General features: G+C 44.0%; 4 protein-coding genes and 1 pseudogene across 4 annotated transcripts; 1 reads left to right on the top strand and 4 right to left on the bottom strand.

Moving 5' to 3' along the window:
- Nucleotides 1-17,940: 17,940 nt before the first annotated feature.
- Nucleotides 17,941-22,455, bottom strand: LOC109757275 (phosphatidylinositol transfer protein PDR17). The gene is made up of 6 exons (XM_045227358.2): nucleotides 21,947-22,455; nucleotides 20,438-20,527; nucleotides 19,286-19,462; nucleotides 19,081-19,179; nucleotides 18,746-18,991; nucleotides 17,941-18,626 (listed from the first exon to the last, which is right to left on the bottom strand). The coding sequence occupies exons 2-6, from the start codon at nucleotides 20,498-20,500 to the stop codon at nucleotides 18,333-18,335; spliced, it is 879 nt and encodes a 292-aa protein (XP_045083293.2). The 5' UTR covers nucleotides 20,501-20,527; nucleotides 21,947-22,455; the 3' UTR covers nucleotides 17,941-18,332.
- A 3,858-nt stretch (nucleotides 22,456-26,313) lies between these two features.
- On the bottom strand, nucleotides 26,314-29,219 carry LOC109757274 (phosphatidylinositol transfer protein PDR17-like). Its single transcript, XM_045227357.1, has 4 exons — nucleotides 27,911-29,219; nucleotides 27,243-27,341; nucleotides 26,919-27,164; nucleotides 26,314-26,795 (listed from the first exon to the last, which is right to left on the bottom strand). The coding sequence occupies exons 1-4, from the start codon at nucleotides 27,971-27,973 to the stop codon at nucleotides 26,574-26,576; spliced, it is 630 nt and encodes a 209-aa protein (XP_045083292.1). The 5' UTR covers nucleotides 27,974-29,219; the 3' UTR covers nucleotides 26,314-26,573.
- Nucleotides 29,220-32,173: 2,954 nt separating this feature from the next.
- LOC109757277 (alanine--tRNA ligase) lies at nucleotides 32,174-42,031 on the bottom strand. The gene is made up of 22 exons (XM_020316099.3): nucleotides 41,511-42,031; nucleotides 40,548-40,688; nucleotides 40,247-40,393; nucleotides 39,946-40,098; nucleotides 39,689-39,824; nucleotides 39,022-39,118; nucleotides 37,786-37,906; nucleotides 36,880-36,948; nucleotides 36,318-36,368; nucleotides 36,091-36,186; nucleotides 35,776-35,874; nucleotides 35,405-35,527; nucleotides 34,698-34,847; nucleotides 34,533-34,604; nucleotides 34,374-34,449; nucleotides 34,152-34,294; nucleotides 33,944-34,052; nucleotides 33,676-33,866; nucleotides 33,335-33,424; nucleotides 33,027-33,212; nucleotides 32,705-32,878; nucleotides 32,174-32,624 (listed from the first exon to the last, which is right to left on the bottom strand). The coding sequence occupies exons 1-22, from the start codon at nucleotides 41,886-41,888 to the stop codon at nucleotides 32,553-32,555; spliced, it is 2,874 nt and encodes a 957-aa protein (XP_020171688.3). The 5' UTR covers nucleotides 41,889-42,031; the 3' UTR covers nucleotides 32,174-32,552.
- A 3,313-nt stretch (nucleotides 42,032-45,344) lies between these two features.
- LOC109757279 (NDR1/HIN1-like protein 13) lies at nucleotides 45,345-46,526 on the bottom strand (annotated as a pseudogene).
- A 1,081-nt stretch (nucleotides 46,527-47,607) lies between these two features.
- On the top strand, nucleotides 47,608-49,619 carry LOC109757278 (probable UDP-glucosyl transferase 73B6). Its single transcript, XM_020316100.4, has one exon. The coding sequence runs from the start codon at nucleotides 48,016-48,018 to the stop codon at nucleotides 49,393-49,395; it is 1,380 nt and encodes a 459-aa protein (XP_020171689.1). The 5' UTR covers nucleotides 47,608-48,015; the 3' UTR covers nucleotides 49,396-49,619.
- The last annotated feature ends 21,899 nt before the right edge of the window (nucleotides 49,620-71,518 follow it).

Raw genomic sequence — 71,518 nt, 5'->3', positions numbered from 1 at the left:
AATATGATATGCAATAATGATCTATGTATAACATACCAAATTGAAAATTTGGGATGTTACAAACCTACCCCCCTTAAGATGAATCTCGCCCTCGAGATTCGGGTTGGCTAGAAAACAGGTGGGAGTGGTCCTTCCGTAGATCTTCCTCTCGCTCCCAGGTGGCTTCATCTTCCGTGTGGTGACTCCACTGGACTTTGCAAAACTTGATAACCTTACTGCGGGTAACTCGGCTGGCATACTCAAGAATCTTAACTGGTTTCTCCTCATAGGTCAAATCACTTTCCAGTTGAATCGCTTACAGCGGCACAGTATCTCTCAGTGGTATCTCAGCCATCTCTGCGTGGCACTTCTTCAACTGGGAGACGTGAAATACATCATGAACTCCAGACAATCCTTCGGGCAATTCCAGCTTGTAAGCAACCTCTCCCATACGTTCCAAAACTCTGTATGGTCTGATAAAACGGGGCGCTAACTTTCCCTTAACTCCAAAGCGCTTCACTCCTCGAAGTGGTGATACTCGAAGATACACTCTATCTCCGACTTCGTGAACTGTCTCCTTTCGTTTAGAATCAGCATAACTCTTCTGCCTGGACTGGGCTACCTTGAGCCTATCACGAATCAACCTCACTTTCTGTTCAGACTCCTTAATCAAATCTGGTCCAAACAACTGACGGTCTCCAACTTCGTCCCATAACAACGGTGTTCTACACCTCCTTCCGTACAAAGCTTCGAAAGGGGCCATCTTCAAACTGGTCTAATAACTGTTGTTATAAGAAAACTCCGCATATGGCAAGTTGTCGTCCCAACTAGATCCATAATCTAGTGCACAAGCTCTCAACATGTCCTCCAAAATCTGGTTGACTCTCTCGGTCTGTCCATCTGTCTGTGGGTGAAAAGCTGTACTAAATTCTAGCCTGGTTCCCAATGTTTCGTGTAACTGCTTCCAAAACTTCGAGGTAAATTGGGTTCCTCTGTCTGATACAATGGTCCTCGGAACTCCATGCAAACATATGATCCTGGTCATGTATATCTTTGCCAACTTAGCACTGGTGTAAGTGGTCTTCACTGGAATGAAATGAGCCACTTTTGTCAAACGGTCGACTACAACCCATATTGAGTCATAGCCTGAACGAGTCCTGGGTAATCCTGTGATAAAATCCATGCCTATTTTATCCCACTTCCATTCGGGTATCGGCAATGGTTGTAGCAATCCTGCTGGTTTCTGATGCTCTGCCTTCACTCTCTGACATACATCACAAACTGCTACATATTCTGCAATATCTTTCTTCATTCCGGTCCACCAGAAAGTATTTTTCAGATCCAAATACATCTTGGTATTCCCTGGGTGAATCAAGTACGGTGAATCATGGGCTTCTTGCAAAATCAACTTCCTGATCTCCGGATCATTTGGCACATATACTCAGTCCTCAAACCATAAGGTATCGTGCTCATCCTCACGAAATCCCTTGGCTTTTCCTTTGCTCATCTTCTCCTTTATCTCTTCAATCTCCTTGTCTGTCTTCTGAGCTTCTCTGATCCTTTCCATCAAGGTAGACTGAATCTCCAGTGTCGCTAAATAGCCTCTTGGGACTATCTCCAAACATAGCTCGCGAAGGTCCTCGGCTAACTCCTGAGGTAACTCTCCTGTCATGAGGGTGTTGACATGACTCTTGCGGCTCAACGCGTCTACTACTACGTTAGCCTTTCCTGGGTGATAATGCAATCTCATATCATAATCCTTTATGAGCTCCAACCATCTCCTCTGTCTGAGATTTAACTCCTTCTGCGTGAAAATATACTTCAAACTCTTGTGATCCGTGTACACCTCACAATGGTTTCCGATGAGAAAGTGTCTCCATGTCTTCAATGCATGCACCACGGCTGCTAACTCCAAATCATGCGTAGCATAATTCTTCTCATGGGGTTTAAGTTGTCGTGAAGCATATGACACAACTCTTCCTTCCTGCATAAGCACTGCTCCAAGTCCTCGACGAGAAGCGTCGCAATAAACTTCATAGTCCTTGCGTTGATCTGGCAGAATCAACACTGGTGATGTAACCAATCGTTTCTTCAACTCTTGGAAACTAGCTTCACATTCCTCAGTCCAATTGAATTTGGTGTCCTTCTTCAATAGCTCAGTCATGGGCTTAGCAATCTTCGAGAAATTCTCGATGAATCTCCGGTAGTATCCTGCAAGTCCAAGAAAACTCCGGATTTCTCCAACTGTCGTGGGTGATTCCCAACTTGTCATTGTGTCAACCTTGGCAGGGTCTACTGCTATTCCTTCTCCCGAAATAACATGTCCAAGGAATCCAACTTCCTTCAGCCAAAATTCACATTTGCTGAACTTGGCATATAATTGATGTTCTCTGAGCTTCTCAAGTACCAATCGTAAATGCTCCTCATGCTCTTCCTCATTCTTGGAAAAGACTAAAATATCATCAATGAACACCACGACGAACTTATCCAAAAACTCCATAAACACTTTGTTCATCAGGTTCATGAAATAGGCAGGTGCGTTAGTCAGACCAAATGACATAACGGTATACTCATACAATCCATATCTGGTGGTAAAAGCCGTCTTAGGTATATCCTGCTCTCGAATTTTTAACTGATGGTATCCCGATCGTAGATCGATCTTGGAAAATACTTTAGCTCCTTGTAGGCGGTCAAACAAATCATTGATCATCGGCAGTGGGTACTTGTTTTTGATGGTCACTTCATTCAATCCACGGTAATCAACAACCATCCTCAGCGATCCATCTTTCTTTTCCACTAGAAGTACTGGTGATCCCCAAGGTGACGAACTTGGGCGAATATAGCCTTTATCCAGTAACTCCTTGATCTGCTTCTTAATTTCCTCCAAATCTTTTGCGGGCATCCTGTACGGTCTCTTAGATATTGGCCCTGTGGCTGGCAAAAGTTCAATTAAGAACTCAATGTCTCTATCTGGTGGCATGCCTGGCAACTCTTCTGGAAATACATCCGGATAATCCTTCACCACTGGTACTTCCTCCTGTACAACTCCTGATAAGGAATTCACTTGAGTCCTCTTTGGCATATGCCTGGATACATACTTGATCCTTTTTCCTTCTGGGGTGGTAAGCAAAATCGTCTTGCTGGCACAATCGATGTTTCCTCCATACAACGATAGCCAATCCATTCCCAAAATCACATCCAAACCTTGTGACTCCAAAACTATGAGGTCTGAGGGGAAAACATGCCTACCAATGGCCAATGGTATCTGAAAACATCCTTGGCTTGCCATATACTCTGCTCCTGGCGAGGTTACTAACATAGGGGTTTTGAGAACTTGGGTGGACAGCTTAAACTTATTCACAAATCCCCTTGATATGTATGAATGCGATGCACCAGTATCGAAAAGAACGGTTGCAGTAAATGACTTAACCAAAAACTTACCTATTACTGCATCAGGCTGAGCTTCAACCTCCTCCACGCTCACGTGGTTCACATGTCCTTTGTTGAACGGGTTCGGCTTCTTCCCAGAGCTTCCATTGCCATTTCCATTTTGGGCTTCAGGACAATCAGTTGCATAATGTCCAGTCTTCTGGCACTTGAAACAAGTAACATGACTTAGGTCCCTCTTGGCTGGGGTAGATGGGTTGGTGCGGTTCTGTCCGTTGGTTCCTCCATTCCCATTACCATTTTTAGAGCCATTATGGTTGTGCGAACTACCTCCTCCATGGGTATGCTGAAACTGTCCTCCCGGTTTCGAGGCAAATCGTGGCTTCTGCTGAGCTCCAGAATTATACTTCCCTTGTCCATACTTCCTCTTACGATTTTCAATCTGCTGTTGCTTCCCTTCAATCATGAGAGCTCTATCTACCAGCTCCTGGTAGTTGTTGAAGGTTGCTACCATCAACTGCATACTCAGTTCATCATTCAGCCCTTCCAAAAATTTCTCCTGCTTGGCTGCATCTGTAGCAACGTCATCTGGTGCATAACGTGCTAACTTACTGAAATCCTCCACATACTGGCCTACGGTGCGTCCTCCTTGGCGTAGGTTGCGAAACTCGCGCTTCTTCATAGCCATAGCTCCTGCTGAAACATGAGCTGTACGGAAAGCTTCCTGAAACTGGTCCCATGTGACAGTGTCAATAGGGTGTGTGGCTGTATAATTCTCCCACCATGATGTTGCGGGTCCATCAAGCTGATGTGCGGCAAAACGCACTCTTTCCGCATCTGTGCATCCTGCAGTGGTCAACTCCCTTCCAACTTTGCGGAGCCAATCATCTGCAACAATCGGCTCGGTGCTACTGGAAAACACCGGCGGGTTTAGCCTCAAGAAACGGGCTAAGTGATCAACAGGTGGTGGTGGCGGTGGGTTGTTGTTGTTGTTGTTGTTGCCTTGGTTCTGCACTAACACTTGCATCAGGGCATTCTGTTGCTGAATCAACTGGGTGATCTCTGGTGGAAAAACAAATCCGGTGTCGCGTCTCGGAGGCATCTGATAGGTTAGAAAAGATGAGAGTTAAGAATAGAATGAGGTCTAGAGAGAAAACACTACCCATATGCTCATGAGACAAATACAATCAATATCACTCAATCAATTCAAACAAGGCATAACAACCGATCTAACTAGCGTTACAAAGTGCTTGAACTATACTATTAAATGGGGGGGAAACTACTACTGATATGGTGGTCTACTAGAAATTCTGATCCGTTGAAGACTCCATGATGTCTGCTCCAGCTTCGTCAACCCAGTCATCTTCACTTGGTTCCGAGTCGGTGTCGTCGATGATGATGTAGTTATCCGGACAAGTGCATTCGTCATCCTTTGCTTTTGGCACTGGATTTCCCATGAATACTCCAATCTTCTTCTCCAGGTCGTCATTCTTCCCTACTAGTGCGATGATTTCCTCCATATAATCCTCGCGTGTAGCCCTGAGTTCTTCTTCCAGCTCCTTGATCTTGGTTAATGCCTTCTTCAGTTCTTCCTTGTCCGTGCACATCTGGTTCTCCTGGCGACGAATATGTTGGTTCTGCTCCTGGATGAAAGCTGCAATTGATCCATCCTTCTTGGTTCAGATCATCTCCCATTGCGCGTCTCGGCGTCCACAAATCTGATAAATTGTATCCTTAAGCTCCTGGTGGTAGACTTCTCCAATGCGTCCCATAGCGATGTGTGCGGCCATGCTCTTCCCTAAACTCCAGGTTGGTGCTTCGAAAACCAATCTTATGGGTTCAGTAACTGGCACAAACGTCCTTCCTGGAATGTGAACTTGAATCTTCCAGCTCTCCTCTTCGGGTAATGTGGCGTTGTAGGTTCCGGTGATGCTTGGTATTCCTATGTTCAAATACTTGGTGACTTCCTTCAAGTGTCGACCAAAAGGCGTGTCTTCATCTGGTTGCATGAACTTGCTCCTTGCATCCGCCATCCTAAAAGAGTGGAAAGTGGAGAGGGGTCAGAAATGAGAAGAGAGAAGTGTTCTAGGGCTTAAGCTTAGTGGTCGTGTCCTACAGTCAGCGTGTGCTCTGATACCACCTTTGTAGCGACCAGACCTCAAATGGTCTGTGCTGCTGTGCACCAGTGTCATCCCTGGATCAGTAATGCTGACACGCACAGTACAAATGGAGGATTTATAACAGAGTAGCAATCACACACTTAACACATCGAATATCTCCAAAGAGAATAAGTATGATAAATATGGCTTAAGGCCATCTAAATACGATAACAGCGGAAGACTTGGAAGATAAGTGAGTCCATCAACTCCAGCGGCATCACTGAGTATAAGACCACGACCTAAGGCACCTTACTCGTCGTCTGAAAAGTCTGCAACATGAAACGTTGCAGCCCGAAAACGGGTCAGCACATAGAATATGCTGGCAAAGTAACACATAGAGAATAATGAACAATGATAATGCTATACTACATGCATATATGGCTGGTGGAAAGCTCTATGGTTAAGTTTTGCGAAAAGCCAATTTTTCCCTACTTCAAAGGAATAAATTTTATTTAACTATCATGGTGGTTGTGAAACATTGAGATGGTTGACAGCATCTCAATCCCAATTAAAAAATCATCATTAACCCAACAAAATTAATTAAAAGTAACATGGTGATGAGATTCAAATGATAATCCAGGTACTAGATACTCAAGTTGTCCATAACCGGGGACACGGCTAACCATGATTAGTTTGTACACTCTGCAGAGGTTTGTGCACTTTTCCCCACAAGACTCGATCGCCTCCGCTTGATTCTCGCACTGCATGATGTTTGAGAAACGGATGACCGAGACACAGTCTTTCCGAAGAGGTCCCCTTAACCGATAGATAGGCCGGTACACCTACAATCCCCTACATCTGCTAGCCCATCATGGAAAGGTTTCCCACAACTTACTCAACTATGCTAGAGCCCATAATAGCTTGCGGCTGCACACGGAAGTTTCTAGCATGAATAATCTTATGATCCCTTTGAGCCTGGGTGGCGGTCCTTATACAAACAGACAACACTGGATTCTCCAGGTGCCTCAATCCACCCAGATGTGAGTTTTAGTTGCCACCTTAGGTAAACCATTATTAACAATCTCACATCTGGCATGAATATCTCTCAAACCCAATCCACGTCTACGAGCATAGCATGGCAATATAATAGCAACGTAGAAGTAACTCCCAAGGGTTTGATAAGAAAACAGGTAATAGGTACTACCTCAACTACTTCCCAGAAACCCACAATTTAATTAGATCCTAATCATGCAATTGTTTGAGGAAAAGATCTAATGCAATAAAACTGGGTATGGAAAGTATGATCAAAGTGTTACTTGCCTTGCTGATGATCCGCAAAGCCTAGCGATTCGAAGTAACAAGCGGCACACTCCGGGTACTCTATCGCAAACAAACAAGCAAACAATCATTACTCATCTAATGCACAGGTAAAACTCGAATGAAAGATCCAACCAGAAATTTCAACTTAAGAACTCCGGTTTGCAAAAAGAATCAACTCGAAAGAAGCAACGAAAGTCAAACGGCGAAAGAAACAAGCTTCGTTTACTAATCTGGATCTAGGTCAAATTTTACAGTAGCAAAAACTTGTTTGAGTAGGTTAAACGGAAAGAGAATTTCGAAACGAAACTCTAGGCGCTTGAATCGCCTGATTCCGATAAACGAGCGAAAAGTTAAACAGAAACGAAGATTCGATCAGAAATCGAATCTGAGATAATCGCGGAAAAATCCGACGAAAAAGAAAAACGGACGAACGGTTAAAGAACGGACGTTCGTTAACAGAGAAAATCCGACGAACGCGTTCGTTAAAACGAACGAGTCGATGAACGCTCACAAAATAACAAAACCGAAAAAAAACCGACCTAGGGTTTTTTTTAAACGAACGGTTTTTTAAAAAAAAACGGCAACGAACGGCGGCGAGGTATACCTCGTCGGGGGCGGGGCTCCGGCTGCTCCGGCGAGGGCGGCGGGGGTGCGGCGGGGTGCGGGGTGCTCGGGGAGGGCGAGGGGGCGGCGTGCGGCGGCGAACGGCGGCGGCCTTCGGGCGTCGGGGCTCCGGCTCCGGCGGCTCGGGGCGGGGCAAGTGCGGGCGGCGGCGGGATGAGAGAAGAGGGGGGGCGGCGGCTATTTATGAGAGGGCGGCGGCGGCTTGGAGGAGGGGCAAAGGCGGCGGGGCTCCCGTGCTCGCCACGGACATCGGGCGGCGGCGGTGTCGTGCTGGGGAAGGAGACGGGGCACGGGGTGGGCCGGCGCTCGGCTGGGCCTCGGCCCGGTCGGGCGGCGCGCAGTATTTTTTTTCTTAATACGTTCCGCGGAAAAAATTTGTAGAAAAATAAATAAAATTCCAAAAAATATAAAATAAATTTTCCCCGTCTAGTTAGAAAATCTAGAATAGGGTGAACATTTTTTTTTGACACAAATATTTTTTTTTAAAACATGCAATATTTTTAATGCAATTAAAATTGCAAATAAAATCCAAATAAATTCCAATAAATGATTTTAACACTTTTCCTCCAATATTTCAATTGTTTTGGAGAAGTCATATTTTCTCCTCTCATTTAGTTTAATAAGAAATATTTTTCGGAGAGAAAAATAATTAAAACCAAAAATCCTCGTTTTATTATTTGATGGAAATCAAATATGCAAATTCGAGAAAATCCCCAACTCTCTCCGAGGGTCCTTGAGTTGCTTAGGACTTATCGAGGATTTGTCAAAATGCAATAAAATATGATATGCAATGATGATCTATGTATAACATACCAAATTGAAAATTTGGGATGTTACAGAACATTACTCTTTTAATGTGGAAACAATTTATAGTATTCGAGTCTCTTATGATACTCCCACTATTCCGAATGAGAAGAATTTTGCTTATGTGGAGAGTAGTAAATTTTCTATGCTTGTAATCATGAAAAGAATGCTTTAGGTGCTGGTTATATTGTTGAATTCATTCATGATGCTACTGAAAATTATTATGAGGGAGGAATATATGCTTGTAGGGATTGCAATAATATCAAGTTTCCTCTCTATGTGTTGAAAATCTTGAAGATATGCTTGTTTTGTCTTCCTATGCTAGTTGATTATTGTTCCCATAAGTTGTTTGCTCATAAAATCCCTATGCATAGGAAGTGGGTTAGACTTAAATGTGCTAGTCATATTCTTCATGATGCTCTCTTTATGTTTCAATTCTTATCTTTTATGTGAGCATCATTGAAATCGTCATGCCTAGCTAGGGGCGTTAAACGTTAGCGCTTGTTGGGAGGCAACCCAATTTTATTTTAGTTTCTTGCTTTTTGGTTCTGTTTAGTAATAAATAATCTATCTAGCCTCTGGTTAGATGTGGTTTATGTTTTAATTAGTGTTTGTGCCAAGTTAAACCTATAGGATCTTCTTGGATGATAGTTATTTGATCTTGCTGAAAATTTCAGAAACTTTCTGTTCACAAAAACAATTGTTAAAAATCACCAGAACGTGATAAAATACTGATTCCAATTGCAGCAGATCAATAATCAAATTATCCAGGTCGTCCTATTTTGGTAGAATTTTTTGAGTTCCAGAAGTTTGCATTAGTTACAGATTACTACAGACTGTTCTGTTTTTGACAGATTCTGTTTTGTGTGTGTTGTTTGCTTATTTTGATGAATCTATGGCTAGTAAAATAGTTTATAAACCCTAGAGAAGTTGGAATACAGTAGATTTAACACCAATACAAATAAAGAATGAGTTCATTACAGTACCTTGAAGTGGTTTTTTGTTTTCTTTCGCTAACGGAGCTTACGAGTTTTCTGTTGAGTTTTGTGTTGTGAAGTTTTCAAGTTTTGGGTAAAGATTCGATGGACTACGGAATAAGGAGTGGCAAGAGCCTAAGATTGGGGATTCCCAAGGCACCCCAAGGTAATATTCAAGGACAACCAAGAGCCTAAGCTTATGGATGCCCCGGATGGCATCTCCTCATTCGTCTTCGTTCATCGGTAACTTTACTTGGAGCTATATTTTTATTCACCACATGATATGTGTTTTTCTTGGAGCGTCATTTTATTTTCTTTAGCTTTGCTTGCTGTTTGAATAAAGTATCAAGATCTGAAATTCTTAAATGAGAGAGAGTCTTCACATAGCTACATAATTATTTAACTACTCATTGATCTTCACTTATATCTTTTTGGAGTAGTTTGTCATTTACTCGTGTGCTTCACTTATATCCTATGAGTAAATGGTTGAATGATTTGAATGTCATAAATCTGAAATTATATATGTTTCATATGCTTATCCCATGGGGAGTAATGCCTTCACATATAAGAATTAGAGGTGGTAAATTTATTGAAGGTTAGCAAACATTGTATTGGTCACTTGAACAATTCATGAAAGAATATTGAAGGAAGAGAGATTTCACATATAAATATACTATCTTGGACATCTTCTATGATTGTGATCCCCATTAATTATTTTCAAACCTGAGCAAATTAATTGAAGTTGGACAAGGAAGACAACATAATGAGTTATGCTTGGGTATATTTGTATAGAAGTTATATTGTTGTGGATCCTCTAACATGTGGTGCTTGCTATTTAGAATCCTTTGCTAGCCAAAATATCTGTACTAAGCGGGAATACTGCTTGTGCATCCAAACTCCTTGAACCAAGTTTCTTCCATGAGTGTCCACCATATCTACCTATATGCGGTATTTACCTGCCGTTCCAAGTAAATTTGCATGTGCCAAACTCTAAACCTTCAAATAATGATCTGTTTTGTATGCCCGAATCGCTCATGTAGCGACTAGGGGCTAGCAGTATCTTCCATTCTAGGTGGGTTATTCTCACGATGAGCGGACTCCGCTCATCAGTCACGAGAAAATGGATGGTAATTGGGATGCCCAGTCCTATGATCAAAAGATCAAAAACAAATTCGCAAATAATTTAAACAAAACTCCCCCAGGATTGTTGAAAGTTGGATGGCACCCGTTGTTTCGGACAAGCCGTGGAGTGTGATCATTGGTGGAGGGGGAGTAAAATCTTTACCTTTCTGCGTGGGAACCGCCTATGATGTATCTAGTATGGAAGATATTGGGAACTCTTGGTCATTATGTTGACAATGAAAGCATACTCCTCAAAATTATTTTCATCTCTGTTTTTGCTTCGAGCTCTGGCACCTCTACAAATCCCTGCTTCCCTCTGCGAAGGGCCTATCTTTTACTTTTATGCAAGAGTCAGTAGTATTCCTTCTCATTACAACCTATTCTTTAGTTGGCAAGCATCATGTGATGGAAAGATCTGAGCATATATGGCCATTCAAATATATTTGATCATGAATTATTATTGTTGACAATTATCTATATGATAAATAAGTTGGGAGGCGAAACATTAAGCCCCTATCTTTCTCTGTGTTCGATGGATGCTATTTGTTCTAAAAATATGCTTTGAGTGGTAGCAATCATGGAAGACTATATGATAGTTGAGTATGTAGAGTTTGCTAAATCAAAGCTCTGACATAGACTCTTCCTGAAAATAAGATGAATTGCAATTGTTTGATGACTGAGAACTGTTTGTTAGTTTTCAAGAAAGTTTATGATCTATATTTTAACATGTGAATAGTTTGTTACTTGATCATGAAAAGTTCTATGAGTTGAGCTACTGTTATGACATATAATGATGCTAGAAACTGTGATTGAAATTATCATTGATCAAACTTGTGCACCTGCTAGCATTCACACTTCATAAATTCTTTCTTTTATCATTTACCTACTCGAGGACGAGCAGGAATTAAGCTTGGGGATGCTGATACGTCTCCAACGTATCTATAATTTATCAAGTATTCATGCTATTATATTATCCATCTTGGATGTTTAATGGGCTTTACTGTGCACTTTTACATTACTTTTGGGACTAACCTATTGACCCAGAGCCCAGTGCCAGTTTCTGTTTTTCCCCTTGTTTCAGTGTTTCGCAGAAAAGGAATATCAAACGGAGTCCAAACGGAATGAAACCTTCGGAAAAGTTATTTTTGGAAAGAAAGCAATACAGGAGACTTGGAGTGCACGTCAGGGGATAAACGAGGAGAGCACGAGGCAGGGGGGCGCCCACCCCCTGGGCGCGCCCTCCACCCTCGTGGGCCCCTCGTGGCTCCCCTTACCGACTTATTTCGCCTATATATTCCCATATACCCTAAAACCATCGGGGAACACAATAGATCGGGAGTTCCGCCGCCGCAAGCCTCTGTAGCCACCAAAAACCAATTGCGACCCTGTTCCGGCACCCTGCCGGAGGGGGGATCCCTCACCGGTGGCCATCTTCATCATCCCGGCGCTCTCCATGACGAGGAGGGAGTAGTTCACCCTCGGGGCTGAGGGTATGTACCAGTAGCTATGTGTTTGATCTCTCTCTCTCGTGTTCTTGAGGTGATACGATCTTGATGTATCACGAGCTTTGCTATTATAGTTGGATCTTATGATGTTTCTCCCCCTCTACTCTCTTGTAATGGATTGAGTTTTCCCTTTGAAGTTATCTTATCGGATTGAGTCTTTAAGGATTTGAGAACACTTGATGTATGTCTTGCCGTGCTTATCTGTGGTGACAATGGGATATCACGTGATCCACTTGATGTATGTTTTGGTGATCAACTTGCGCGTTCCACCCATGAACCTATGCATAGGGGTTGGCACACGTTTTCGTCTTGACTCTCCGGTAGAAACTTTGGGGCACTCTTTGAAGTTCTTTGTGTTGGTTGAATAGATGAATCTGAGATTGTGTGATGCATATCGTATAATCATACCCACGGATACTTGAGGTGACATTGGAGTATCTAGGTGACATTAGGGTTTTGGTTGATTTGTGTCTTAAGGTGTTATTCTAGTACGAACTCTATGATAGATTGGTCAGAAAGAATAACTTTGAGGTGGTTTCGTACCCTACCATAATCTCTTCGTTTGTTCTCCGCTATTAGTGACTTTGGAGTGACTCTTTGTTGCATGTTGAGGGATATTTATATGATCCAATTATGTTATTATTGTTGAGAGAACTTGCACTAGTGAAAGTATGAACCCTAGGCCTTGTTTCCTAGCATTGCAATACCGTTTACGCTCACTTTTATTATTAGTTACCTTGCTGTTTTTATATTTTCAGATTACAAAAACCTATATCTACCATCCATATTGCACTTGTATCACCATCTCTTCGCCGAACTAGTGCACCTATACAATTTACCATTGTATTGGGTGTGTTGGGGACACAAGAGACTCTTTGTTATTTGGTTGCAGGGTTGCTTGAGAGAGACCATCTTCATCCTACGCCTCCCATGGATTGATAAACCTTAGGTCATCCACTTGAGGGAAATTTGCTGCTGTCCTACAAACCTCTGCACTTGGAGGCCCAACAACGTCTACAAGAAGAAGGTTGTGTAGTAGACATCATCTACCTCCTCATCAACTGCGATCGAGTCAACGTTCCTTTTCTTTGGTTCTGTTATTATAGACTGTGACTTTCATTGTCCTTTCTCCTCTCGAGACGTTTAAATGTGCGCTGTTTTGTACCTTTTTACAATTTCTGAAATTTATTTTCCTCTTTCTTCTGAGTTCCTTCCTTCTTATGTGCCGGCACATGCACCACAGGCTCTTCTAAAACCTTATTTATATATGTGCCCTTGTTATTCTTACCTTCAGGATTGCTCAACTCTACTTTCGATTTTGGTTTACTTTCAGGGGATGCTTCCAACACTCTACCATCAAAATTCAAGACCTTCCTTGTCATAGTTTCTGGGTCAATGGCCTGTTGTAACTTCAGGGGACTCATTACTTCTATTCCTTCTCTATTTCTTGGTCCTTCCTCTTCCTCTCTTCCTGATGTAATCCTTCTCCAGGATGGTCCGTCACTTCCTTGCTTGCTCCCGTTACTTCCTGCACTATTACTTGTCCGAACATTTCCTTTATCACTCGAGCTTCTGCCCTTTTCTTCGTTTGAGCTTCCCTTATACATAATTGCCCGCAGCCATGGACCAAACTGTCTGGACCCTGTTCTTCTAGATCTTGTTGGGCATGACTTTTCAGTGTGTCCAATAATTCCACAACTATAGCAGAAGTCGGGTAAATATTCATATGTAAGAGAGACAATCTTTTCCTCCTTTTCTTTATTTTTTTATTCCTCTCTTCCTCCTCATCATCTCCCCCCAGTATCATTTCATTTGCATGCTCCTGTTCTTCCTCTTGTTCAATATAAATTGTTATAAACCTCATAATTGGGACTGTGATATCCATTCTCACTTTAATTCGCATGAAAACTCCTAATGAATCACCATGAACATCCAAATCCACATCAATTACTTCTCCAACTTGTTCTCCTACTGCCTCCCATGTTTCTTTGTTTATCATCCCCATTGGAATGCCATAAGCTCTAATCCAGATGGGTGTTGTCTTGAATTCATACTCATCTATGGTTTTGCTTGGCACAAAATCTTCCATAACCAACAGGTCATTATTAAAACTCCGGGGTCTAGCATCCAGTGCCTTGTTTTTGTCAGTCTTTTGGTGGAATGTAAAGAGAAATCGATTCCTGCCAAGATCTTTACCTTCGACGCCAAAAAAGGGGCTCCAGACCCCCCCCACCCCCAAAGTTCTCCCCACAAGTTCGGCTCTAACAGGCCTCTCTGAAAGTAGTTTACCTACTGCTTGTAATTTACTTACTTGCGAGGAGTATGCTTGCTTCTTTCCAATCCTGATTCCCCTCTTCTCAGCTTCAGAAAGTTGCAGATTCTTGAGTTTATCCTGAACTCCTTCCAGATGTGCAGCTTTAAAGTCCTCCATCGCAGCTGGTAGCTGTCGGATCTGCTGATCCAACACAACCGCTTCTCCGCCTCCCAACACCAACCCCGCACACCCAAAGATTTTGTTGATGGATCCACCCGTGAAGCAGAGGGATTTCTGTGTTGGTCCTCTCTGGAATGTCTCCTCACTCGATTTTGGCTTCCTTTCCTCAATTTGGCCGGATTGATGTTCCTCAGATTTAGATGGGCACCCAGAAGGTTGTGGGAAAAGGTGGGGGTGTTCGGATCTGAGAAAGTGGTCAGGGAAACAAGAAATCTAGGAGCTAGATTGTGGATTTTGTGATTGCAGATGGGGATCAAGCGGCAAGAACTGCCGACGAGGTGCGCACAGAGTCGCAACGAAGGCGCTAGAAACATTATTTTAGTTAAATCTAAGATCAAAATTTAGCATAAAGTGCGAATGAGACGAATAAACCAGGACGGAGGTAGTACTTGCTATGGTCCCTGTGCTGTCTTGTAGGATGTGCGCCTGTTTGTATTGAAAATGCATTTCACTGAATTAATATTTGAAGAAAAATTAAAATTTATCTTTATTTTTCGTATAATTTATATTTTGTTGATCAAATCGAGGAGCTAAAAAAATATGCACACCAACGAACAAGGACGGGGAGTGTACAAGTGTACAACAATCCAGCATGTGAGCTTCATTAGCTCCAACCACGGCAGAATTTTTGAATTTTGATTACCTCCGAACCCTTTGGGAGTTGTGTGATAAACCCAAAACTCAAGTTATATAAAGAAAGTACAACCTTGTGAAAATCCGCAAAAAAGTGCAATAAGGTCACCTTTAATCACCTTCCCAAAAGGTCTGATAAACCTCCACGGGACAACCATCTGGCCTTAGCGCCTTATTACACCCGATCTGAAAGACAGGTTGTCTCCCCGCAAAAAAAAGAAAAGAAAAGAAAAAGAAAGACCGGTTGTCTAACCCTATTGTTCCGTGAACTCTATCGGAAAACAACATTCTCATCGACCTAGGGTACACCATCAACCACTTGATTAATTTCGCTAGACAAGCCTTCTTCTTCCTCCCACTCTTCGTCTTCCTCCGTCTCCCACAACCTTAACTTTAACAACTATGGCGAGGTCTCCCATATAGCTACAACTATGTGGTATTTGCACATCAACGGCACCCTAGAGGAAGCTGACAGATTAGACATAGATGTCAAGTCTAAGAGACACCAATGAACATCCAAAACCTTGACACCCACTTTTGTCCTTGAACACTTCATGGATGTCCCCTCTCTTGGCTCGACCATTGTCTCCGCAAACATTGCCACACAACCCTAACCACTCCGACAAGATCACGAGATTGATTATGAATTGATTACGAGTTTGCAACAAGAGAGAAAAGTAGTTACATATGAATATATATTTTTGAGGAACCGGCAGGTCATCTGCCTATATATTGAGCAGAAGTAAAACAAATACAAAGGTCCTTACAGGAGGAGAATAAGATAAAGGACTGGACTAATCAGGTTTAGGCTCAGGTGAATTCTGGGTGTCAGCAGTCCAATGAAACGAGAGCATTGGCTGGAGGATGTCTTGCTTGATCAGGTTGAGCAGTTCATCCTCGTGATGCACTTTCTTTTCAAACACCCGTCTGTTCCGTTCTTTCCATATGTTCCATCCCGTGTAGATGGCGGTGGAGATCGCCTTGGACCCGAGTGGACAGATGTAATCGTTCCACCAGGTGCAAATTGAGTTTGCTTGCTATGCCGCACTGGGAAGTGTTGGAAGCTCTTGCCAATCACCCATAAGCTTCCAGGTTGATCTTGCGAACGAACATTGGATGATGACATGCAGTGCAGATTCCTCAGTATGGTCACAGAGGGTGCAGTTGAGGCTGTGAGGGATTCCACGTTTTGCCAGGTTTTCGTTGGTGAGGATCTTGCCTTTGAGAAAAAGCTAGAAGAAAAACCTACACTTTGCCTCGACCTTGGACTTCCAGAGTTTATCATAGTTGGCATTCGCAATGGAGCCAAGGAATTGGCAGCGGTAAGCCAACCTCGTGGTGTAGGTTGCAGCAGTGTTGTGGCTCCAGGTGATCTCATCAGGCCATGCCGGATCAAGAACAATGTTGCGCAGCCTTACCCAGGGATTGGTGAACTGTCGCATCTCAGATTCAGAAGAAATGCGGTGCAGACCTGACAACCAGTGTTGTCCATTTAGTGCCTTCTCAACAGTGAGGTTTTTCCTGTAACATAGTCGGAGCAAGTCCGATGCAATCTCAGCAGGTGCGTCGCCAGCGAGCCAGCGATCATGCCAGAACTTGGCCTGTGTTCTGGCACCAATGGAGATTTTAGTGGTAGCAGAGAAAAGGGCCAGGTCGTCTCTGTCACAAGGGATGGGAGATCCGATCCAAGGCCTGTCTTGCGCACGCCATTCCAGCCATTTCCATCATAGGCGCAGGGCCCTACCAAAGCGCTTCAGGTCAATGATGCCGAGTCCACCGAGGCTTTTGGGGCGGCAGGCGGTGGACCAGTTAACCAATGCAATTCCTCCATCCGTGTCGGGCTTTGATCTCCAAAGGAAGTTTCTTCCTAACTTGTCAATTTTTTTGATGGCCCATGCACCCAGCTTGAAAATTGTAATCAGGTAGACCGAGATTGCTGAGAGTACGGAGTTGAGCAACCGCAGACGTGCATCACCAGTCATGAGCTTCCCACGCCATTTTTGCAGCTTGGACGCAAGTTTGTCAAGGATGGGCTGGATGTCAGCTCGGGTGATGTTCCGGTAGTGCAGGGGAAGACCAAGGTAGGTGCAAGGGAATTGAAGAACGGGCACCGGGAACTGCTGCAGCAAGGAAACCAGGTCGATGTCGTCGCAGAAGATGGTAAAGAAGCCACTTTTATTCATGTTGCAAACTAGGCCAGAGGCAGAGCCAAAACAGGCAAGGATCTCCTTGGTGAGCATGATGTCAGTTGGTCTTGGGGAGACAAACATTGCAGCATCATCGGCATAAAGGCTCACCCTTAGCTGGGAGGGTGGCAAGCGAATCGGAGTGAGTAGCTGAGCATCTGCAGCCTTTGCAAATAGCCAGTGAAGTGGGGCAATTGCAAGGGCGAAGATCATGGGAGAGAGTGGATCTCCCTGACGGAGGCCTTTGCGGTGGATGAAAGGTGGACCAAGCTCGCCATTTGCCATTACTCGTGAAGAGACAGTGCTCCAAAGCAGGGAGATCATGTCACACCATTTGTGGCCAAAACCCATATGGGAAAAGAGCTCCATCACAAAGGACCAAGAAACATTGTCAAAAGCTCCGGCAATGTCCAACTTGAGCAGCAGAGCCGGGTCCTCGTGTTGGTGGAGGCTACGGATTGCGTTTTTGACGAAGAGGAAGTTGTCATGGATGCTTCTAGACTTGATGAAGGCGCTTTGGGAGGAGGGAATCAGCAATGGTAGGAAAGGGGCCAAGCGGATAGAAAGCAGTTTTCCGGCGATCTTTCCCACTGAGTGTATCAAGCTTATCGGCCGAAAATCTTTTACTTTGACGGCCTCATTGGATTTAGGTAGCAGTGTTATGTAGGCAGAGTTGAGCAGGTGGAGGTGCTTGCCGCGGAGGGCGAAGAATTAAAAAGAGATCATAGACATGAGGTTTCTCTATGACCATCATCTTTTCATATATATGGAGTATTTTTGCGGGGGATATATATGGAGTTACTTGGGGAAATGGTAAAAAACAAATTAAATTAATATTCCTGAAATGGCAGCTGCATATTACAAATTTAAGTGTATAATAAAATACAGATGGAAGACAGCTAAATAATAGGTGAATTATTCTTTGGTGTTTGAAATTGTTGGCCAAGGGAATATGGAACTGTTGTGAGATCACTTGTTTGGGGATATACTAGTAATAACTATTTTTGTAACATCACAAGCGAGATATTCTGCAGTTATATATATATATATATATATATATATATATATATATATATATATATATATATATATATATATATATATATATATTCCTCTTTTAGAGCTGTGAACCGTCACATTGGCTCGCTGAAGCTCCTCAACTTACTTTTGCAATAACAGGTGAGATGGCTGGCCGATGTTCCTCAACTTGCTTTAGCAACAATTGGTGAGGACTGCGGTATGACCTGAGGCACCGAGCCCCCATTTACGGCATGGCTACCGTCTGCCGCCCAAAAGCTTGCTGTTTTGATGTCATCCTTTGTCATCAACTTGGAGTAATCCTCATGGTTGTACACCACAATGTTCTTCCCTCCAAACTCCACCGGAAGGACTTCTGGATCAATGTGCTTGTACATTGTCTTCATACTCTCCTCGTTGTCCTTGTACACAAAGTTGACTTTCTGGATTGATTTCGGGTCAAGGAATACTTTGATAACCTGAAACCATTTGAAACATTTCAGTTGGAACATCATAAACACAGAATATAGCTCTTTTCGATAGTCTTTCTGAACAGAATCAGAGTAATGAAAGGATGATTGATGTTCAGAGGCGACACCTTAAAGAAAGCCTCAAATACTTTGGGGGGATTGAACAAAAACGCAACAGAGAGCCTCTCAGGGTAATGGTTTTGCAGGATATTCGCACTGTCTCTGGCAGTCTTTATGGGGGTTGCATTGGCCAGTGTCCATCCTGTGAAGTCTATCAACCACACCATTTTGTCTAGACCCTGAGGCAGGCTGAGAACTGCATTCTCCAGGGTGTATATAAGATACCGCAACTGGCCTTCATGAGACGATGTATTCTGAAATTGTTTTAAAAATATTATATATGCAGGTGAATTCAAGGTTAGGGAAGCCATAGGCCCACAAAAAACAGCGAGTGCTTAATTACCTGCTTTGCAGGTCTCATAATAACGACAGTTCTCCCTTCTCTATCGGTGAAAGTTGCCCTGTACATTTTACCTGTTTCTGCTTCCACAGAAACATCAGGCTGAAATGAAAATGAAAACAATCAAAAGAATGTTTGGTTACATGGTCAAGTTTTTGGAAAGAAATCTCTTGAGCATTTATTTCAAGGAAGGAAAATGCATATTTACCCAGCGAATATCCTCAGGCCTGCTAAGTGCCCTCCACTTGAGACTTTCTTCCAACATTTTCCTAGACTTGTCGACATTCCAGTTGCGGGCTTCGAGATACCTTGCCAAGCATGCTTCACTGCAGTACTTTTCGCCACGGGCAGACATAGGCCCAAGTGCAGCTCTCAGTTCGTTGATCTGCTCGTAGAAGATTGTTTCATGAGAAATGGACGAAAAAACAGTAGTATATATGTTTAACCAAGATGAAGATACCAAGGTGGTTTTCTCTTTGACAAGAACTAGTATGCATCCATATTGCTAACGGGCTTACACTGGTCTGGAAACATCTAAAGGATTCATAATAGAGCTTCTGCAGGCTCCATACGGAAGGGGACTATGTTGTATCAGTTACAACATACATTTGTATCAAAAGAAGCACATGTAGAAATGCTTGTGTACATTTCACTCTTAAAAAGTAAAAATGCTACATTGCGGGCTTTTATGCAAAACAGAATATCATTCAGTAGTCTATGTAAGATCTGAACTGCCACACAAAATTATGCAAAGAGGCATATTGTCACAGTATCATTCCCGTCGCAACATAAGACATGACAATCCTTTGTGAGGGAGTATGTCAAACTATTTGTCTCGCATCAAATAAATAATATATACTCCCTCCGTCCCAAAATATAAGAACGTTTTTGACACTAAAAAACGTTCTTATATTTTGGGACGGAGGGAGTAGGTGATAACTTACATATATCTGTCTTTGTTCTTCCTTTATTAAGCCAGAACCATTCGGGCTACTATGCTATATTCAGGTTCAAAGTTTTGCCCATTTTAACTTGTTTAGATATCCTTTTCGGAAAGGAAAAAACTTGTTTAGATATTCATATAAGATGGAAGCTTGATAAAAAGTTGATTGTCAAACTGGAACTTCCAAGTTTTTCTTTACCTTTCCCATCTTAATCCTATTTTTTCTCTTTTTTGGGGATCGTATTAATATTGCAGTAACAACTACATTAAGAGTATTACTGGCGCATATGTTATCAAAGTTCCTTGGAAAGAAACTAATGAATCCATCAACATTGTATATATTAGTACCTACTAGAACATGTACTTTACATGGTAATAGTTCTACAGCGTAACCAAAACCTGAATTTCAATTAGTACCTTTGCTTGTCGCTGCTCAGCATCATCTGAATTGAAATGAGAAGCGTGCTTCCTACGAAACATGTTGTCTTCAACTTACTGAGGCTCAACCTTCAAATGTGAAATGACGACAAATTAATATACATATTAGATGAGTAAATAATTGAATGCAATTGAATTTTCTATTTGACTAAACTTGAAAAATAAGTTCGTCGTTACTTTTGAGAGGAAGTGGTTTCAAATCTGACCAAGTTGGCGCGAGTCAGAGGTCATGTAGTGACATTATTGATATTATCTCTGTTTTTCTTCCTATTACAACAGTTCGCATATAACATTACAAAATGACAATCAAAGTTGGACTAAGATGACCATAATGTAATTATATATTTCTAGTCTTCTACTACAGAATGTTGTAGAATGAACAACATAAGTCAGCTCTTTTGTGTGCCAGTGCAAAGATTACCCTACTATGAGGTCTTACCATCCTGATAAGTCTGAATGAAGCATAGACCACAGGTATTTGGACCCACTTCAGCAAGCAAAGCATACATAAGTGCATTTGCTCTACCGACTGTCTCTGTCACCCAAAAAGGATGGGTGCATCTTCCCCTTATTTTCCGTCACACATCAATTAAGAGGGCCAGAAAATGTGTTAAGCCTACAAAGGTCACGTCCTAATCAACTGTCCCAGCAGACCACAACAGGCAACCACAAGTGACCGTACTCCATCCATGAACAAGTCCAAGACCTCTAGAAGAAGTTGCATTATCCTGTGGACAAGCAAAGCTACGACAGTTCTACGCCGGCACCAGATCAGATCGGCCTAAAAACATCTGTTTTCTAATCACATGGCAAGAAAATGTGTGTAAGGTTTCACATGCTGCCACCGTGAGTGGATCGCACCACGATCCGCGGTGCGTGGGGGAATCCTTGTTTTCTACTATCAGTAGCTGACAAGAACAGATAGAGGGGCGGCCTTTATTAGTACTAGTTAATTGTTAGGGCGGCCTTAATAGCAGCCCCTGATGCAACTCTGACTTGTTAATTGTGACCCCAACTTTTGACTTCTAACGCAAAAGGTTGTGGAGAGATGAAGGTTTCGACATGTAACTTTTATCATCTACTACTGTGCATAACTCTGTGTTGGTTCATAGACCTTCAGGAAAGGAAGCATAAAAAGATTTGGGAGTCCCTAAATCTGCACTGCTGATGCTATGCATGTTTATTTCCTTCTAAAAAGATGAACAAATCCATACTTGCAGAGTTACAGACTTGCAGTGCAGTAAAATAGCAAGGGTTTTCTTTTCGCACGAACAGAGCCTGACGGATTTCAGGTGGATGGTTTCAGAGTTTTTCAGACACAAGCACAGGATTTACCAATCGCCAGGGAAACGTAGAGAGCAGGAGTGGTTCAATATCAATATCATCAGAACATGAACGGAAAAGAATCAACTGAATAACCCCAGGCAGGCAGGGAACAAGAACAAGAAATGGAAAAAGGAATCAAGAAAGGAGAAAAGTTGTCCGTACCAGGAGAAGAAGACGAACCGGACCTGCAGCTCGGCAACTCAGGCTCCGGGAATCACCCGCGGAACGGCGGCGAGGAAGGAACTGGCCGGCGCTGGCTGGGAGTTGGACGGTGCTCTCCTCCTCCTCCTGCCGTCCGTCTCGGGGTGCAAGAATAAACAACACGAGAGAGACAGAGGGGGAGAGGCGGACTGGAGAGGGAACACCGCACCGACGCCGTGGAATGGAGGTTGCGCGGAATGAATCACGCGCTTGCGATGAGCCGGGGTTCGGGGGAGCACGCGCACGCCATTGGAGGAAGGGTCAATTTTGTGGTTGGCTTCGCCGGGAGTGGGTTATTGGTGCGTCGCCGGTGTTGCTGACCCGTTTGGGTTCTCTGCTCGTCCGGTCGCGGTGAACCCAACCACGGGTGCGATTTGCAGGACTAGGCCGGCTGCTGCCGTGATACCGACGAGGCGTGCTACACAAGTGCGGACAGCGCCGGAGACGTTCGGTACTGTTACTCTTTCAACGAGATTGTAACCGCATCATCTTCCCTATATTTATGAGATGAGATGGAAAACGCTAGCAAACACCGGGGCTGCTAACCACTGTGATCGCTTACAATTACAGGTTAGTAGTAGGATCGCAACCTACTGGAGGCGATCGGAGCCAGTTTTCTCCGTTTTTTCTTTGTTTTTTCTTTTATTTTCTTTTATTTCTTTTTTCTTCTCTGTTTTTTTTCATTTTTTGACTTTTTTTATTCTACATTTTTATACATGATCAACATTTTTTCAAATACTTGTTCAATATTTTTAGATACTTGTTCAACATTTTTATATAAATGATCAACATTTCTTTGGCTCACCATCATCCAGAACAAGTACCTCCGGGGACAACCCCTTGCATTCTGTCAGCGCTCGGGCGGCTCCCAGTTTTGGCAGGCCGTTGTCCAGCTGCTGCCTGTGCTTCGCGTTGGCACATCCATCTCAGTTCGTACTGGGTCCTCGACCCTGTTCTGGTTTGATCGGTGGATTGGTGACACCCCCCTGGCCGCACACTTTCCGGGGCTCTTCGACATTGCAGTTGACCCTCGTATCTCTGTCGAGACGGCCCTTATTCACCTTGGGCGCCTCGCTCTCCGCCGCCCCTTTGGCCCACCTGAAGTTGCCGCTTGGGATGCCCTCCTCCAGGACATCGCCCTCCTCCCCATTGACGTCGCTGACACCCCGGACGCCATTTCTTGGCGTCTAGAACCCTCGGGCTGCTTCTCCACCAAATCCCTCTACGCGGCCATCGCCCCCTCGACGGCCCCCGAGCCCTTTAGCTTGATTTGGGATATCCGACCGCCCCTGAAGATCAGGATCTTCCTGTGGCAATGGATCCGCTGCCGTCTCCCGTCCGGCGTCGAGGTCCTTAAGCGTAATGGACCTGGCGATGGGATGTGCCCCATGTGCGGCACGGTGGAGGATGCTAACCACATCTTCTTCTCGTGCTCCACGGCTCAGTTCCTTTGGTCCTGTTTCCACGAGACGGTTGGGGGCCAGTGGTGCAACACCAACTTCCCTGACCTGCTTGCGGAAATTCACGCCTCCCCCCTCGCTACCGCCATATTAGATGGCTTTGCGTTGGGGTCCTTACCTGGACGCTTTGGACCGTTCGCAATAAGCTTGTCATCCAGAAGGTGCCTCTTCGACGTGCTACTGACGCCATCTTTAAAATGTGCGGATACTTGCAGCTCTGGTGGCCGCTTAGCCGCCCCCAGGACCGGGACGTCATCAGCAACCTCCTCGCCGACCTTCGATCGATGGCCTTCCGATTGGCGCCTCCGCTTCCTCCCCCCCCCCCCCCCCCCCCGAGCCCGACTAGATGCTCTGCCGCACCCCGCGTGTGCGTGTTTTTTTGTTTGTTAAGGGCTTGTTGAGTTGTGCCCTCAGCATTAACCCTTTGACTTCTTGTTGTCTAGACCTGTGTGTGTTGTGTGTGTGGGGGAACCTTGTTGGATTTTTGGCTTGGGCAATGGCTTTATAATATAAGCGGGGCGAAAGCCTTTTTGGGTAAATACTCGTTCAACATTTCTCAAATACTTGTTCGGCATTTTTCAATACTTATTCAACACTTTTATATACATGATCAAATTTCTTCAAATACTCGTTCACATTTTTATATACATGATCAAATTTCTTCAAATACTCGTTCACATTTTTATATACATGATCAACATTTCTTTAAATATTTTTTCAACATTTTTCAAATACTCGTTCAACATTTTTTAATACTCATTCAACATTTTTTCAAATACTTGTTCAATACTTTTAATACTTATTCAACATTTTAAAATACTTCCTCCGTCCCAAAATTCTTGTCTTAGATTTGTCTAAATATGAAAATACTTATTCAACATTTTTCAAATACTTGTTCAACATTTTTTAATATTTATTCAACATTTTTCAAATACTCGTTCAACATTTTTAGAACTAATTTCTATACTACCTCATATAAGCATTGATTATACCTCTTTATCATTCTCAATATGCATCATTAAATATTCTAAGATACCTTAATACGAGTTTTATTGAAAAAATATCATTTGTGGCGGAAAAAATGTGTTCATTCTCAATATTTTAAATTATAAAGAAAAGTACAAAAATTAAGCAAAAAGCGAGAACAAAAAACAGAGAAAAAACTAAACAAAAAGGAGGAGAAGGAAGCGTGCGCCAAAATTTTGAATTCGCTCACTGGCGGGCGGAACGCCAAGTGGACCGGTCCAGTCGGGCGTTCCCTTCAGCGAGAGCTCACTGTTGGCTCGCGTAAGGCGAGACATAGGGAACCCCGCAAACTACTCCATCCCCTTACGTTCTATTCGTTCATATGGATAACAAAATACTCCCTCTGTAAACTAATATAAAAGCGTTTAAATCACTACTTTAGTATTTTAAATGCTCTTATATTAGTTTACGGAGGGAGTACTATGTATTTGACCTCGACGCAGGCGGAGGTTAATTGGGCTGCAGATCTTGTGGTCCATTTTGCACCTGTTAGTTTTTTTTAATATTTCTCTAGAAAGTATCTTAATTATAATCTCAGTAACAAAAGTAACACATGAATATTTGTGTCTATAAATATTGTACATACAAACAGAATAAATTAGTTTAAGAAATTGTTCACATATTATTTAAAAATACTCATATATTTAAATAATATTTATGAATTATAAAAATGTTTGCATAATCTATAGTAAAAAACTTAAATTATAATTCAAACAAGTATTTTAGTTACACAACATTTCGATACAAAGCGGGGCGAAAGTCTTTTTCGGTACACAACATTTCAATAATTATACACATGTTTGTATAACTAAAAGTATTACCCCGCAAAAAAATAAAAATATGACGGCGCACGATTTCAACGACAACATGGTCGTGTGGCGCCGCGAAGCCGCCGCGCAGGATGCCATCTTCGTCGACCTCACCTTCGACGACGACGATTGATGATCTCCACTGCCACACCGTCGCCGCCGCACACAAAGGGCTCCGGTGAGCCACATTTTGGGCATTGGGGTTAGGGGTAGGCGGCCTCCTCCGATCTAGTATACATAAATCAACTATGTATGGATGATCAGGTATGTATGGATGCACCTAGTTCTACTGTTTGTGTTCTTCTCTGGCGCCAAATTTTATTTTCAAATTTTAAAGGTCCATTTGAGGTTTATGTTCTGCCGCAACTATTTTCGGCCCTTATCTGAGCGAAACTGCGAACTGTAAACCCCTTATAAGGGCTAGCCTTATAAGGGGTCTACTAGGGATGATCTAATTAATGTATTTGAGTTTTGCACCACTTCGATGTATACCACAACTTCTAACACCAAAGTGACTGTTTACACCAAGTTGTAGCACCACCAGTGTAATTGACTCACGAACTAACAAGCAGCAGGAGGTATTATTGCCTTAAAAACACACATATAATTACTTGCTACCTTGGTCTTGCTGATTTAGTCTTTGGGCCTAATAAACCTAGACGGAGGGAGTAGTTGCAACCCACTATCTAATTTTTCTCTTCTTGCAACAATGCCAGATCATCAAGTCATGCATGTAGTGATAAGTTACTTTATGCATTAATTTATTTATGCAAAGCATGCCACCTCATCAACTCATGCATGCATGTTTTTTATGAACTTAGTCATGCAAAATACTCTTACATTGTTTTAGTTTATTTAGCACTTCATTTTTAACAAGATTCCTGCAGCAATCGCACGGGGCATTGGCTATTCATTACAAATAAATAAGACACTAAACAAGGAAAACATTGGGAAAATGCATCTAGAATGCATAACCCAAAGGCCAAGAATATTTAGGATCAAACAGAAAAAAAAAAAACATTATCCATGCATGTAGGCAGCCTACTATGCTCGTTATTATAAAAATAAAGGGGGTATATTATAGTTGCACTTATTTATCCGAACGTCCTCAACTTATCTATGTATTCCTCTTTCAGAGTTGTGCCGAGAACCGTAATAGTGGCTCAGTGATGCTCCTCAACTTAGTTTACAACAACAGGTGAGATGGCTGGCAGATGTTCCTCTGCTTGCTTTAGCAACAGTTTGTGACGACTGCGGTTTAACCTTAGGAACCGAGTCCCGTTCATTACATGGCTAACAATCTGCTGCCCAAAAGCTTGCTGTTTTCATGTCATCTTTTGTCATCAACTTTGTGTATTCCTCTTGGTTGTACACCACATTGTTCTTCCCTCCGAACTCTGCCGGGAGGATTTCTGGATCAATGTGCTTGTACATTGTCTTCAAGCTTTCCTCGTTGTCCTTGTACACAAAGTTGACTTTCTGGATTGATTTCGAGTCGAGGAACACTTTGATAACCTGAAACCGTTTGAAACATTTCAGTTGAAAAATAAGAAATTAGAAAGCAATACACTGTAGCTCACCATCACAATCTTTCTGAACAGAATCAGAATTATGAAGGATGATGTTCAGAACTCACACCTTAAAAAAAGACTCAAATACTTTGGGGGGGTTGAACAAAAATGCAACTGAAAGCCTCTCAGGGTAATGATTTTGCAGGATATTCGTACTGTCTCGGGCAGTCTTTATGGGGGTTGCATTGGCCAGTGTCCATCCTGTGTAGTCTACCAACCACACCATTTTGTCTAGACCCTGAGGCAGGCTAAGAACTGCATTCTCCATGGTATATATGAGATGCCGCAACTGCCCTTCATGAGACGATGTATTCTGAAATCGTCTCAAAATATTATTCAGTGAATGCAAGGCTATGTGCAAACTGCAGGTCAAATAACGGTGACTACTTACCTGCTTTGCAGGTCTCATAATAACGACAGTTCTCCCCTCTTTGTCGGTGAAAGTTGCCCTGTACATTTTACCCATTTCTGCTTCGACAGAAACATCAGGCTAAAATGAAGATGAAAAAAATTCATTAGAACGTTTGCTTACTTGACCCAAGTTTTCAGCAGGAGATCACTTGAGCATTGCAAGGAAGGAAAGAGCAGATTTACCCAGCAGATATCCTCAGGCCTGCTAGCTTCCCTCCACTTTAGACGGATGAAAACCAGTATATATGATATGTTTAACCAAAGATACTAGAAAAAAAATGCAACTCCATTGTTCTCATTTACTAAGCCAGAACCTTTCAACCTACTACTTTCCTTTTTGCTATATGCAGGTTTTAAGTTTTTCCCATTTCAATTTGTTTACACATGCATATAAGGTGGAACCTTGAAAAATGTAGAAATTGTCACACTGAAACTTCTTAGTTTTTTTTTAGCTTTGCCCATTTTAATCTCATTTTCTCTTCTTCTTTGGGGACCAGCATTGCAGTAACAGCTATGTTAAGAGTATTACTGGTGCATATGTTATCAAAGTTCCTTGGCAAGAAACTAATGAATCCATCATCATTGTAATTGGAACCTAGAACGAAGTTCGACAGAGTAACCAAAGCATGCCAAATTTTCAATAAATACCTTTGCTTGCCGCTGCTCAGCGTCATCCGAATTGAAATGAGAGGCGTGCTTTCTACTAAACATGATATCCTCAACTTAATGAGGCTCAACCCTTAAACGTGAAAAATGACGGTCAATTGGCATACATGTTAGACTGATTAGACAATTGAATACAAAAATATTAATGTGCAATTATCTTCCTAACGTGACGTTACGAATCAATAAGGCGCCCTTTATAAGAAAAGAAAAAAAAATACTACAGTTCAAAATCATAATTGCGAGACCTCTAGTAGCAGGTCTGATGTGATCTCTAGGAAAGAAAAATTGCATTGTTGTGTGGAGCAATGCTACAATAGTTCTACGATGACACCAGATCGGATCGGCATTCATCCGTTTTTCTAATCGTATGGCTCAGTAGGTGGCAGGAAAATGCGAGTAAGGTTTCGCATGCTGCCACCACAAGTGGAACGTGGAGGAGCTCCCGTTTACTTACTATTAGTAGCTGGCAGAACAGGGATATATGGGCGGCCAGTATTACCAATTAATTATTGTGGCGTCCTTAAAAGCAACCCCAGCTTTGACTTTTAGGGGATGAAGGTTTCAACATGCTGGTTCTATCATCTCCATAAGCCGCGTGGGTTGGTAAATCTGCACGATTGATGCTGCTACGCATGTGTTCCTCCTCAAAAGATGAACAATGGTTGGGAGTTACAGTACAGAGAAAAGCAGGATTTTGACTTGAACGAAACTTATGGATTTGGGGTGGAATAGTTCCTGACACAAGCCGCCCAAGACTTGCCAATCGCCAGGGGATATAGGGGTGGCAAGCACGAGCAGTTCATCATAACATGAATGGGCAAGTTACAACCACAGCCAGGTAAGTAACAAGAAGAAGAAATGAAAATGAATCAAGAAAGGAAAGAAGTTCTCCGTAGCAGGATACGCGAGGAAGACGAACCAGACCGGCAGCTCAGGCTCCGAGAATCACCTGCGCACGCAATGGCGGCAAGGACCGGCCGGCGATGGCTGGGTGCGTTAGGAAGAGAGATGTTGAGCGTTAGAGTGGGCTTTCCTCCTCCTGCCGTCTCGGGGGCACAAGGATAAACAACACGAGAGAGACAGAGACAGAAGAGGCAACACCTCAACGACGCCGTGGAATCACGCGGTTGCGATGAGGAGGGGTTCGGGCGAGCACGGCACCGTTGACCTGCTAGTGCTGTGCTTTGGGTTTCCGCTGCTCGGAGTGAGACGACGGGGTGCGATTTCAGATCAAAGCCTCTGCTGCCGTGAACCGACGGAGCTAGCTGGGGCTGGTGGTAGGCCATGCTGTATTGGACAGCGCAGGAGATGGAGATGTCAGACATGCCATGCTCCGTACTGTTGCTATTCATATACAACAAAGAATGAACTCTTTTCGATCGGAAGAGGAAAAGAAATCTGTAGGTTGCTTAAAAAAGAAACAACCACCATTCCAGATTTGTGATGACACTGGACCAGATCATCTCCAGGAAGCTACATTTATGTGGGATCTATCATGGAATATATTTTCATATTAAATTTTTTGAATTGTAAATGTTGATAATTTTTAATATAAACTTAGTCAAACCCTACAAAGTTTGACTTAAGACAAACATGAAAAACAGGAGTACCATCAAACACACCTCTAAAAAGGGGAAACAACACACATAGATGTTGTTAATAGCAGCGACCCTTGTTAGAAAAATACTTTGCTGAGAGCGTCGCATACTAAGCTCCCTGAGAAGTACCATGACCATCTCATATATAGCGGAAATTGCCAAACCATCAACTATTGGGGTTGATTTTGCATATAACACTTACTATTCAGGTTTGTTGTACAAAACACCATCTAGTAAGCTTTAATCCATTGTTTGACTATGTTAATATGATTCCTGATGAGCGGACTCCGCTTGTGTGCGCACGTGGCAAAGAAAAACCTATGGCATTAGCCGGCCAAGAAAAATTGTTAACATTCGCAACTTTAGTTGCCTGTTATAACTTTCTGTTAAAACTTACTTCCTCGATTCTTAAAAAATTGTATTTTCAACTTTATTGAAAAGTCAAACTTTTTTATCTTTGACCATATTTATACAATAATACATCAACATTTATGCCATCAAATTAGTAGCATTAGAAACATTGATATATTTTTGCACAAATTCTGTTTTGAGAATACCTATTTGGTTTCACAATCATTGATATATTTTTGCACAAATTCGGTCAAACTTTGAGATAGTTTGACCCTCCAACAAAATTAAAAGTACACTCTTTTAAGGACGGAGAGAGTAACATTTGAAGTAATCTAAAAATCAGTTGATCGTACAGTAGATCGAACTGTATACCTACTACTGTTTTGAGAATATTTAGCTTATTTTGACATGTTTGGGAGATACTGACAGTTTGTTGGCTCAGTTGATTTTTGTTGAAAATTCAACATTTTCTAGAAAAATAAAAGTTAGCAAATAATATATGAACCAAGTATTGATTTGGAAATTTTTGACTCATTTGGACCATAGTTTCGGGATCTACTGTATTAGATTTTCTTTTTTGTCCAAGGCGGCTAACTTGGCTTTTTTTGGCCACATGTACACCTACAAGCGGCGCCCATCTATTAGAGACATGTAAACAGAATCGAATTACGGATTAGACCTAACTGCAATAGATTACACCAATAGGTGGTGTTTTCTGCAACAAACCCTAAGAATATGTGTTCTATGCAATTTTGACACAAATAGTTGATGGTTTAATTTGTGCAATTTTCTCTCTCATATATCACGCATTATGGCCTTGGGAGGGGAGAAACAAATTCTTCGACAACAACTCTAGGAGTAAGATAGACGTGAGTGCTATCGTGGCCACCACTGAACCTATTTTGGCATGACTTTTAACTAGATTGTTGCATCCCTTCACCCATTCGAGCCCCATGGGCATGGGACGGTCCTTCACTATTGCCTAAAATAAGAACGCAACAAGCACGAAGCAATGTCACTACCTCATCCGGCTATACCATATGCTAGGCGGCCTGGTCTGAGAGCACCCCGCTGGCGTTGCCTTCTTGCTATAATACCACTCCCGTATATTTGAATTCTTTTCATATTTTTGTTGATTGGATTGTCACTTCGTGAAATCACACATCATCCATCATATCGCGTTGACTCAAACATGAAACCAAACTTGTTTTGTTTGAAAGTTAAGGGTCTTGTTTATCTTCTTTTATAGTTTATCGACCAAAACTAAACTTGTCCAAAATAGGTGAGGGGTCAAAAATAGTTTTTTCCTGTATGTAGCGCACAACAAATGATCACAATCAATTAAGTCTATAAATGTGTACTTTATTAATGATGAAGTTCCATGCTGATGCTGAAATCTACTAACAAGCTCACTTTATACAAAACATAAACAACAACATGTGGAGCATGGGTATTCAATGAAAACGGAACATAGCTTTCCCGTTATGCACTATGTTCAACAAGTTGTAACTTGTCATGCAGTTGAACCAACAATTGTTCCTCTTGTCATGTTCTTCGGTTGCTGCCATGGAGATGGGAAGAAGGGATTGTGTGGAGTTCTGGATCTGGCCGATTGGGTTGATGTGAATCCTCACCATCGGATTATGTGGAGCGATGGCCCCTGGCCGTCTGCTGGAGCTCATCTAAGGCGCTCGATGGCCTGTGTCTGGCGCCTCACCTGTGACTCTTCTAGCTCAATGGCGGTCTAATAGTGCGACGGCGTTCTTGTCGGCTCTGATCTTCCGTCCTGGCTTGATGCCTGATGGGAGGCATTTTCTCGGCTTCTACATGGAGCCGACCTCTTTTTTCTCCGACGAGCTTGGCTACCGATGATGCGGTGGCGGCAATTCTTCGAGGCCCAGTGGTTTTGTCCCCGGCGATCGAAGGAGCGTTTCCAAACTGAAGCCGGTTGGAGTGACTGCATTGTAATTTTTCTTCGTTTGAGTTCTGTTGAAAAGAGAAGGGGTGCCTTATATTATACACACCCCCCCCCCCCAAAAAAAAAGATAAATGGACCTTTACCGTGCGACACACTCGAAGCCTCCTAGTTTAGTATTGGGGATTTATTGCATACAAAGAACTATTGCATGTGGTGTCTCAAATGTTGTGTTGTGTTGTCTCCTTCAAGGTTTTGACACATGTGAAAAAATGATGCAATGATGTTGCAAGAGTATAAAATTTTGTTGCACATATGGGATTTTTGCTACAATGGTCGGACTGCTCGGATTTCAATCTTCTGTGGCATCTAGGCCTCGGGTAAAAAAAGATCATAGTCCATTAAGAATTAGTAAAAGAAATGTTCATAAGATGTCACAAATTACATGGGACTCGTAATTCTCCCTACACTGAAATCATGCCATGCCTACACAATCCACATCCATACGAACTATCCTTGAAGAGGAAGCCACCGCAATAATGGTGGCTCCCTAACGAAGCCAATATCAAAACTCGGACGCCAGCCAGCCAGCCGTGAGACTTCAAAGGATGATTGCTATAAGCATTTTTTTATAGTAAGCACAACAGCCATTGATTGATATAGAAATTTCACTATTTCGCTCAATTTTGATAAACCAAACTATACTAACACATTTACATATGTACTGTGGAAACAGACTTCAAAGGCCAGTGCCAACAAATCAGCTCAGCTTCATTGAAGCTATCTGGGTAGCAATCTCCATGGCCTCCTGGACCCGAGAAGCATCACTTCCCTGCATTGCAGGATTCAGAGATAATTAGTAGACTTTTTACCAAAGAGACTTCGCTTAAAGATTAATAAACAATGCCTCACCTGGCCCTGGGCAAGACCGTTCTTGCCGCCGCCTCCTCTCCCCTTGAGTGGTGCGATCGAAGGCGTAAGCCAATCCAACACCTTGAAGCCATTGGGTGCGTCGGGAGGTACACCGGCATAAACAACAGCCTTGTTTGATGACTCGTCTATGCTGAATACCATCACCGGCAGACTCTGGAAATTTTTTGACACAAGGAATACAAATTTAATGTTTTGATTCGTACAAAATTCTTGGAGTAAGTTAGAAATTAGGCAGAATCTACAGTTAATTCTGGATGAATGATGGGGACACTACTAGACAGAAATGGACTGGAGTACCAACCTTGAAACGGTTCATGGCTTTGACAACTGCTTCACGGACAGCAGTGGTATCAAGACCCACATCGGCACGAGTAACACAGAAGGGTTTTCCTTGAGAAACAGCAGCTTCTGCGGCATCCATGGCAGTCTTGACAGCCTTTTGGATATTTTCTTCGCCCATTTTCTTCTTGGCCTTCCTAAGTTGATCCTGATATATGCAACACAGCTATAATCAGCAAGTTTCATTTAAACTACCAATAGAATACCAAATATAGTACGAAATACTTTCTCCTTGACAAGATGTGACAAATGACTGAAACATTTACAGACCTCCAATTTTGAGATATTGCCTCTTAGATCAGCTTTTCTTGCAGCTGGGATAGCAGCTGCATCCAGTGTATTCTTGATGGACCCAATTTTCTGATGAAGAAACATCATTCTTAGATACAATCTAATACAAAGCAGATCAACAGGAAATGGCACAAAGTAAAATTGACATCATGTATCTATTCATATAAAGGCCAAGGACATAATATTTGTAAGAAAACAAACAAAAATAAAAAATCCCAAAAGCTTATAATAATATCCAGTTTATCAGAGTATCAAAGCCATATATATATAATATAGCTAATACTGAAGAGACACAAGCACAAAAGGTAAAAGCTTAGTACCTTTTCCAATGTCGCTCCGTCCAGTAGTTTAGATGCTTCATTGATATCAGTTTCGATCAATTGTGCCAACTTGATAGCCTGGGAGGCACACTCAGCAGTAACAGCCGTTATCCTCCGAACACCTTTTGCGATACCCTCTTCAGATATGAGGGCAAATGCTGCAGCATCTCTAGTGTTCGAAATGTGCGTACCTGATGTACATAAACTTTCAGATGACGTAAACGCACAAACGTAGAATTACATAGAACAGAGTAGTAAAAAACTATACCTCCGCACAGCTCAGTTGATATGGATAACCATTGTTTGCTTTCAGGGTTTGCAAGAAGATCTTCCACTTTGGGACCAATCGATACAACTCTTACAGGATCAGGGTAGATCTACAAAGTCCGTATGTAAAACGAATTACACCAAACAGCAGGGCAGGCATACGAGATATGAGAACATGATGGTATGTCAAGCTCGGTAAGAGAACGCACTTCACCAAATACCGCTCGCAGGCCATTTATGCGCTTTGCGTCAGCTAATTTTATTTCTTGTGCATGTACCTCCAGCCCGTCCTTTATTTGTTGGTTCACTATATCCTCGATTCTTCTTAAATCTTCAGGCTGAACAGGTTTCCCTGTTGTGTACTAACAGTTGAGTTGACAAGCCGAGGAAAAACATCATGTGGATGCGATATAAAAGGAATCACAGCATACCATGGGAGAAATCAAATCTCAGCTTCTCTGGAAGAACAATGGAACCTTTCTGGTCAACATGGTCACCAAGTACTTTCTACACTTACAATAGCGAAACCATCATGAGCGCAAAAAAATTGAAAAGCACTCCCTGTAAATCTGAGAGGCTTGAGAACATACCCTTAGAGCAAAGTTCAGCATATGGGTACATGTGTGGTTTGGAGCAATGAGAGCACGCCTTGCGTAATCAACCTACCAAGAGTAACAGAAGTATGACAATGTAATTTAGCAAATTTCACAGGTTAACTGATTCGGCATAAATAAATAATCAGTAAAGAATGCTACCTTGCATTTCACTTCATCACCAACAGACAATGCCCTGGAGTCAGACCCTTCCAGAAATGAACAGATATGCAGGACATAGCCAGCAAACACTTGGACATTGTTCACAGCGAAAGATCCAGATGGCCCCTCGATGCTCCCAGTGTCATAGATCTAATCCAGAAATATCATATGGCATGTCAACAGAGTTCATACAATGCACGGCGCAGCTCTCAAACATGCAGGAGAGCTGTGTATCGTTCATTAAAAAGAGGAAAAGTTTATATATGCAAGTATACAACCAACGGGAGGCATCACTCTTTAGGGTGCACTAATCATTTTTTGTTCTGGTTACAATCAAAGAAAAACTTTCAAACAGAAACTGTGCGTCTACTTTACTAATGAATCAACCAACATAATTCTGTTAAATTTAACAAACTTACTGTCATGTGGGGCCATTTCTACAGGAGGACATCCCTTCAGACATCTCAATAGTTACTATAGAAAATATCTAACTCACAAACTAAGATAACTATATATTGAGCTAATGTCAGCTGGGGTTTCTTCCTGTAGTAATGGCACCACATGACAATTACATTAAAAAACAGAATGGCATGCTTATTCAGTAGGTAAGCTGATAATTCATCGCATGATTATAACTTGAGAGGTGATTGCAATTGACATTTTCATTCAACTACACCAACATGACACTGTCAGAAGTGAAGTTGTACCTGACCACCCTGTTCCGCATAGAAGCTTGTGCTTTCCAAAACCAAACCAAAATCTTCATCACCAGATGCAGTGGTTATGAACTCTGAGCCAGTATAGATAGCTTTCACCACACTGCTATGTACCTGCAAAAACAATATACAAGTGTTTAACCAGTAACCACAGTGCGAAGTATGAACAGTGCAAAAACAATCAAAAGCTGGTAGCCAGTTAAATTCACTACTTGAAGGTGATTCGAAGAAGGGGATTGTTTTGTAAATTTTTGGGCCAAACTAGAATGAAATTCTACGTAATCCCAAACAGGCACTGAATATTGTAAGGAACTGCACCTAATAGCCAAACCACAACTAAATAATGTAATTAATCATGTAACCTCGTGTTGGAATTTCGGGCTATCATTTGTGCTGGAAAGCCCCTGATTGTGCAGCTGCGATGTAGCATTAGCATCCAGGACAATAGATTTGCCACCAGCCTGCAAGAAAACATATATAGAAAAATCAGAAATAAGTATGATATAAACCATAACAGACAAAAGTTGCCCATCAATTGAGCACCAGTGGCATATAAGAGATGCTAATTTAGTTAATTACATCATTATTAAACAACAAACAGTATGAATAATACTTGGATAGCATAAAAGACCACAAGTGATGGATTAAGTTTCATATTAAGGAGAAATAAGTACAACCTTGTAGCGAGCATTCCTAGCCTTTTGCCTTGCTTCTTCCATAGAAACATTAAAACCCTCCATGTCAACAGATAGCCCGAAGTCAACTGCCATGACCTTGAGATAGGAAACAAGAACGATACCAGAAAAACAGACAATAAAAGATTTAACAACAGCATAAACAGGAAAAGTATACCACTGTCAAATTAATTTGATTAAATTTACTGATGAAAACATGAAGAACAAACCTCAGTCAAATCAGTTGGATAACCATAGGTGTCCCACAGAACAAATGCATCCTGAAAGTATAAATAATGGTTGCAATACATGAAAGATGGCAATATAAACTTGAAAAGTTCAGCAAGGCGTAACAGAACATTGATAAACATGCGGAATATAGGCGGAAACGTCTCCAGATTGAGTCTCAACTATTGGTAAAGCGGTCATACTTCCTTCGCCTAAAAGAGAATTTAATTTAGCGGCTCTTTCTAAAAGGCGTGAATGCAAATAAAAAACATCCCCTGGATAAGCCTCACGGCCGGGAGGTCTTCTTAATAGAAGGGACATTTGGCGATAAGCTTGTGCCTGTTTGGAGAGATCATCATATGAAGTATGATCTAAGAGGCCTGTTTCTATGCAGTGAACTTCCATTCTCGAAATAAGGAATTATTCCACATTACTATAGAGAATATATAACACAACATGCTCAGACAATAAAAGAACTATAAGTCTGCTTAGATTCAAACATCTTCTAGTGAAAAAATAAATAAATCAAGTAATGCGGTGGTAACTCAAAACCAAAGCACTTGCCTGGCCACTAAGCACTGCCCCTCCATTCTCCTTGACAGCATCTGCAGCTTTCTTAAATCTCTCATATCCCTAAAAATTACACCAACAGCACAATCAGTTAACTGGCTGAACAGCCACAAGAAACGACAATATATATTATGATGGTTCTAAGAAAAGAACGGTCAACTAAACTTCAACAGTAAGCTTTTTTAGTCCCTGTTTCTATATACTCCCTCCGTCCCAAAATTCTTGTCTTAAATTTGTCTAGATACGGATGTATCTAACACTAAAACGTAACTAGATACATCCATATTTTGACAAATGTAAGACAAGAATTTTGGGACGGAGGGAGTATGAAACACAATGGAGGAGCCTAGTTGGAACTGCCCTTAAAATATAAGCATGATAAACAGAATCATGCCCATGTGAAAACCAAATAAATTGGATCACTAATGGTCATTTCATAGAAAAAGTGAAACAATTTATCATGTAGGCTGATTATTGTGATTGAACTAAGCTGTTGTAAACCAAGATTGAAACTATCACCCTGGATATCTTCCTTAATGTGTTGCCTCAAAACAAGACACTACCTGGTTACTCGGCAGAACTTTTAATATATATATATAAAGCCTTTAGCAGTATCGCACGAGCAAAACAGTGGTACAGAAGATACAAGATATAAACTGGCCCAGAGCCTCCGGAACAACAAAAAAATGGGTTATCTGATAACAAACTAGCTAAATTACTTTGAGACTAGCACTTGTTCAGAAGGATAAAGTATGCTTTAAAGAAAAGGATAAAGTAGGAAAACACTGCCTAAGAGTGTGCAAACACTCGGATTTGACTGCAATGAAATTATTTCAACAAACTTCACTTGGACCAAATTGATGTTACTGTTATGCAAATACTCCTGGCAACCAACATTACCTTCACTAGAGTGTTCTCAAAGCTTGCCTCTTCGTCTCTAATTATATCTTTAATCTTCTTTTCATTGTCCTTCAGCTCAGGAAACACGTCACCCATCAATTGGACAAAAACATCTACAAGGCTATACAAGCAAGATACAAAATAATTGTAAATCAAATGAACCTTTGAGAACAAAACCGATGAGTGAGGGATGCCAGTCACCGGAAATATGGAGAGAGAATCAGAAACAACTTGAAAAAATTGATGCAGAACAGCAGAAGTAAAAACACAAAAGGTTATCATGTTTAAAAGGGCGGTGCCCAATACTTCGTTGTCGAATGTCAATCTGCTAACCTTCAAAGTACCACACAAAAATTGGACAGATGCTAGCTCAGATTTCCTGTAAAATTCCTTTCAAAACAAAAAAATTGACCACTAGTTAAGGTTCCTTTAACTTACCGGAGACCCAGGCTTTTTTCAAGGATAAGTGTCATAAAGGACACATAATCTTGTTAACTCAAACAGTACTAATGACCCAGAGTTAACATTTGAACCTACTAAAAATATTCAATAAATAGAACATACACTTCTATTGTAGTGCATTGTCCTCACTCCTGACACATATCACCACTTAAAGGGTTGTACCAAGATTTCAAGTTCCAAATTGCAATAAATCCTCACCAACCAATTTATTCCTTGAACCAAATTTCATGGATGAAATGCAAAATTTCAGATTTACTCCTGCCTAGCGCTGTTTTCACGATTTAAGTTCAAATTTCAACAAATTCTAGGCTGGAGTTTGTTCTCCCAGTACCCAACCATCCATCAACAAAATCAGCTACAGCCAGGAATCCTGCCTGGTACCGTGTCTCTCTTCAGGAAACATGTGCTAATACAGCTAATTAGTAATTATGAAGTTAGCTTTTTTAAGAGAATGTACAGATCGACTATTCTACGATCACCTGCTGTAACTTCTATGTGCCCACCTCATGTTACTGTACTTTGGATATTCATGTCTATGATGTAGTTAATTTTTACAGAATATGGTGTGACTTGCAATTACGTTCAACTGGCGTGGGTGAATGTTCCATTTCACAACCAAAGCAGAACATCCTGGCTAGAGCAAAATTCTGGACATCTACAGTCATTCTCATAAGCCTTACATTACATTTTCAGCATTCCGAGTAAACAAAAAGCTGCAAATATATCAATAAGGAAAATGTACAGAATAAAACAGATGCAGGTTACAGTTCTTACGAGCTAAAAAATCCTTTCTTTGCCATCAATTTTTGATGACCAAAGTGAACAGCACGTCTAAGTATACGTCTTAGAACATACTCTCTTCCCTCATTTCCTACAGAAAAACTTGTATTAGAACAAAGAAACACATTGTATAACACAAAACGAAGCCCTGAAACACTGTAAAAATACAATAGCTCAGTAGTTACGACAAAATCTTTCAATTCTACACCATCCGCACTAGATAGGTTGATCAAAGATGGTGGATCCACCGAAAACAATCCCATTAAGCTGAATGTAGTCAGTAACATATTTTCTGCAGTTGTTCTGAACTTTTATTGCCGAAATATTATGTAACTGCAACATATGTGCACCATATGATATTATATTGCAGCTATTATAGATCCAAGTGGTAATTTCTACTGCATATACGACAAGCAAGAGAATCATTAACTGCTTAATTCATATTATATGTCATTCTAGATTACTAATTAATATTGTCTCACATACAAATATGAGATAGAGATACTTAAACATCCTATTGTGTAGGACGCAATGCAGCAAGCAACTTAACAAGGCATTCAGGAGCATTATTATTAGTCCATCTGTTTACACAACTAAACAATATAAATGGATGGCAATCATTTTAAATCATGTATCCCCAACCAAAACAGTATGAACTCACCAGGTTGAGAACCATCAGCAATAGCAAAAGAAAGGGTTCTTATGTGATCTGCAACAACCCTATATGCCATATCAACTTGCCCAACATCATCGGATCCTAATTTACCAGAGTATGGTTGAATTCCAACGCCTGCCAGCTGCATTCATAATGCATATCAAATTAACAATGAATATCATTTACTTTAGTCAACAATTTATTACTGTAGCCACAACTCATAAGCACAAACAAAGCTGCAAGTGTGCATCTGGACAAAATACCTTGTGGATGGCATCAAATAGTGGCATGAATACATCTGTATCGTAATTGCTCATTTTATTCTGAAGGATAGAAGTTAAACGCTCAAAGCCCATTCCAGTGTCGACGTGTTTTGCTGGCAGGGAACTCAAAGTACCGTCTGATTCCCTGTTGAACTGGGTATTAAAATAGCCAAATGTCAGTGCATAGAACAGATAAAAAGCAAATATGCGCGCACACATAAAACAGAGTAACTGACGGTGTGTTGAGATTAAAGCTCAACAATCTACAAAGAAATGAGTTTCTAAAGAATAGCATGTTAACCTGAATAAACACAAGATTCCATATCTCAATACATGTAGGGTCATCATTATTCACTAATGAAGCTGCGTCGCGGTTGCCAATACGATCAAAATGAATCTCTGAGCATGGCCCACAAGGACCTGTGTCGCCCATCTCCCAAAAGTTATCCTGCTCAAAGAATACATTGTAATACTGTTCTTTAATAGGGACATTCAGACAATAGTATAGGTCCAACAGAAATGAAGAAAGTGAAACTAGTACAACATAATAATGTCCGAAATAGCCAGGAATTCGACCAACAAACCAAGCACATCCAGAATACCTTGCAACCGAAAGGCAGAACTCTTTCATTCGGTAGATACTTCAACCATATGATTTTCGACTCTGTATCGGGAGTGAGACCAGCTTTCTCATCACCACCAAAGTATGTTACATAAATTCTATCAGTGGGCAATTTGTAGACCTGTACATATGAAATAGCAATCAGTAGGTAGTAAGAAGGTAGCCATTGTTTAAATTCAGTTGTAAATTTGTACATCTATAGTTTTTCACATCATTTTCTTATTTTTGCTTGTTCAGATATATTTATGTCCAGAGACCCTACATAAAAAAATAGGCAACATACATGTCTCTGACCAGAACAAGATTCACTCTGCACATAATGACTTTATATCTTAGATGGGAGATCAGAAGGCCAGAGTCAATGAATATAACTCTGGCAAAATAGTAAAGAGCACATTTTTGCATAGAAATTATATACATGGGCGGGGCTTTAACGAAAAATATATTTCAGGGTGCTTTTCACTATGGCATGAATAGAAATTTAAGTGTTATACTGTACATTTGAACATTTATAAGTAATAACAATAGAGTTTGTCCTGCTAGATTATCAATAGCTGCACAAAGTCATCGCTAAACAAACAAACCTACTCCAAACAGGCACACAAATCAAAATACATTGCTAATTTCTCACAATTTTAAATAATCCTCAACAGTCCAGTCATTAAATGAAAAGTACAAGATCACCGCATAAGTTACAGACCCTCATCATCGTTTCGTGCTTAATGTCTATTACATCATCCCCAAAACACAAGCTTTCACTCACCACTGAAACCACCAAAGTGAACCTAACTTTCAGGTTTTTTTTTGGCCAATTACCCAACTTTCACTTAAATTTTACTGATCCATAATCTGATATAGAAGTATTTCTAGTGTGTATACAAACTAACACGCAAGCGATCAGAACTTCAGAAGGGGCTGAAGGCAAGAAGAACCCGATAGATACCTGGGTGAGGAGCTCCCACGCATACGCGATGGCCTCCTCCCTGAAGTAGTCCCCGAAGGACCAGCTCCCGAGCATCTCGAAGAAGGTGTGGTGGTAGGTGTCCTTGCCCACGTCGTCGAGGTCGTTGTGCTTGCCGCCGGCGCGGATGCACTTCTGGGTGTTGCAGGCGCGGCGCAGGCGGCCGAGCGGCGAGTTCGGGGCGGCAAGGCCGAGGAATATCGCCTTGAACCCGTTCATCCCGGCGTTGGTGAACAGGAGCGTGGGGTCGCCGACGGGCACCACGGGGCTCGACGGCCATGGCGTGTGCGACCTGGACTTGAAGAAGTCGATGAAAACCTCCCGGACCCGGCCGGCCGGCCACTCCGGCGCCACCTCCATCGGAGGGCCGACGGTGGCGGTCGCGGCGACCGTGGATGCTCGGAAGAAGGAGAGGTCGGTGGCGGCGGGCAAAACCCTGGTGTTTGGCCTGGTGATGAGGAGTAGGCGGCACGCTGTCAGGGCAAGTGCAACATAGAAGAGACTTTCAGGGTCAAAGTTGTTCGAAACAAGGTAGGAGTAGGAGTACTATATATTTACACTTCTACTAAGCTTGCCGCCTACGCCTCCTCTTCACCAAGCTTCTGTGAGCACAAGCTGCACGACATCGGGACTAACGTGGACGCTTCCCTGCTCGCTCACGCACAAACCAAAGTGATCGTGGTACAGTATTTAATGAATTATTTCACTATAAATAATTCATGACTAGAACAGTAATTAGCAGGCATAGCTCTAGCATACTAGATGATCTAAACAACAGCAACGCACATGCAACAACTATCGTAATTAGAGATGAGATCGTATCTCGGTGTGCGTACTGATATCGTTCGTAGATGAAGTACTCATGGCTGTTGAAGAGGCCGCGATGTTGTCGATGATGACGTTGGTGATGACCGGTCGGAGCACATGTTGGTGACGACGCCGCGCAGCAGCACCTGATCTTGTTGGAATAGGACCCTTGTTGATGAACTTGAGTAGTCGCGTGGAGCGCTTCCAAAAAACCTTATCTGCCCTTTCCCAGTGCAGGATCACAAGGGCGAGAGATTTCTGAGACATGCTCTCCCGTTCACGATGCACACCGGTGTTCGGGACGGAGTAGACTATGGTGGCGGTGCAAGTAGAGAGAGGAGGCAAAACCCTAGCTCAATTTTGATGTATCTTTGGCCAAGGCCAGTAACCAATATACATAGGAAGACCAGAGGCGGTATCGTGTCACCATCACGATTTCAAACTGATTTGATTTCTAAGTCAAACTTACCGGACAAACAAACAATCAACTTTATCTATCAAGACATCAAGAAATAGAATGGCAAAAGGAAATTGCGCCCCCTACAAGGCTTTGGACCGGATTTAGGCGGACCATTACACGCATGTCACACACCCGCGCCGCCCAGGCCCGAGCCCAGCCAGGCCAGGTGAGATTGCGCGTATAGTCTTCTCTTTCTCTCCTCAACACATAACTTGGTGTGGTGGAGAGAACCCACTATATAAAGAGCTCTCACACCTCCTCAACTTTCGGGGTGGTACTATACTTTAGAGCCATCACTTGCCATTTTACGCATGGGCTAATTTGAGATTTCAGAAATTGCCATTTACTTCTAACAATCCCCCACCAGATCTCAAATACCCATTTAGAGATTTGTCTTTTCTCACTACTTGTTTAATACCAGTGTTTCAGTAGAGACTGTGCCTAGATCTTTAAGATACATCCATCCACAACTTGACAATGGACTATGCCTTAAATTGCAAGTTTTGTGTGAAAAAGTTTCACTCAAATTCATAACCAGTACCGGTTGCCAGTAGGGTTTTCTCAAGAGTTGCATGCTCCCGCTAGTTTTACCATGTGTACCTCCGGTCGTTGAAATAAAGCTCCTTCAATTCGAGTCTACTTAACTTCGCCCTAAGCCTTGCCATCATCTGCCGATTCATGGATGCATTGCTCTTGTCCTCAGGGTTTACCAACAAACTGAAGTCCCCCGCAATAGTCCATGGATCCCAAGCAAGCAGGATACCACCCCTAGTTCCATGAGCCGGCAAGTAGAAAAATTTCTCAAATGAATTCCCCAAACAATGGCATACAAATTTTCCATGGTTACAACCTCCATCTTCGTCTCCTGAAAACACACTATGCTTGGTTTGGCAGCCACCACCACCTAGAAATTTGTGTTCCTCCGTGCCAGTGCGTTTAAGGCACACATTCCACAATAAGATTTTGAGCGGTTGTGTAGCCATTTATGTAGCGCACACCGAAGACATCGGGCCAAGAACTAGGCCCCGGCCTCCGTCCTCATCGGAGCTCCTGTGATGGTAGCACCGATGGTTCCCACCAAACAAAGCTAAGATTGTCAGGGTGTGCACGTCTGTGTGTAGACGGGAGAGAGAAGAGGTCCACATCAGTTTGCAATGTATCATCATCGATGATCTCTCTTTCTAGATCAACAGTACTCCCTCCATTCACTATTATAGATTATTCTAACTTTTTTTAATCCGGATATATATAGACACATTTTAGCGTGTTTCTTCACTCATTTTAGTTTATATGTAGTCCATACTAAAATTTCCCATGTCTAAAAGAAGATAAGGTTCCCTGTTTTGTGGTTTCGTCAAGCGGGAGCTCCTATTTGACGCACTTTTGCGCCAAATATGCCCGCGATGCACGAAGGGAGCCTTGACTGGGCGCAAGTTGAATACTGTAGTGCAACGGTGTATAAATTGACAAAAAAGTTGTGCTTACGAAGGGATTCAGACTCTAGATCTCCAATGGGTGAACAAATGTTGCAAGACACTAGAGCTAACAAGTGCAAATGACCATTGAGCAGGGAAATAGATTAAGAACTAACCGAGGGAGAAGATTCGAGCACTTTTTGAAAAAAATCAAACATTTATTGGAATTTGTGAATTTTTAGAAACAAATAATGTTTGAAAAATTGAACATTTTTAACAACACAAAAAAATTGTAATTTAAAACTTTTTTAAAAGCACGAACAATTTTTGAAAAATGTGAACATTTTTAAAATTTGCAAATAAAATTTTGAAACATGATCATTTTTAAAATTTGTGAATAAAATTTGGAAATGAGAACATCTTTTGAAATTACCGAACATTTTGTAAAATTCATGACAAATCTTGAAAATACAAACTTTTTTGAATTTATGTTGAAATTCTAAACTTTTTTTAGTATCGGAACAGTTTTTGAAAAGAAACAAACAATTCTTAAATTTCTGAACATTTTTTGAAATTTCTGAACCAGACTTGAAAACAGAAACATTCTTAAAATTTTGAAAGATGCGAACATTTTGGAAATTTCCGAGCATTTTTGGAAAAATTAAAATGAAATAAAAAAACAGAAAAAAGGAAATGGGCTGGCGATTTCAGAGGAGGTAATAGCACCCCAGGTACTCTAACTTGCACACAATGTGATGATTTAGTCCCAAACTTGCAAAACTCCACTCCACCATACCCCAACTTGCACCTCATGTGATGATTTAATCTCCGGCCAATCACAGCTCGACAATTGGCAGCCAGGCGGCTGGACCGGTCAGCACACGCACTTTTGCAGAAAACCCCCTACCGTTTTCTTTAATCAACCCGCACTCACCTCCCATTGACTGCAAAAGCATAAATAACCTAGTGTAAAGTGGAGTACATCCAAGATTCCAAGTTTGCTTGGAACTACGAATGTTCATGTATTTCATATTCAGAACGACATGTAGTTGCTACTGTTTCAAAATAAAATGTGTAGTTTCTACTGAAAACCACATGATAAAACTGTTCAGACTGTAACAGAACAGGTATCAGTGCACAACACCATTTCCTTTCAGTATTTCAGGAGAAGAGAGGTTGCACCTCATGAACATCTTTACTGCAGCACAATTTCGCGGCAGAACATGGTTTCAAGTTCTCAACAGAGAAAAGAATTAACATTGCTCGATCAAACCAACATACAAATTAATGGGGAGAAAAAAGAATCACGGAAGCAGCATGAATCCTTGGCCGCTACCTGCAAGAACTGCTCTCCTAATCAGCCAATAGCCATTTTTTCTTGCATCGGCGGCGTCAGTTCCTCCAGAACGGAATGAGAACGGCACATTGACGTCGCACGGCCTGGACACCACCTTGGCGCTGGCGGCGAGCCTGTCCACCGTCATGGCGCACCGAACCGTCACCGGCACGGCCCACGTCCTCACGCCGCCGAGCTGCAGCCGCACGGGCACCGTGATGTCCACGTCGAACGGCACCGATCGGAGCCGCTCTGCCGCGGCCATCTGCCCGTGCTCGCGCTCCGAGAACCGTATCCCGGTGCCCTTCGCCTTCGCCACGAACGCCGTGATGTTGCACGGCGCCTGGTAGAAGGCCGGCCACGCGCCGTCCGCCAGGCTCACGCCCTCGCACGACACGGCGACGCGGCTCCCGGCGCCGTCGTAGTGCACGCCGACCTTGCCGTTGGCGCTGTTGTCGGCGCGGACGGTCGCGGCGAACCCCGGCGAGAGCGGGCCGGGGGCCGAGGCGCTGCTGACGCCGGCGAGGCCCGACACTGCGAAGGACACGACCGAGTACGCCGGCTGCCTGGGCTTGAAGGCGAGGTAGACGACCCCGACGGCGAGGGAGAGGACCGCGACGGCGAGGTAGAGGCGCGGAGGCAGGAGCAGTCGGCGCGGCGGGTGTAGTGCTGGAAGAGGCGCGCGTTCTCCGGCGGCGGCACGCGGAAGACCTTGTCTTTGGGCACCTGCACCACGTACGTGCCGGGCTGCGGCGCCGGCAGCTTCTGCTGGTGTTGGGGTGGCGGCGGGACGGGCTTCTCGAAGTGGACTGCAGAGCGGGCTGGGGGAGGGGTCGGAGGAGGAGTAAGCGTACTCGCCGGAGACGTCGGAGCTGGTGGACGCGGCCGTCGTTCATCATAGGCCGCTCCTGCTCCTCACGTCGCGCGTGCGAATCAATCTGCGATATCAAAACCGTCCGTGCCAGAATGTTTTGAGCGCATTGGTACTTCCCAACCGAATAGTACTTGTTTAGCACGGCGTTCAGTGCTAGTACGTCCTATAGCTTTGCAGTCAATAGATGATCTCTTGTTTTTGTACCATGGGACAGCACGCACTACGGCTCCTGTTCACCAGTGCACGTACCCAAACTTGAAGAGAGACCAGCAGCCTCCACACTGGCTGGTTCCAACTCATGACACGGTCCTTCTCGTTGAAGCATCGAACGGCGCCTTCCATGCACATGAAGCTGAAATCAACCGTGTACTCGAACCAAACTCTAAACCGGTGCCCTGTCACCTCCACGAGGAAAGGAATAGTGTGGCGGAACCATTGTCTGAAACAGTCAACAGCAAAGCAAGCAAATCAGCAATCATTAAGCAAATGATTGAACATGTACAAATGTACAAATGTACAACAGTAAACGAATGTACAAATGTACTAAAACGGAGCACGTCACTCAGCACGTACCCGCCGAGTTCCTTCTTGTCTCCGCACTGCTGCACAGCTTCATATATAGAAGACTAATGACAACTCGTCGTCGCTCTCCTCATGTCCCATGCCAACATCGAACGGTGAAGATCCAAACTCAACGACCATCAGCATCTGGTGCAGTGGGTTGGCTGAAATTTTGTTCATTTAAATTGTCATTAGTTTCCGAACCAAATTACTATTCAAGGATCTGCACATCCTAGTTACAAATTTTTTTCTCATAGCCTGATAGGCACGCACCTGTAGAGCGCAGGCATTCAGACAAACATTCTAAACCTTGACAGCCGGTGTCATGCCGAAAGCCACAGGGTTACACCTCCTCATCTTGTTCTGTGTGAATAAACCACCCGGGCCGCTACTATAACAATCGAACATGGGACCGATTGAGTTGTTTGCTGAGCTCAAATCATGATAGGGAACACCTGGGAACAAAATTATGGGAGGTGAGTGCGGGTTGATTAAAGAAAACGGTAGGGGATTTTCTGCAAAAGTGCATGCGCTGACCGGTCCAACCACCTGGCTGCCAATTGTCGAGCTGTGATTGGCCTGGGACTAAATCATCACATGAGGTGCAAGTTGGGATATGGTGAAGTAAAGTTTTGCAAGTTTGGGACTAAATTATCACATTCTGTATAAGTTAGGTACCTGGGGTGCTTCATTTCAGAGATCGAGAGTTCACTTCAGACGCGCCACAAATTCGTGAAACAAACCATGCACGCGTACGTCGTGACCACGAGTTTGTACACGCATCTCCTGCCGGGCCGTCTGACCCAAAAAAACAGCAAGCAATGCCGACGTTCACCCGATGCAATGCCGACGCCGCCCACTTCTTCTGGAGCAAGTCATGGCTCTCCCCCATGCATGGCTCCTCCGCCATTAGGATCAGGCTGTTGCTTACTTGTGGAATAATCCTACACCTTTCTTCTTCCTCCATCTCCGCTGTAACCTATAAATTGCCCCAAGACGAAGAGCACAAGTGCACACAGTTTTAAGGATCGACGATGCCGGCGCCCCCGCACCTCGTGTTCGTGCCCTTCCTCGCGCGCAGCCACTTCGCTCCGCTGGCGGCCGCCGCGGCGGCCGCTTGCGGCGACGGCACCACCGGCGCCACCATCCTCACCACGCCGCACTTCGCGGCCCTCGCGCCCGCCTCCGTGCCGGTCCGCGCGGCGCCGTTCAGCTTCCCCGGAGGGCACGAGGACTTCTCCCTGCTCCCGGACGAAGCCTCCGCGCCGGCGTTCTTCTTCGCCGCGGAGGCCGCCCTGGCGCCGGCGCTCGCGGCGGCCGTGCGCGCCCACGCGGGCGCCGTGGCCGTCGTCTCGGACGCCGTGCTCCACTGGGCGCCCCGCGTCGCCCGCGAGTGCGGCGTCCCGCACGTCACGTTCCACACCATCGGCGCCTTCGCCGCGGCCTCCATGGTCGCCGTCAACCTCCACCGCCCCGACGTCCTGCAGGACCCCGTCGCTGTCCCCGGCGGCTTCCCGGTCCCCGTGGAGCTCCGCAGGGTCCATGTCAACGAGGAGGCTCTGGCGCACCTCCCCCTGTTCCGTGCGGCCGAGGCTGGGAGCTGCGCCGTCGCCTTCAACAGCTTCTCGGCGCTCGAGGCTGATTTTGCTGAGTACTACCGGAACGTGGATGGCTCTCCCAAGAAGGTGTTCCTCGTCGGCCCCAGGCGGGCTACCCCCAGCACCGCCCGCAGCGACGTCGCCGTCACCGGCGGCGCAGAGCGAGACCCCATCCTGCAGTGGCTCGACGGCCAGGCAACCGGGTCGGTGGTGTACGCCTGCTTCGGCAGCACGTGCGGTTTGAGCGCGGACCAGCTCAAGGAGCTGGGCGCCGGGCTGCGCGCATCCTGCACGCCGTTCCTCTGGGTGATCCCGACGGCAACGGAGGGCACGGAGCAGCACGACGAGCGCGCGTCCGGCCACGGCATGGTGGTGGCCGGGCGATGGGCGCCGCAGGCGGAGATCCTGGCGCACCGCGCGGTGGGCGGCTTCGTGAGCCACTGCGGCTGGAACTCGGTGCTGGACGCGGTGTGCGCCGGCGTACCCCTCGCGACGTGGCCGCTCCGCGCCGAGCAGTTCCTGAACGAGGCGCTCCTGGTGGACGTGCTCCGCGTGGGCGTGCGGGTGCGGGAGGTGGGCGGCAAGGCGGACGTGGAGGCGGTGGTGCCGGCCGACGCGGTGGCCAGCGCGGTGGGGAAGCTGATGGACGGCGGTGAGGATGAAGCCGCGGCTAGGAGGGCGAGGGTGAGGGAGCTCGGCGTCGCGGGTCGCGCCGCGGTGGCGGAAGGAGGGTCATCGCGCAGGGACTGGGCACGGCTTGTAGATGAGCTCAAGGCGTTGCACGGCCACGGCAACGATGCACTGATTGACAAGTGATGGTCAAAGGCCCGTTCTATTGAGCCGTCGGTTGTGCATAAGCTGCGGTGAAAGTGAAAATAAGCCTTGGAGAAGGACACTATAGTGAAAATAAGCCATCCAGTTCCTTTTAGTTTCTGTCATTTTAGTTTATTTTCCTCATATGCCCAATGAATAGTTTGTAGTACCCTTGGACTATAATTTCGTTCTCGTTAAATGATATGGAGTTATTTTATAGTGTTTTATCACACATATGAACATCAAATTGATTGCTATGGTATCTTGGTTACGGACATTATTGGCTTGCATACGAATATCACATAATGTTAAACACCATTACGATTTACGATACACATGTTTATACCACACACACCAACAGTACAATGTTTAATTTTCTCATATTCCACATACTAGTTACACAAATACTCACATATAATACTTATATGTATATACATATAACTCCTGAAAAAACGGATCGCCCCCACGTCGTCTCTAGGCGACACGGGCGGCAGCCATCTCCTCCGCCCTCCACTGGCAGGATCTAAGTCTGCTCCCCTCGCCGTCGTCGGAGGACGTCGCCGAGCAAAGTCCCTGCAGCCGACGGCGACGGCGAGGAGTCATTCTACGTGCAGCGGCGTCGGATGCGTATGTGGCAGATGTGCTGCGTGGTGGGCCGGCGTCGCCCGGGGTATGAGCTGCATGGCGGCCTGTGATCTTGTCAGGGTCTTCCCTCTGGATCAAGTGGTCGATCAACGGCTTCAAGTCGCAGGCTCGCAGCTTCTCGTGCGGTGTCTCCTCCTCTGGCAGACGACGTAGGGACTCCAGATCGTGGCTGAAAGGCATCTCATTTGCATGTATCAAGCACATACGAAGGTACATGATGCATGCTTACATGGATGAACGGTGGCTCACCAGGCATCTCTTGGATCTTCGTGCATGGAGCCATCTGATGGCCCTTGTGGGCTCTTGGCGGCGCACTTGATCCTGAAGTGCGGTGACTCCTTGCTACAGTTGGCGCCATGGCTCGCGTACGGATGCATTGTCATCTACGATTACATCTTACACGGGCATGGTTACGAGACCTCGCGATCCCATGAAGGTTCGCGGCCAGCAACCATGGATCTGGTGGTGACCACCCGCGGCGGCGCTATGATCCACGGCTTGGTGGTGGTGATTTAGATTCGGTCGACCGAGTGAGGGTGACTGCACACTGTGCTGCAGCGACCTCGTATGGCTCCACAACAACGGTGGTCATTGCAACTTCGGTCCATCTCAGGATCCAGTGGTTGACTTCGGCAGTGGGATGCAAATTATGAGCGACCACTTGACGCAGAGGAATGGTTGTGCAGTGGCGGCGGTCACATCGCATGTAACTGCTTGGATCGTGAAAAAGTGGTGGCGACAACACTTGCATGACTTCGATGGTGGTGCTACTCGAGCACCTGGTCGCGAGATCCGGGGTGAAAGCCTAGGTCTGAACCGAACTGGTTATGCCTGGCAATGGCGATATTTTTTTACGTCGTTACCTTGTTGAAGGCATTGTCCGGATATGCTCCGACTGATTCTTCAAGGTGAAAACCTAGATTCTGCCCTTGGTGGTTGAATCCGGTAACGACGACGCTTGAGTGTCACTCCCTTCTTGAAGGTGTTACTGTTGAAGAACCTCGTTGTCTGGTGTCATTAGATAATTGGTGCGGATATGGTGTTTATTGTAATTTGCCGATCGTGGCTCTGATCACTTTAGGTTTTTCTTTTTTCCTCGGCTACGCATAGCTTTGGTCTTATATGACTTTGTTATTCGCTGTCGTGTTTTTGTGTGTGTGCGTTTGTGTTGGCTGTGTGCATCTTAGTTATGCAGAGGCCAGGTGTGTGCTCTTTTGGTTTGTATCTTCTTGATGCTCCTTTATGAGCTAATAAAATCCATCCTTTATTGAAAAATATGTCATAAAAAATTTATTGTCTAATAGATAAAAAAACTCACTATCTAATTAATTAGAAATACTTAGCAATAGGATACAGAAAATGGTTCGATCAAGTTGATGCGCAGAAAGTCAAATCCCAACGTCAATTTGATAGTAAGACAAAAAATGTAGGGAATAGTCTGAGCACCTTGGGCGAAATCGCCAACACGGGGATATAGCTCAGCAAACGGAGTTGCTGTAGGAAAGCGAGCTCACCGGAGATCCTTCCGCTAGGGGCCTCACATGACAGAGTCGGAGCGCCCCGACAAGCCTAAGACGTCACATCAGAGGTGAGCTTTACCTTCACGGGACGAGCAGCTGCTCGGGCTCACGGCTACCGGTGGGACAAGTTCCTGCCCCAACTCGGGCTCAGGCCATCCGCGCTGCCGCCTCAGAGCTCACCGGTGTCCACATGCCAGACGGATCAAAGGGGAACAACGAGGGCGCCACGTGTGGTGGCTGCTCAGGCTAACCTTCGTCCATGCCGGCCACAGCGGATGGACCGGGTGACGGTTTGAGTGGCGCGTAGCGGTGAATTGATTGCAGTGGCTCCTCTCTGTTCTCTTGTGCAGTCGATGGGAATGAACGACACTGACCCTATCATTTTTTTACTGTTTTGGAGGATAATGGGAGGTTCGTGTGGTGGCCTTCTGTCGGTAAATTGTGCAAACAATAATGACAATCAGATATACTATAGGATCGTTATGTATGTGAGATGAATGGACTACTAAGCACAAGAATGGACTCTTTTCCCAAATTTTGAGTTCTTGACAGATTTTAAGCTTTTCTAGCACTCTATAGAGCACCCTACACATGCATATCTAGAGTAATAGGCAGCAAAATGTAAAACATGCAAGTGAAAAGGTAAAGAAATAGAGCTGAGAGAATCGGAAACACAATATGCTTGGTGAAGATCTTTCCCATGGTTCGGATAGTTGGCGTTATCTTACATCCACATTGATGGAGACTTCAATCCACGAAGGATTTAGAATCACAAAGGATTCTGGTTGCGAGATTCCACAAAGGAATGGTCCACGAAGGACACTCATCTACAAAGAATCCACTTAGGAGCAACCAACCTATTCCATCATGGCTTACGCCCACCAAGGACTAGACTCACTTGGGTAGATCTTCACAAAGTAGGCGATCTCCAGGCCCGCACAAACTTCTTGGCTTCTTCAGAAACTTAAAGACTTTCAAGCACTTTAGCCGATCTAGGAGGTGCACAGCCTCCAAAAGTAAGAAGATGAGGCTTCTTAAACGATGATTCCCTTGCTCTTGTGCTTCAAAATATAATCTCCGCAGCACTCAAACTATCTCAAGATTTGGCTATGGATTTGAAGAGGGTTTTGAGTGGAAAGTAAAGAGGGAATTAGATCTCAAAGAGTTGATTGCCCTTTGAAATCAGCACTAGGATGTTGAGTTCTCTCTCAGAACAAATGGTAGGAGTGGACTTTGCTTCGAGTTGAACTTGTGGGATAGGTGGGGATATATAGGTTGGACCAAAAATATAACTACACACCTTTCCGTGCACCTCGGAGTATCCGACATGTTTTGCTCGGTGGCTCTGAGTTAAACAAAAGTGTCAACTTTACATTGCATTGGTAGGTTTGAATGATTTAGGTCGATAGCTCCAAGGTGAGTACCTTGGCACATAGCACACTCTCTATAGTCGGTTCAGAATTCCGACTAAATTTTCTCGAAGTTTCTGACGTGATCACAGAAGGTTTGCCACATCGCTTCGGTCACTCCAAGAGGAATGTTGGAGGCTCTGAATGAATTAGAGTTTAGAACAAACTATTGTAGTGATTGCTGAAGGAAATATGCCCTAGAGGCAATAATAGTTGTTATTTATATTTTCTTATATCATGATAAATGTTTATTATTCATGCTAGAATTGTATTAACCAGAAACTTAGTACATGTGTGAATACATAGACAAAACAGAGTGTCCCTAGTATGCTTCTACTTGACTAGCTCGTTAATCAAAGATGGTTATGTTTCCTAACCATAGACATGTGTTGTCATTTGATGAACAGGATCACATCATTAGAGAATGATGTGATGGACAAGACCCATCCGTTAGCTTAGCATTATGATCGTTAAGTTTTATTGCTATTGCTTTCTTCATGACTTATACATGTCCCTCTGACTATGAGATTATGCAACTCTCGAATACTGGAGGAACACCTTGTGTGCTATCAAACGTCACAACACAATTGGGTGATTATAAAGATGCTCTACAGGTGTCTCCGAAGGAGTTTGTTGGGTTGGCATAGATCGAGATTAGGATTTGTCACTCCGTGTATCGGAGAGGTATCTCTGGGCTCTCTCGGTAATGATCATCACTATAAGCCTTGCAAGTAATGTGACTGATGAGTTAGTTACGGGGTGATGTATTACGGAACAAGTAAAGAGACTTGCCGGTAACGAGATTGAACTAGGTATGATGATACCGACGATCGAATCTCGGGCAAGTAACATACCGATGACAAAGGGAACAACGTATGTTGTTATGCAGTTTGACCGATAAAGATCTTCGTAGAATATGTAGGAGTCAATATGAGCATCCGCTATTGGTTATTGACCGAAGATGTGTCTCGGTCATGTCTACATAGTTCTCGAACTCGTAGGGTCCGCACGCTTAATGTTCGATGACGATTTGTATTATGAGTTATGTGATTTGATGACCGAAGTTTGTTCGGAGTCCCGGATGAGATCACGGACATGACGATGAGTCTCGAAATGTTCGAGACGTAAAGATCGATATATTGGAAGGCTATATTCGGACATCGGAAAGGTTTTGAGTGGTTCGGGTATTTTTCGAAGTACCGGAGAGTTACGGGAATTCGCCGGGGGAAGTACTGGGCCTTAATGGGCCATACGGGAAAGGAGAGAAGGGCCTCAAGGGGTCCCCCCCCCCCCCCCCGCATGCCCCCCTCCTTCCTTCTCCCCTCCTCCTCCTTCCCTTCTTCTCCTACTCCAACTAGGGAAGGGGGGAAACCTACTCCTACTAGGAGTAGGAATCCCCCTTGGGGCGCGCAATAGAGAGGGCCGGCCCTCCCCTCCTCCACTCCTTTATATACGGGGGAGGGGGCACCCCATAGACACACAAGTTGACAGTTGTCTTAGCCGTGTGCGGTGCCCCCCTCCATAGATTTCCACCTCGGTCATATCGTTGTAGAGCTTAAGCGAAGCCCTGCGTCGGTAACTTCATCATCACCGTCACCACGCCGTCATGCTGACGAAACTCTCCCTCAGGCTCAGCTGGATCAAGAGTACGAGGGACGTCACCGAGCTGAACGTGTGCAGATCGTGGAGGTGCCGTGCGTTTGGTACTTGGATCGGTTGGATCACGAAGACGTTCGACTACATCAACCGCGTTACTAAACGCTTCCGCTTTCGGTCTACGAGGGTACGTGGACACACTCTCCCCGCTCGTTGCTATGCATCACCTAGATGGATCTTGCGTGTGCGTAGGCAAAAAAAATTTAAATACTACGTTCCCCATCAGTGGCATCCGAGCTAGGTCTATGCGTAGATGTTATATGCACGAGTAGAACACAAAGAGTTGTGGGCGATAATGGTCATACTGCTTACCAGCATGTCATACTTTGATTCGGCGGTATTGTTGGATGAAGCGGCTCAACCGACATTACGCTTACGCTTACGCGAGACTGGTTCTACCGACGTGCTTCGCACACGGGTGGCTAGTGGGTGTCCAACTTTAGTTGAATCGAGTGTAACTACGCCCGGTCCTTGTTGAAGGTTAATACAGCAAACTTGACAAAAAATCGCCGTGGTTTTGATGCGTAGGTGAGAACGGTTCTTGCTAAGCCCGTAGCAGCCACGTAAATCTTGCAACAACAAAGTAGAGGACGTCTAACTTGTTTTTGCAGGGCTTGCTGTGATGTGATATGGTCAAGACGTGACGATATATAAATTGTTGTATGAGATGATCATGTTTTATAACAGTTATCGGTAACTGGCAGGAGCCATATGGTTGTCGCTTTATTGTATGAAATGCATTCGCGTAATTGCTTTACTTTATCACTAAGCGGTAGCGATAGTCGTAGAAGCAATAGTTGGCGAGAAGACAACGATGCTTCGATGGAGATCAAGGTGTCAAGCCGGTGACGATGGTGATCATGACGGTACTTTGGAGATGGAGATCAAAGGCACAAGATGATGATGGCCATATCCTGTCATATATTTTGATTGCATGTGATGTTTATCTTTTATACATCTTATTTTGCTTAGTTCGGCGGTAGCTTTATAAGATAATCCCTTACTAAATTTTCAAGGTATAAGTGTTCTCCCTGAGTATGCACCGTTGCGACAGTTCTTCGTGCTGAGACACCACGTGATGATCGGGTGTGATAAGCTCTACAGGGGAGGGGGCACCCCATAGACACACAAGTTGACAGTTGTCTTAGCCGTATGCGGTGCCCCCCTCCACAGATTTCCACCTCGGTCATATCGTTGTAGAGCTTAGGCGAAGCCCTGCGTCGGTAAATTCATCATCACCGTCACGACGCCATCGTGCTGACGAAACTCTCCCTTGGGCTCAGCTGAATCAAGAGTACGAGGGATGTCACCGAGATGAACGTGTGCAGATCGCAGAGGTGTTGTGCGTTCGGTACTTGGATCGATTGGATCACGAAGACGTTCGACTACATCAACCACGTTACTAAACGCTTCCGCTTTCGTCTACGAGGGTACGTGGACACACTCTCCCCGCTCGTTGCTATGCATCACCTAGATGGATCTTGCGTGTGCGTAGGCAATTATTTTTGAAATACTACGTTCCCCATCAATTGTATTGGCGGCTTCGAGTGGATGTGGTTCGGCGGCACCGAATGGAATTGTGTAGGTAGGTATATTGGGATTTCTTGAAGAGTTTTTTATATATCTTTAAGCACCTAAAGCAAAGAGTCTGTTGTCACATCCTCATTCCCTTTTGATAGTATCGGCATGCCTACAGACTCAATATGATCTTGAATCACTAGAATAAAAATGAAGAAATCCCATGCCTTGACCAACACTTGTCTTGAAGCTTTTTAGGAGTCACCTTCCATTCCAATGTTGTTCCTATGAAGAACTTTGTCTGAAATAAACTTAAAGGATAATTAATTCTTCGAGATATGCTGGCATGAATTGCCAAAATCCACCTTGAGCATTCATATAGCCTTTCAGGTTTAAGTGAGTGGTTACAGGAAGCCGATCTACCCTAGCTTATATTTATTTTAAAGGAGGTGCACTTGAAAACAAGTTAAACTCAATACCTCGAACAAGTTGTTTTCTACTTTTGGCTTATTTTAAAAGTTAATAAGCTTATATAAATTTGCAAAATAACTCACTAGAAACCATGACGCGTGCCTACAGAAAGGTTGGAGGTCATAGATAAAAGAAAAATCAAGTAAAAATGCACAGTTGTTCATGGAATTGGGTAAAATTGAGTAAAATGCTGGAGATGAATTCTATTCTCCACATGGTGCCACGTGTCCATCTTCTCCTCCTCCTTCTCCTTGCTTCGCTCGCCCCTAATCTGGAGGACATTGTCGTCCTTGACCTTCTCCTTCTTTAGCCCCGGTACATCTGTATTAAACACGTGCGCCTTGAGGGTCTCCTTTTTGTTGATGTGCGGGCCTGCGAATGTCACTGTGTCAGAGGAGGAGGTGTGGGACGAGGCTGCCCCTGGAGCCGAAGGGAAAGCCATCAAAGGAGAGGTCAAGGGAGAAGGGGTTGAACATGTTGCTGTGGTGGATCAACGACATTGTCGGACAGATCGGTGGGGAGTCGAGCTACTAGTGAAGGGAACTATCCAATTGGTGACGGGAGCAGAAGGGCGAGCGATTTGTATGATTGGAAGCTTCTTGATCGATGTTCTCTTCTGGTTTCTACCGACCAGGAATGTGGAGAATTTATAGAAGGTTGGATGATAGAGACATAGTACGCGCTTCCGGAGAATTCTCTCATATTCCCGTGAAGACTAGAGGACACTAAATTTCGCTCGTGAGTTGTTAGGCCGAAAATGGTTTGGTCTGGTACTGTGTTGAAGAAGAGAGAACGAACTCATGAGCTGTTACATAACGCTCGTAGAGAGCATGTCGCTCGCGTATGCGGGACATGGGTCTGGCCCAGCGAGCACACTCAGAGGCTCAGAGCTAGGGACGGAAGCTCCTGCCTGTTTTTTTTTTGGTCCATTTACTTTTAAGCTGAAAAGATTCATGATTTCAAAACTGTTGCAAAATCCTTTTTTTTAGAATTCAAAAAAATGAAAATTCAAACATATTGGATTTCAAAAAAGTTTCTGTATTAAAAAATTGTTCCTATTTTGAAAAGTAGTTCATGAATTTAAAAAATGTATTCAAAATTTATCTGTGAATTCAAAAAAAATTACCAATTCAGAAATTTGTGAACATTTTTTGAAATTCTGAATATATTTTTAAAAAGGGAACTTTTTCTAAATTGTGATTTTTCTTATACATTCAAGAATTTTTTTAAGTGATCATTATTTTTTTGAAGATTTTTATTTTGGTGTCAGTGGGGGTTTGTGAATCTTTGAAAAAAGAGAGGAAAATAAAAAGGGGAAAGGAAACAAAAATGTAGAAGAAAAACAATAATAAAATTGATTGGAACATTAAAAGGAAAAAAACACAAAAACCTTTCAGAAGGTTCATAAAACATGTCAGTGTGGTTCGCTCGTTTCGCCACGATTTATAATAACCCGACACGTGGCTATGTAAATGATTGCTATAAGAGATAGCTGTCATGGTGCACTTCTATATATCGCCCGAAGCGAGCTGTAGTTTTTTTAGGCATTCTTCGTAGGCTTTATTCAAATTGCGACAACATTTACAGGAATAAAACTCAAGTCTCCAGGTTGTCCTAACCAAACACGGCGGCCAAACCCAAGTGAAAGTGCATGCCTAGCGAGATTGTGAGCCTCGAAATTCGAGCTCCTAAAATCGTGAATAAAATTACTAGGAGAAAAAACAACTGATTGCTCTATGATTTCATGTATAAATAGTCGCGTGATCTTTGGCGATCCCTGCTTTATATCATCCACCACATTCTTGCAATCTGACGCCACTTGAATCTTCAGGACATAAAGATTTTTTCGATTGCCAGCACCTATCTCACCGTAAGCTGTACTGCTCGTTCGCGTCAGGGATCACCATGAATGGGCCGGCCCGGGTAGGTAGGTCTCTCATTTTGTTCCTTTTTATGGAGCGAACACCTAGCGACGTAGGGAAGCACCAGCGATCAATGGAGCAAACCCATCCCTATATGGGCCGGCCCACAGGGAGATGGTGCGTGGGCACCAGGTAGGGGAACTGGCTCCCGCAGCGCCAATTAGGAGCTCCCAAAGAACCTCTAGCTATAGGCGAGAAATGGTTGTCGCGAGGAGTCGTGAACGAACCCTGGATATCACTCAGCAGCTTCTGGACCATCGACTCCCCCGCCCCCACCACCTCGCGTTGGAGAACCCCCACCTCCTCGCGCTGGAGCCCCGTTCCTCCCTCGACCCATATCGGATCTAGCGCAATGGCTCTCCCTCCCGTCCAGCTACCGCGGCCCCCTCCTGCTGTTCCGGCGTGGCCTTGCTCGCGGTGACTCTCCTCCGTCCGCCTCCTGTCTGTAGGGTAACGCAGCAGAAAACAAAAATTTTCCGACCTACGCACCAGCCCAGGACCACTATGGAGACTGCATACATGGTTTGATCTTTTTCGTTACCGACTCGTAGTGCAGCGGGAAGTAGAGTCGATGACGATCGGCGGTGCAGATCCCCGCAGCTAGGATTTACAACCTCCCAACCGCGAGGATGTATACCCTCATCTGCTCCTCAGACAGCCCTCAGGGAGGCGGTCGAACAGCCCCCCCCCCCCGGATGGTGTCGCGGACAGCCCTTCGGGAGGACCTTCGAAACTCGAACGGTCACTCGGACAGCCCTTCGGGAGGACATTTGAAACTCGGACGGTCACATGGACAGCCCTTCGGGAGGCACTCACGAACTAAGACCGAAACTACGATCTCTCTACAGAGTTGCACACATACGGTGTCATCTATCCGGCAGGGCTTCGCCGTCCAGAACTAGTTCCCACCGGAACTCAGACAACCTTTCGGCTCTACGAAACTATTTCGCAGGGAGGGAGAGAGAAGCCAGATCATTGCATGGCACTTGTATGTGAGAAGGGATGAGGTTTGGGCTGCCCACTCCTCCTCTATTTATAGGAAAGCCAAGGGGTAGGGATGGCTCACAAAAACCCAAAATGCCCATGTAAATGTCACACATGAAGGGCATAATGGGGAGGGAAGTGGAGCTCCATGGAGCCCCACACATGTGGCCGGCCAACCCCCTTGGGGGACCCCCATGAGGAGCATGCTTGGCCCCCAAGCCCTTCTAGAAGCCTTTTGGAAATATCCCAAAAGGTGACTCACCATAAAATATCCCAAAAAGCACTTTCACTATTCACGACGACATTTTTCAGCGTCTGTTCGAACTGAAAATATTTGGGTGGGCTTAGAACATTTCCAGTACCCACCAAAATTATTTTCAACGCGTTCCGAAACAATTCCGATTTAGTGATTTTCATCTGCGAAAAGCATCTGAAGTGGTTCCGGCAGCTCCGGAGCATATCCGGTTATTATCCCGGAAAATTTCAGAAAGCTTCCAGAATGATTCTGGCACCCTCCAAGAATTATCAGGCATGTGCCGAAACCAATTTGACTTTATGGTATCCCCTGAAACAACTTTTCAGTTTCATCGAAACTCATCCGATGACCTCTTTCTGCGGAACCTTTTCCGCTGTCCGAAAATTTTCCGGTGTCCGAAACTTTTTCGGTGATTTTCTCTCAGACTCCTTGTCTAGTATTCAGCAGATAGATGACCCTTAAGCGTGTGACCCTATAGGTTCGGTGAAGTATAGACATGACTGGAACCCTTTCCGATCAATGATCAACATCGGAGCCGTGGACACCCATATTGACCCCTATACCCACACGAATAAATATTCGAGTGAACCTCCAGTTGCCGTGTGCTATTCCTGTTGCTTCACGATATGTTACAAATACCCGAGGTGAGACATGTTGGCATTCCCGTGGATCAACAACTTGTCCACTATGCTAGTTACCTCGTTATCGGTATTGTTCTCTTTTCTCGTTATCGTGTTCCGGCATCCCCGTGATCAAATCACAAAGTGTCTGGCCAGACGATGATGGATACCGTAACACCGAGAGGGCCCAGAGATATCTCTCCATCGTCGGAGGAGCAAATCCCAATCTTGAGCTATCAAGTTACTTGACACACTTTTCCATGAACCCGTAAGCCGCCGTAATAGCCACCCATTTACGGATGACGTTTAACAAACCCCAAAGTTCATGAAGCAAGCATGAAGAAACTCGATACTCTCATGGTCTAAGGAATCATGCAAACGTTAACCATCTCTATGTTATGTACCATTAACTGGTGATGAATGAATCTCATAGCATAACATCAATCCGGGTCGATTCAACACAAATGTTCTCTTAACATTGTGCCCTCAAAATTGCTGGCATAGACATGCCCATGATCAGGAAAACAGAACCATCATGCAACGCTTGAGCTAGTCTTAGAGGCCAGACTAGGAATACTTCTTACCGTTTATTATTCCACACGTGCATATGAGTCTTCCTTCGAGCCTCGTGGATATTGCAGACTCGAGAATCATTGTAGTTATAGCATGAAACATAAACATAATTATGAACTCGGAGATAAATAATATCATTTATTATTGCCTCTAGGGCATATCTCCTACAGACTCCCACTTGCACTAGAGTCAATAATCTAGCTTATGCTAATGCACTTCACACGTGTGGCACACCGGTGTAAATATGCTTCGCTTGTGGTATAGCCTGATGTCCAACGGATCTGACGACTTCAGTTCCGTGTGTATCTTTGCATGTCCTCGCGTTTTCACGTTTTCACAAAATTCATATTTTGTGTGGACTTGGCTTTGTATGTATGTGAATCACAGGTCGAACCTGGATTCCTCAGACTGAGTTATGGAGCAACTACCTGCAGTAGTGTCCCATTGTCAAAAGCCATCTTGGAACTATACTAAGTTCATGAATGAACTATATGATTCAACATTTTCTTTGTCGCTTCTAAAGCGTCAACATACTTAGCCCTTGTTATAGAATTCGCCACAGTAACTAGTTTGAACAAATTCCAACTAACTGTGCCACCACATTGTGTGTTACACAAAACCCTTAATTTAAATCGAAAATCGCATGGAGAAAAGATGAAGACTGTATCGATGTAACATTTTACAACGAACTCTTCATGATCTCTGCTTGCGAGAAAACCATGTCATCAGTACTTACTCTAGTACTCTGTGACATCTTTCACTGTTGTCCCATGATCAGTAATTTGATCACTTTGGTATCCATACTCGCAACACCTTGGGAGTATCGGACATATCTGGTTGTTTTAGATACCATGGAATACATGATTAATCCAAACACAAAAGTGTGTGGAATCTGCATCATGTATTTTACTCATCAGTGTTTTGGGACACCGAGTCTTGCAAAAACTCTTTCCATGTGACTTTGGCAAGAATCACTCCTTGGCGTTTTAAATGCTAAAAAGTTTTAGCATCTTGTCAATATGTATTCATTGCTTAGCCCTATTAGGTAAATCTATCTCCATAGATCATCATGCCTAATATTGAGGCTATTTAGCCTAAGCACTTCATCGAAAAACTATTTTCAAATGAAGTCCTAATTTGTGTCAAGAAATTTATTTCCAATTACCAATGTGCCAAGCACATAAGGTTTTTAGAAATATTATTACGCTCCCACTTACTTTCTTGTATTACAAGCATCTTCGTTACCCATTGATGAAGTCAAAACCCCTTTGACCATTTCATCAAAACACGAAGATTCCAACTCCATTTTGCTCTCTTCTGTCCATTGCTGGAACTCTGAAGTTTGCATACCTACTAGCATCCTCTGGATTGACAAATTACTTTGGACTGTATCATATGCAAGTCCTAGCTTTCATTTCCATCAGATGGAAATCCTTTTATCATCCATGTTTCATATCTCATGATTGAAATATGTATTAATTGCTAGTTCAACCCGAACCGACTTTAAGCATCCCTACGATGAAAACAACCTCATCGTAGTCAACTCTTGAACTTGTTATTTCAACAAGTCGAGCTTTATGGATAAAACATTTTATCCGTATCAGTTTTAAGTTCCATAAATATTCGTTAGACTCTAAGTCTTCCGAAAGGTGTATCAAGGTTTTAATCTTGAATCACTTATAGGGAAACAAACTCGGGTTGTATTGGTATTTAGCCAATTCCGGAGTCAAGGCCCATCAACGCTTCCTTGTGTATCGTAGGTATAATGTTGTCTAACAACAATATCTCGTTTGCGCACCTGAGAGGTTTGCACGAGCCTTGCCTACGTGGTTCAGCTGCAAGTTCGACCGAAGTTCATACATTTTATTGTAGAGACTTCCTTATCAGTCGCAGTAGGAAACTCTGGAATTTCTTTCAAGGTCTCTTTCCTTTGATCTGATGAAGATACTGTTTATCTCGTCGAGTTGCACTATTCTCCCACTCACCTTTTAGAAAGAACCATTCTCTTTTAAAGCATACCGTTCTTTGTGGCAAACCTATTTGCCTCGTTATAGTGAGGGAGGAATACCCAATGACTTGGGATAACCTACAAAGTAGCACTTGTCTGATTTGGAATAGGTTTGTAACCTTTTACACAAGCCCACCATATTCCAAATGTTAAGAAAAGATACAACATGGTTGGGCGTACCATACCATGGCTTCATTTCAACAGACCTGATGAAGCTCTTTTCAGTGTAAAAGCCGTAGTCTCTAAAGCATCACTCTTTAAAAGGGATAATGGCAAATTTATTTATGCCATCTTTGATCTTACCATGTCATAAATGGTTCGATTACATCTTCACGGACTTTCCACTTGAAGTGGTGTTCCGGGAGGTGCAAGTTTATGAAACCCCTTTCACAACTCATCAGACATTCGCTAAACATGTAACTCAAATATTCCTTTGTGCAATCAAATTGCAGAAACATAATTTTCTTGTTACAATAACTTCTACTTCATTTTTGAGAACCTTTCGAATGATTTCAAAAGATCCAGACTTACGTCTCATCAAGTAAATATCCATATATCTACTTGAGTCATTTCTGAAGATAAATAAATCCACCACTAACAACACTTATCGGACTACACACATCAAATGTATGATCACTAATAAGTTTGTTGTTCATTCCTTATGGCCTGTGAACGGTATTTTAGTCACTTCACTTTTCGGAGGAAAGTTGCAAATGTCAGATGATTCAAAATCAAAAAGACTTCAAAATCCATCATAATGGAATTTTCCATGCGGGTTTCTCCAATGTGACCAAATGTAGTGCCACACTTGTGTGGTATTCTTTTAGTCTTGCGACATTTAGCGTCAGTGTTATGGATGTATCATATTACCCTCAATATTCATAACATACGTCCCATCGATGATGGAAGTATGGCCCTTATGTTATTCATAATACTTAACAATAATTGTTGTTTTTATGAACAACTCTTTTGCAACAAACATTGTGCAATGGGCTAGAGTGTATGAAACTCTAAAATGAATTATGAAAGTAAACCCAGAGGTATTGTATTATTATCAATATTCATAACATACATCTCATTCATAATGAAAGTATGGCCCTTGTGTTATTCATAACATCGAACATAAAAAGTTCTCTTATGAACAACCTTCTTGCAAGATACCTTATGCAATGGGATAGAGTTTGTAAAACTCTAAATGAATTATGAAAATAAATACAGACGGCAATACACCGATGGAAGGTATAGTAACATTTACTATGTTCCCTGTGTATACCTTAACCTCATTTCTAGCTAGTCTTTCAGGCCATAGTAGTTCTTACATCGAGTTGCAACAGAATGCAATCGAGCGGGCATTTTTGTGATGAACTCACAATACCCAAGAATTAGTGATTAACATGTTTAACCATAAGTCGCAAGAACTATATCTTTGACCAGCCTTCTATACATCAAAAACTTGTATGACATTCATACATGAGCTGGATATTCCAGTCTTCTTTCCTTTTGCCTTTATACTTCTAGCAGTTTAACTTTTAGTATTTCTCCTACTTTCAGAAGAAGCACCCAACTTAAGAGTGGCATTAGCCCCGGACTTCCTAGGCGTGTAAGTCATACTAACACCCTTTGGACACTTCCTTGCTCTTTAAGTTGTTGTTTTATTCACCTTTCATTATATGACAGGCGTTCTTCTGGATCCCTTTCCCAACAGTCAAATGCATAGTAAACACTTTTACTAATACTTTCAAACAAACATTGCTTTGTTTGTATCTGAAAATAGTTTTCAATTCCATGAATATCATATAACTATCCCAACTTTCGAAGTTTGGGTTTCATGGAAGCAAACATATTCCACTTGACCGTAACAGAATTCTAGCTTTTGGATCGAAGGACGAGAGTCACATGATCCATAGCATTAGCGGGAGGATACGGAAAGCATGCGATAGGACAAAGTCCTTCTCGACACTTTTGAGGACAATCCTCATATTACGTTACCAATCGTAAAGTTTTAACCAGATATTTAACAGCTATTCAATTTTAATAGGGAAGGTGGAAATGCGAGCCATTATTCTACAACTATTATGCAAGAAACACTTAAACAGTGTTCATAATTAATTGCACTAAGAATTAAACATGTTAATTCAACAGTGCGCTCCCACTCAAATCAATATCTCTCATAATTGATTTAGAGTGATTCAAGATCCATATTTCTGTTCGATGCCATTGACGGGTTCATCACTGATGACACGAATTTCAATCGGTAGGCCAACTTGCCGATCACATCTCTATGTGATTCTTGTTCATCTTTCGATGGGCGTGTTCCGAGCTCAGGACTCTCCTGCCTGAACGTCAAAGACAACCAAGTGATCTTGCTGCGAGGTCTGACCTCACCCGCCTCATTCCTCTCGATTCGTTCGTGCTCATGTGTACATGGCGCACCCCGAAAAGATACGAATTTCAGACGGTGCTACACTTGGGTGAACACTAACTACTTTGATATTTTAAGTGAGAGATCACCCTAATAAAAAGTGACTACCGCGCAATCAAGAAGGGTGCATCATAAGGGATAAATATCTCAGGCAATTCATAATAGCATGATATGGTATAGCCCTTCCTGACGGAGAAGTATTTCATTTCTTCGTCTCCGGCATTCGCGCGGTGTTCACCTTCGCGAAGATTGCCACCACCTTGTCGATGCACCAGATAATATTGCTATCTCTATAGCTAACAAAATAATGCATTACAACAAGGTTGACACGCAGGTCATTAAAGTGCAATCATATGGCTCCAGCCATCATGCCGAATCATGACACGCAGGTCATGTTAATCAAATTACATCATATAGTCATCTCATACATAATCGAATTAGTATGAGCACTGCTATACCACATCACATGCACATCCTGCAAAACCAAGTTAGACGCCTCTAATCGGTTTATGCAAAATTTTATTTTACGTGGCTTCTAAGGTTTTGACTTAAACCGCAGCTACCAACGTTTTATCATCAAGTATGATTATTCAAGTTGCTAGATTAACATCTCGGGGTGTATGAAACACGAGATAATTAAATCTCGAGCCCCATACTAAACTTCGTCATACGCATGACCCCCGTGCAGATAATATCTGCAATGCCCTTTCATCTGCGAATTTCATCTTTCTTTCGACTACGGCAGAACCCAAAGAACTGATAGCACTTCCATGATCAATCAGGATCACGGATTGCCAGAACTTTGTCAAATTCCACCATGCTGTCTCGAGATTGAGCAAACGCAAATTCTAGGGAAGCAACAAGAACCTCGGGTAACAGATTTCATCTGTCACCCGCATAAATAATTTTCAGCAATAGATCTCATCTACTACCTAATTATATTATGCAATACCCATACATCTCCATGTATTCTAGATCGAAACCTGCATCTACGCATAGCCTGGCTCATGATGCCACTGTAGGGTAACGCAGCAGAAAACAAAAATTTTCCGACCTACGCACCAGCCCAGGACCACTATGGAGACAGCATACATGGTTTGATCTTTTTGTTACCGACTCGTAGCGCAGCGGCAAGTAGAGTCGATGACGATCGGTGGTGCAGATCCCCGCAGCTAGGATTTACAACCTCCCAACCGCGAGGATGTATACCCTCATCTGCTCCTCAGACAGCCCTCAGGGAAGCGGTCGAACAGCCCCCCCGGACGGTGTCGCGGACAGCCCTTCGGGAGGACCTTCGAAACTCGAACGGTCACTCGGACAGCCCTTCGGGAGGACCTTCGAAACTCGGACGGTCACATGGACAGCCCTTCGGGAGGCACTCACGAACTAAGACCGAAACTACGATCTCTCTGAAGGAAATATGCCCTAGAAGCAATAATAAAGTTATTATTTATTTCCTTATATCATGATAAATGTTTATTATTCATGCTAGAATTGTATTAACCGGAAACTTGATACATGTGTGAATACATAGACAAACAGAGTGTCACTAGTATGCCTCTACTTGACTAGCTCGTTAATCAAAGATGGTTATGTTTCCTAGCCATAGACATAAGTTGTCATTTGATTAACGAGATCACCTCATTAGGAGAATGACGTGATTGACTTGACCCATTCCGTTAGCTTAGCATTCGATCGTTTAGTTTGTTGCTATTGCTTTCTTCATGACTTATACATGTTCCTATGACTATGAGATTATGCAACTCCCGTTTACCGGAGGAACACTTTGTGTGCTACCAAACGTCACAACGTAAATGGGTGATTATAAAGGTGCTCTACAGGTGTCTCCAAAGGTACTTGTTGGGTTGGCGTATTTCGATATTAGGATTTGTCACTCCAATTGTCGGAGAGGTATCTCTGGGCCCACTCGGTAATGCACATCACTATAAGCCTTGCAAGCATTGTGATTAATGAGTTAGTTGCGGGATGATGTGTTAAGGAACGAGTAAAGAGACTTGCCGGTAACGAGATTGAACTAGGTATCGAGATACCGACGATCAAATCTCGGGCAAGTAACATACCGGTGACAAAGGGAACAACGTATGTTGTTATGCGGTCTGACCGATAAAGATCTTCGTAGAATATGTGGGAGCCAATATGGGCATCCAGGTCCCGCTATTGGTTATTGACCGGAGACATGTCTCGGTCATGTCTACATAGTTCTCGAACCCGTAGGGTCCGCACGCTTAACGTTACGATGACAGTTTTATTGAGTTTTGATGTACCGAAGGAGTTCGGAGTCCCGGATGAGATCGGGGATATGACGAGGAGTCTCGAAATGGTCGAGACGTAAAGATCGATATATTGGACGACTATATTCGGACTTCGGAAAGGTTTCGATTGATTCGGGTATTTTTCGGAGTACCGGAGAGTTACGGGAATTCGTATTGGGCCTTAATGGGCCATACGGGAAAGGAGAGAAAGGCCTTAAAAGGTGGCCGCACCCCTCCCCATGGTCTAGTCCGAATTGGACTAGGGAAGGGGGGCGCACCCTTCCTTCTTTCTCCTTCCCCCTTCCCTTCTCCTACTCCCACAAGGAAAGGAGGAGTCCTACTCCCGGTGGGAGTAGGACTCCCCCCTATGGCGCGCCTCTCCCCTTGGCCGGCTGCCTCCCCCTTGCTCCTTTATATACGGGGGCAGGGGGGCACCCCAAAGACACAACAATTGATCCTTGAGATCTCTTAGCCGTGTGCGGTGCCCCCCTCCACTATATTACACCTCGATAATACCGTTGCGGAGCTTAGGCGAAGCCCTGCGTCGGTAGAACATCATCATCGTCACCACGCCGTCGTGCTGACGAAACTCTCCCTCAACACTCGGCTGGATCGGAGTTCGAGGGACGTCATCGAGCTGAACGTGTGTAGAACTCGGAGGTGCCGTGCGTTCGGTACTTGATCGGTCGGATCGTGATGACGTACGACTACATCAACCGCGTTGTGATAACGCTTCCGCTGTCGGTCTACGAGGGTACGTGGACAACACTCTCCCCTCTCGTTGCTACGCATCACCATGATCTTGCGTGTGCGTAGGAATTTTTTTGAAATTACTACGTTCCCAACACTCTCTACAGAGTTGCACACATACGTTGCATCTATCCGGCAGGGCTTCGCCGTCCAGAACTAGTTCCCACCGGAACCCAGACAGCCTTTCGGCTCTACGAAACTATTTCGCGGGGAGGGAGAGAGAAGCCAGATCATTGCATGGCACTTGTATGTGAGAAGGGATGAGGTTTGGGCTGCCCACTCCTCCTCTATTTATAGGAAAGCCAAGGGGTAGGGATGGCTCACAAAAACCCAAAATGCCCATGTAAATGTCACACATGAAGGGCATAATGGGGAGGGAAGTGGAGCTCCATGGAGCCCCACACATGTGGCCGGCCAACCCCCTTGGGGGACCCCCATGAGGAGCATGCTTGGCCCCCAAGCCCTTCTAGAAGCCTTTTGGAAATATCCCAAAAGGTGACTCACCATAAAATATCCCAAAAAGCACTTTCACTATTCATGACGACATTTTTCAGCGTCTGTTCGAACTGAAAATATTTGTGTGGGCTTAGAACATTTCCAGTACCCACCAAAATTATTTTCAACGCGTTCCGAAACAATTCCGGTTTAGTGATTTTCATCTGCGAAAAGCATCTGAAGTGGTTCCGGCAGCTCCGGAGCATATCCGGTTATTATCCCGGAAAATTTCAGAAAGCTTCCAGAATGATTCTGGCACCCTCCAAGAATTATCAGGCATGTGCCGAAACCAATTTGACTTTATGGTATCCCCTGAAACAACTTTTCAGTTTCATCGAAACTCATCCGATGACCTCTTTCTGCGGAAACTTTTCCGCTGTCCGAAAATTTTCTGGTGTCCGGAACTTTTTCGGTGATTTTCTCTCAGACTCCTTGTCTAGTATTCAGCAGATAGATGACCCTTAAGCGTGTGACCCTATAGGTTCGGTGAAGTATAGACATGACTGGAACCCTTTCCGATCAATGATCAACATCGGAGCCGTGGACACCCATATTGACCCCTATACCCACACGAATAAATATTCGAGTGAACCTCCAGTTGCTGTGTGCTATTCCTGTTGCTTCGTGATATGTTACAAATACCCGAGGTGAGACATGTTGGCATTCCCGTGGATCAACAACTTGTCCACTATGCTGGTTACCTCGTTACTGGTATTGTTCTCTTTTCTCGTTATCGTGTTCCGGCATCCCCGTGATCAAATCACAAAGTGTCTGGCCAGACGATGATGGATACCGTAACACCGAGAGGGCCCAGAGATATCTCTCCATCGTCGGAGGAGCAAATCCCAATCTTGAGCTATCAAGTTACTTGACACACTTTTCCATGAACCCGTAAGCCGCCGTAATAGCCACCCATTTACGGATGACGTTTAACAAACCCCAAAGTTCATGAAGCAAGCATGAAGAAACTCGATACTCTCATGGTCTAAGGAATCATGCAAACGTTAACCATCTCTGTATTATGTACCATTAACTGGTGATGAATGAATCTCATAGCATAACATCAATCCGGGTCGATTCAACACAAATGTTCTCTTAACATTGTGCCCTCAAAATTGCTGGCATAGACATGCCCACGATCAGGAAAACAGAACCATCATGCAACGCTTGAGCTAGTCTTAGAGGCCAGACTAGGAATACTTCCTACCGTTTATTATTCCACACGTGCATATGAGTCTTCCTCCGAGCCTCGTGGATATTGCTGACTCGAGAATCATTGCAGTTATAGCATGGAACATAAACATAATTATGAACTCGGAGATAAATAATATCATTTATTATTGCCTCTAGGGCATATCTCCTACACTGTCCCCCAAGGCGTAGCTCTTCTTGCTCCTGTTTTTTTGGGCCGGCAAGGCCCTTGGGGGAGTTGGTCGGGTAGGCCAGGGCTTGGCCCTGCATCGGTGCAGGCCACCCCCCGTCCCCGACGGCGCCTCCTCCGAGCTGCGGCAACGACATGCGTGTGTGCGGTCACGGCGTCCTTTGGCAGGCGGCTGAAGTTTCACGGTGGTTATTTGTCGGCACTGCTCCAGTCCCAGCGACCGCAGACCTGCGTTCTCCGGTGTCCATGGTCTGTCGGCGACCACAACGGCGCGGTTCCGGCCCCGGCTGACCGTTTGCTGCGTCCCTTCCAGCATCTTTGGTTCGTCGGTGTCCTGGTGGCTATGCCTCCGGCAGCACGGAGCTGCGTTCCCTTCCGGCTCTGGATTGCCGACAGCGTCAGTCGCCAACCTACCATTTTGTGTCGGCTCTCTGCCTCGCTGCCTCTCCGACCCTGTCTGCCTACACGCCATGTCGGTTGCAAAGCTCGCGTTTGTCGGCCCCCGGTGCTGCCCCACCCTCCTTCTGAGGCAGCGGTCGACGAACAGGTTGACTCCTACATCTTCGGATCTTGATCTGGTGGCTATGGGATTGCTCAGACTCAGGCATGGCGAAAGCCATGCTCGGCTTGCCGATGCTGGCAGCGGCGACACCCGCGGATGTCATTTTCCTTCTTGAAGGCGCTGCCATGGCTTTAGTTGAGCCCCTCTTCGAGCTTCAGGGGAAATCCTACGTCCGGCTTTTCGGACCGGATGACGACGTCGTTCTCCTTCTTGAAGGCGCTATCTTACTCGCTCGCGGAGTCCCCGGTGTTGGAATTGAAGATGTTCGACGTCCTGCTCATGCGGTCTGCTCCTCTAGTTTTAGGCTGGGTGTGTTTAGCTCTGTGTTTCTCCCCTGTTCGGGTTAAGCACCCCTTCTCTCTGCTCTGGGCACCATGTGCATGCCTCCTTGCGTTCATGTCATGTGTTGTACCTCCTGTTGTACTCATTCTTCTTCTATCTATCAATGGAAATATACACAACCTTTGCGTATTCGTGAAAAAAAGGAGTTGGTCAGTTTATCAAGGAAAACCGAACAAAAACCTAAACAACACCTAGCTAGACTAGGTCCAAAGCACCAAAGATATACAAAACGCCGGAAGGCCAACACCCCACAACATGCTCGACCGGGCACTCGAGTGCATTCACTGCTATCAAAGTACACAACGAAACCGTCATATCA

Source organism: Aegilops tauschii, chromosome 4 (genome assembly GCF_002575655.3).
Source record: "Aegilops tauschii subsp. strangulata cultivar AL8/78 chromosome 4, Aet v6.0, whole genome shotgun sequence".
Lineage (NCBI taxonomy): Eukaryota > Viridiplantae > Streptophyta > Magnoliopsida > Poales > Poaceae > Aegilops > Aegilops tauschii.
This window is presented reverse-complemented; position numbering and strand designations above follow the sequence as displayed.

Excerpts from the sequence above, each read along its gene's own strand:
- LOC109757275 (XM_045227358.2), bottom strand. The coding sequence starts at position 20,500 with ATGTTTCGTAGGAAGCACGCTTCTCATTTCAATTCAGATGATGCTGAG. Across the intron at positions 18,992-19,080 it reads TTATGAGACCTGCAAAGCAG|AATACATCGTCTCATGAAGG; the intron begins GTAATTAAGCAC and ends AAACAATTTCAG. Across the intron at positions 18,627-18,745 it reads TATTTGAGGCTTTCTTTAAG|GTTATCAAAGTATTCCTTGA; the intron begins GTGTCGCCTCTG and ends AAATGGTTTCAG.
- LOC109757274 (XM_045227357.1), bottom strand. The coding sequence starts at position 27,973 with ATGTTTAGTAGAAAGCACGCCTCTCATTTCAATTCGGATGACGCTGAG. Across the intron at positions 27,342-27,910 it reads CTGAGCAGCGGCAAGCAAAG|CCTGATGTTTCTGTCGAAGC; the intron begins GTATTTATTGAA and ends TCTTCATTTTAG. Across the intron at positions 27,165-27,242 it reads TTATGAGACCTGCAAAGCAG|AATACATCGTCTCATGAAGG; the intron begins GTAAGTAGTCAC and ends AGACGATTTCAG.
- LOC109757277 (XM_020316099.3), bottom strand. The coding sequence starts at position 41,888 with ATGGAGGTGGCGCCGGAGTGGCCGGCCGGCCGGGTCCGGGAGGTTTTC. Across the intron at positions 35,875-36,090 it reads CTAGGAATGCTCGCTACAAG|GCTGGTGGCAAATCTATTGT; the intron begins GTTGTACTTATT and ends GTTTTCTTGCAG. Across the intron at positions 33,213-33,334 it reads GCAATATCTCAAAATTGGAG|GATCAACTTAGGAAGGCCAA; the intron begins GTCTGTAAATGT and ends TGCATATATCAG.
- LOC109757278 (XM_020316100.4), top strand. The coding sequence starts at position 48,016 with ATGCCGGCGCCCCCGCACCTCGTGTTCGTGCCCTTCCTCGCGCGCAGC.